Below are 67,857 nucleotides of genomic sequence, written 5' to 3' on the forward strand. Positions count from 1 at the left end.
GCAACAACAAAAAACAAAAACAGCGGCTTGAGCATGTACTAGTCGCGCTATATATATATATATATATATATATATATATATATATATATATATATATATATATATATATATATATATATATATATATATATGTCCTATAATAATGATAAAAAAACATTCATAATACTGAGGGGGAAAGAGTCATACCACAAGCATGCAATGTTAACCACCAGTCTGCCGTGAAACTGTATTAGTTTTAGGTGTACATGGGGTATGTTTTCAGCCCAAATTGGAAGGAACACCAACAGTGGACCCATCTGTGTTATCCAAGGTTGACTATATAGCAATGAACTCTCTTCTGAAGATGTGGACACACATGAAGCACAGTGAGTCGTTATTACTTCTCACACGTTCAGTACACTGACCAATTTCCTTGGTCAACACAAGGTCACTGCTGTGGACATGGTCAGTGTGGCGTTTGTGGTTAAGTTCCTGGTTGTGGACGGTGTAGATGTGGATGTAGTGGGGGTGACGGATACGCTGGGTGTAGTCGACGTGGTAGGTGTAGTGGAAATACTGGATGTAATGGGTGCGGTGTGTGTGGTAGATGGTGTGGTGTCGTGGATGTGAATGTAGTGGGTGTGACAGGTACGGTGTGTGTGGTTGATGGTGTGGTGTCGTGGATGTGAATGTAGTGGGTGTGACAGGTACGGTGTGTGTGGTAGATGGTGTGGTGTCGTGGATGTGAATGTAGTGGGTGTGACAGGTACGATGTGTGTGGTTGATGGTGTGGTGTCGTGGATGTGAATGTAGTGGGTGTGACAGGTACGGTGTGTGTGGTTGATGGTGTGGTGTCGTGGATGTAGTGGGTGTGACAGGTACGGTGTGTGTGGTTGATGGTGTGGTGTCGTGGATGTAGTGGGTGTGACAGGTACGGTGTGTGTGGTTGATGGTGTGGTGTCGTGGATGTAGTGGGTGTCACAGGTACGGTGTGTGTGGTTGATGGTGTGGTGTCGTGGATGTAGTGGGTGTGACAGGTACGGTGTGTGTGGTTGATGGTGTGGTGTCGTGGATGTAGTGGGTGTGACAGGTACGGTGTGTGTGGTTGATGGTGTAGTGTCGTGGATGTGAATGTAGTGGGTGTGATGGATACGGTGTGTGTGGTAGACGGTGTGGTGTTGTGGATGTGAATGTAGTGGGTGTGACAGGTACGGTGTGTGTGGTTGATGGTGTGGTGTCGTGGATGTGAATGTAGTGGGTGTGACAGGTACGGTGTGTGTGGTTGATGGTGTTGTGTCGTGGATGTGAATGTAGTGGGTGTGACAGGTACGGTGTGTGTGGTTGATGGTGTGGTGTCGTGGATGTGAATGTAGTGGGTGTGACAGGTACGGTGTGTGTGGTTGATGGTGTGGTGTCGTGGATGTGAATGTAGTGGGTGTGACAGGTACGGTGTGTGTGGTTGATGGTGTGTTGTCGTGGATGTAGTGGGTGTGACAGGTACGGTGTGTGTGGTTGATGGTGTGGTGTCGTGGATGTAGTGGGTGTGACAGGTACAGTGTGTGTGGTTGATGGTGCGGTGTCGTGGATGTGAATGTAGTGGGTGTGACAGGTACGGTGTGTGTGGTTGATGGTGTGGTGTCGTGGATGTGAATGTAGTGGGTGTGATGGACACGGTGTGTGTGGTAGACGGTGTGGTGTCGTGGATGTGAATGTAGTGGGTGTGACAGGTACGGTGTGTGTGGTTGATGGTGTGGTGTCGTGGATGTGAATGTAGTGGGTGTGACAGGTACGGTGTGTGTGGTTGATGGTGTGGTGTCGTGGATGTGAATGTAGTGGGTGTGACAGGTACGGTGTGTGTGGTTGATGGTGTGGTGTCGTGGATGTGAATGTAGTGGGTGTGACAGGTACGGTGTGTGTGGTTGATGGTGTGGTGTCGTGGATGTGAATGTAGTGGGTGTGACAGGTACGGTGTGTGTGGTTGATGGTGTGTTGTCGTGGATGTAGTGGGTGTGACAGGTACGGTGTGTGTGGTTGATGGTGTGGTGTCGTGGATGTAGTGGGTGTGACAGGTACAGTGTGTGTGGTTGATGGTGCGGTGTCGTGGATGTGAATGTAGTGGGTGTGACAGGTACGGTGTGTGTGGTTGATGGTGTGGTGTCGTGGATGTGAATGTAGTGGGTGTGATGGACACGGTGTGTGTGGTAGACGGTGTGGTGTCGTGGATGTGAATGTAGTGGGTGTGACAGGTACGGTGTGTGTGGTTGATGGTGTGGTGTCGTGGATGTGAATGTAGTGGGTGTGACAGGTACGATGTGTGTGGTTGATGGTGTGGTGTCGTGGATGTGAATGTAGTGGGTGTGACAGGTACGGTGTGTGTGGTTGATGGTGTGGTGTCGTGGATGTAGTGGGTGTGACAGGTACGGTGTGTGTGGTTGATGGTGTGGTGTCGTGGATGTAGTGGGTGTGACAGGTACGGTGTGTGTGGTTGATGGTGTGGTGTCGTGGATGTAGTGGGTGTCACAGGTACGGTGTGTGTGGTTGATGGTGTGGTGTCGTGGATGTAGTGGGTGTGACAGGTACGGTGTGTGTGGTTGATGGTGTGGTGTCGTGGATGTAGTGGGTGTGACAGGTACGGTGTGTGTGGTTGATGGTGTAGTGTCGTGGATGTGAATGTAGTGGGTGTGATGGATACGGTGTGTGTGGTAGACGGTGTGGTGTTGTGGATGTGAATGTAGTGGGTGTGACAGGTACGGTGTGTGTGGTTGATGGTGTGGTGTCGTGGATGTGAATGTAGTGGGTGTGACAGGTACGGTGTGTGTGGTTGATGGTGTTGTGTCGTGGATGTGAATGTAGTGGGTGTGACAGGTACGGTGTGTGTGGTTGATGGTGTGGTGTCGTGGATGTGAATGTAGTGGGTGTGACAGGTACGGTGTGTGTGGTTGATGGTGTGGTGTCGTGGATGTGAATGTAGTGGGTGTGACAGGTACGGTGTGTGTGGTTGATGGTGTGTTGTCGTGGATGTAGTGGGTGTGACAGGTACGGTGTGTGTGGTTGATGGTGTGGTGTCGTGGATGTAGTGGGTGTGACAGGTACAGTGTGTGTGGTTGATGGTGCGGTGTCGTGGATGTGAATGTAGTGGGTGTGACAGGTACGGTGTGTGTGGTTGATGGTGTGGTGTCGTGGATGTGAATGTAGTGGGTGTGATGGACACGGTGTGTGTGGTAGACGGTGTGGTGTCGTGGATGTGAATGTAGTGGGTGTGACAGGTACGGTGTGTGTGGTTGATGGTGTGGTGTCGTGGATGTGAATGTAGTGGGTGTGACAGGTACGGTGTGTGTGGTTGATGGTGTGGTGTCGTGGATGTGAATGTAGTGGGTGTGACAGGTACGGTGTGTGTGGTTGATGGTGTGGTGTCGTGGATGTGAATGTAGTGGGTGTGACAGGTACGGTGTGTGTGGTTGATGGTGTGGTGTCGTGGATGTGAATGTAGTGGGTGTGACAGGTACGGTGTGTGTGGTTGATGGTGTGTTGTCGTGGATGTAGTGGGTGTGACAGGTACGGTGTGTGTGGTTGATGGTGTGGTGTCGTGGATGTAGTGGGTGTGACAGGTACAGTGTGTGTGGTTGATGGTGCGGTGTCGTGGATGTGAATGTAGTGGGTGTGACAGGTACGGTGTGTGTGGTTGATGGTGTGGTGTCGTGGATGTGAATGTAGTGGGTGTGATGGACACGGTGTGTGTGGTAGACGGTGTGGTGTCGTGGATGTGAATGTAGTGGGTGTGACAGGTACGGTGTGTGTGGTTGATGGTGTGGTGTCGTGGATGTGAATGTAGTGGGTGTGACAGGTACGGTGTGTGTGGTTGATGGTGTGGTGTCGTGGATGTGAATGTAGTGGGTGTGACAGGTACGGTGTGTGTGGTAGATGGTGTGGTGTCGTGGATGTGAATGTAGTGGGTGTGACAGGTACGGTGTGTGTGGTTGATGGTGTGGTGTCGTGGATGTGAATGTAGTGGGTGTGACAGGTACGGTGTGTGTGGTTGATGGTGTGGTGTCGTGGATGTAGTGGGTGTGACAGGTACGGTGTGTGTGGTTGATGGTGTGGTGTCGTGGATGTAGTGGGTGTGACAGGTACGGTGTGTGTGGTTGATGGTGTGGTGTCGTGGATGTAGTGGGTGTGACAGGTACGGTGTGTGTGGTTGATGGTGTGGTGTCGTGGATGTAGTGGGTGTGACAGGTACGGTGTGTGTGGTTGATGGTGTGGTGTCGTGGATGTAGTGGGTGTGACAGGTACGGTGTGTGTGGTTGATGGTGTGGTGTCGTGGATGTGAATGTAGTGGGTGTGATGGATACGGTGTGTGTGGTAGACGGTGTGGTGTCGTGGATGTGAATGTAGTGGGTGTGACAGGTACGGTGTGTGTGGTTGATGGTGTGGTGTCGTGGATGTGAATGTAGTGGGTGTGACAGGTACGGTGTGTGTGGTTGATGGTGTGGTGTCGTGGATGTGAATGTAGTGGGTGTGACAGGTACGGTGTGTGTGGTTGATGGTGTGGTGTCGTGGATGTGAATGTAGTGGGTGTGACAGGTACGGTGTGTGTGGTTGATGGTGTGGTGTCGTGGATGTGAATGTAGTGGGTGTGACAGGTACGGTGTGTGTGGTTGATGGTGTGGTGTCGTGGATGTGAATGTAGTGGGTGTGACAGGTACGGTGTGTGTGGTTGATGGTGTGTTGTCGTGGATGTAGTGGGTGTGACAGGTACGGTGTGTGTGGTTGATGGTGTGGTGTCGTGGATGTAGTGGGTGTGACAGGTACAGTGTGTGTGGTTGACGGTGCGGTGTCGTGGATGTGAATGTAGTGGGTGTGACAGGTACGGTGTGTGTGGTTGATGGTGTGGTGTCGTGGATGTGAATGTAGTGGGTGTGATGAATACGGTGTGTGTGGTAGATGGTGTGGTGTCGTGGATGTGAATGAAGTGGGTGTGACAGGTACGGTGTGTGTGGTTGATGGTGTGGTGTCGTGGATGTGAATGTAGTGGGTGTGACAGGTACGGTGTGTGTGGTTGATGGTGTGGTGTCGTGGATGTGAATGTAGTGGGTGTGACAGGTACGGTGTGTGTGGTTGATGGTGTGGTGTCGTGGATGTGAATGTAGTGGGTGTGACAGGTACGGTGTGTGTGGTTGATGGTGTGGTGTCGTGGATGTGAATGTAGTGGGTGTGACAGGTACGGTGTGTGTGGTTGATGGTGTGGTGTCGTGGATGTGAATGTAGTGGGTGTGACAGGTACGGTGTGTGTGGTTGATGGTGTGGTGTCGTGGATGTGAATGTAGTGGGTGTGACAGGTACGGTGTGTGTGGTTGATGGTGTGGTGTCGTGGATGTGAATGTAGTGGGTGTGACAGGTACGGTGTGTGTGGTTGATGGTGTGTTGTCGTGGATGTAGTGGGTGTGACAGGTACGGTGTGTGTGGTTGATGGTGTGGTGTCGTGGATGTAGTGGGTGTGACAGGTACAGTGTGTGTGGTTGACGGTGCGGTGTCGTGGATGTGAATGTAGTGGGTGTGACAGGTACGGTGTGTGTGGTTGATGGTGTGGTGTCGTGGATGTGAATGTAGTGGGTGTGATGGATACGGTGTGTGTGGTAGATGGTGTGGTGTCGTGGATGTGAATGTAGTGGGTGTGACAGGTACGGTGTGTGTGGTTGATGGTGTGGTGTCGTGGATGTGAATGTAGTGGGTGTGACAGGTACGGTGTGTGTGGTTGATGGTGTGGTGTCGTGGATGTGAATGTAGTGGGTGTGACAGGTACGGTGTGTGTGGTTGATGGTGTGGTGTCGTGGATGTGAATGTAGTGGGTGTGACAGGTACGGTGTGTGTGGTTGATGGTGTGGTGTCGTGGATGTGAATGTAGTGGGTGTGACAGGTACGGTGTGTGTGGTTGATGGTGTGGTGTCGTGGATGTGAATGTAGTGGGTGTGACAGGTACGGTGTGTGTGGTTGATGGTGTGGTGTCGTGGATGTGAATGTAGTGGGTGTGACAGGTACGGTGTGTGTGGTTGATGGTGTGGTGTCGTGGATGTGAATGTAGTGGGTGTGACAGGTACGGTGTGTGTGGTTGATGGTGTGGTGTCGTGAATGTGAATGTAGTGGGTGTGATGGATACGGTGTGTGTGGTTGACGGTGCGGTGTCGTGGATGTGAATGTAGTGGGTGTGACAGGTACGGTGTGTGTGGTTGATGGTGTGGTGTCGTGGATGTGAATGTAGTGGGTGTGACAGGTACGGTGTGTGTGGTTGATGGTGTGGTGTCGTGGATGTGAATGTAGTGGGTGTGACAGGTACGGTGTGTGTGGTTGATGGTGTGGTGTCGTGGATGTGAATGTAGTGGGTGTGATGGATACGGTGTGTGTGGTTGACGGTGCGGTGTCGTGGATGTGAATGTAGTGGGTGTGACAGGTACGGTGTGTGTGGTTGATGGTGTGGTGTCGTGGATGTGAATGTAGTGGGTGTGACAGGTACGGTGTGTGTGGTTGATGGTGTGGTGTCGTGGATGTGAATGTAGTGGGTGTGATGGATGCGGTGTGTGTGGTTGACGGTGTGGTGTCGTGGATGTGAATGTAGTGGGTGTGACAGGTACGGTGTGTGTGGTTGATGGTGTGGTGTCGTGGATGTGAATGTAGTGGGTGTGACAGGTACGGTGTGTGTGGTAGATGGTGTGGTGTCGTGGATGTGAATGTAGTGGGTGTGACAGGTACGGTGTGTGTGGTTGACGGTGTGGTGTCGTGGATGTGAATGTAGTGGGTGTGACAGGTACGGTGTGTGTGGTAGACGGTGTGGTGTCGTGGATGTGAATGTAGTGGGTGTGACAGGTACGGTGTGTGTGGTAGACGGTGTGTGTGGCTGGATGTGAATGTAGTGGGTGTGACAGGTACGGTGTGTGTGGTAGACGGTGTGGTGTCGTGGATGTGAATGTAGTGGGTGTGACAGGTGCGGTGTGTGTCGTAGACGGTGTGTGTGGCTGGATGTGAATGTAGTGGGTGTGACAGGTACGGTGTGTGTGGTAGACGGTGTGGTGTCGTGGATGTGAATGTAGTGGGTGTGACAGGTACGGTGTGTGTGGTTGACGGTGCGGTGTCGTGGATGTGAATGTAGTGGGTGTGACAGGTACGGTGTGTGTGGTTGACTGTGTGGTGTCGTGGATGTGAATGTAGTGGGTGTGATGGATACGGTGTGTGTGGTTGACGGTGTGGTGTCGTGGATGTGAATGTAGTGGGTGTGACAGGTACGGTGTGTGTGGTTGATGGTGTGGTGTCGTGGATGTGAATGTAGTGGGTGTGACAGGTACGGTGTGTGTGGTTGATGGTGTGGTGTCGTGGATGTGAATGTAGTGGGTGTGATGGATACGGTGTGTGTGGTAGACGGTGCGGTGTCGTGGATGTGAATGTAGTGGGTGTGACAGGTACGGTGTGTGTGGTTGATGGTGTGGTGTCGTGGATGTGAATGTAGTGGGTGTGACAGGTACGGTGTGTGTGGTAGACGGTGTGGTGTCGTGGATGTGAATGTAGTGGGTGTGATGGATACGGTGTGTGTGGTTGACGGTGTGGTGTCGTGGATGTGAATGTAGTGGGTGTGACAGGTACGGTGTGTGTGGTTGATGGTGTGGTGTCGTGGATGTGAATGTAGTGGGTGTGATGGATACGGTGTGTGTGGTTGACAGTGCGGTGTCGTGGATGTGAATGTAGTGGGTGTGACAGGTACGGTGTGTGTGGTTGATGGTGTGGTGTCGTGGATGTGAATGTAGTGGGTGTGACAGGTACGGTGTGTGTGGTTGATGGTGTGGTGTCGTGGATGTGAATGTAGTGGGTGTGATGGATACAGTGTGTGTGGTTGACGGTGCGGTGTCGTGGATGTGAATGTAGTGGGTGTGACAGGAACGGTGTGTGTGGTTGATGGTGTGGTGTCGTGGATGTGAATGTAGTGGGTGTGACAGGTACGGTGTGTGTGGTTGATGGTGTGGTGTTGTGGATGTGAATGTAGTGGGTGTGATGGATACGGTGTGTGTGGTTGACGGTGTGGTGTCGTGGATGTGAATGTAGTGGGTGTGACAGGTACGGTGTGTGTGGTTGATGGTGCCGTCGATGTGAATGTAGTGGGTGTGATGGATACGGTGTGTGTGGTTGATGGTGTGGTGTCGTGGATGTGAATGTAGTGGGTGTGACAGGTACGGTGTGTGTGGTTGATGGTGCCGTCGATGTGAATGTAGTGGGTGTGATGGATACGGTGTGTGTGGTTGATGGTGTGGTGTCGTGGATGTGAATGTAGTGGGTGTGACAGGTACGGTGTGTGTGGTTGATGGTGCCGTCGATGTGAATGTAGTGGGTGTGATGGATACGGTGTGTGGTTGATGGTGTGGATGTTGATGTAGTGGGGGTGTGTGTGTGTGTGTGATGGATACGGTGTGTGTGGCTGGATGTGAATGTAGTGGGTGTGACAGGTACAGTGTGTGTGGTAGACGGTGTGGTGTCGTGGATGTGAATGTAGTGGGTGTGACAGGTACAGTGTGTGTGGTAGACGGTGTGGTGTCGTGGATGTGATTGTAGTGGGTGTGACAGGTACGGTGTGTGTGGTAGACGGTGTGGTGTCGTGGATTTGAATGTAGTGGGTGTGACAGGTACGGTGTGTGGTTGATGGTGCCGTCGATGTGAATGTAGTGGGTGTGATGGATACGGTGTGTGTGGTTGATGGTGTGGATGTTGATGTAGTGGGTGTGTGTGTGTTTGTGTGATGGATACGGTGTGTGTGGCTGGATGTGAATGTAGTGGGTGTGACAGGTACGGTGTGTGTGGGAGACGGTGTGGTGTCGTTGATGTGAATGTAGTGGGTGTGACAGGTACGGTGTGTGTGGTAGACGGTGTGGTGTCGTGGATGTGAATGTAGTGGACGTGATAGGTAGTTTACGGGTGCTTCAAACACATATACCCCAGACTAACGATGATGTACACTTTGTATTTTGGAATGTATCGGGTCTGATGTCTAAGCTTCAGGATCGTGACTTTATAGAATTCATATGTAATGTGATATTATTGTATTGTCAGAATCGCCATTGGAAAATGGAATATTTGTCCTACTTGATGAATGAATGTTCAACCTATGTAAAGGTGTAATGTTTTCCTGTATATCCACCCAGAATCTCCAAACTGGCATAATACGTTATCGCCTGACTGTAGTAACGGTGTGTTGTTGTTACAAGAGGAGCAGCTACTGGATGTTCTCTCGCACTGCGACGAAATCTATGTCATGTTAGGTGGAGACTGTCATGCGTGGACGGTACTTTGTTCAAGATGATAACCTTGAAGACTTAGATAATGATAACTGTATGATTTCTGCTTGACCACTTACCTTGGTACGTACTTCATCAGATAAAGTGTCAAACAATTTTGGAAAATGTTTGATAAGTTTATGTAGTGTCCTAAATATACATTTTTTTGAATGGAAGATATGGGCAAGACTCAGAAGTTGGTGACTACACGTTTATTGGTAATCAAGGTGCAAGCGTCGTAGATTACATAATCTGTTCAGCTAGATTGTCTGAGGTATACTGTAATTTCAACATAGTGTCACACTCTGAATCGCCACCTCTCCCCGTCATGGAGAAACTACGCACCTCTGCACAGAAAGAGCCCGTGCAACCCCATTGTAACAAGATTGCTTTCAAATTTTTTTGGGCCAGAGATATAGCTGATCAGCGATTATGTATCTTTATTAGATAAAGCTGTGGACGAAGTGCTACACAATATAGACAAAAGCGTTAATTACATGTCAGAGGCCTTGTGTACGGCAGCAAGTGATATGAAAACATTGTGTTCACCCAGTAAGCTTAGCCAACAGTGGTTTGACAACGAATGTGAGCTACTATAAAAAGAACGATGCAAATATTTAAACAATTTTAGGAGAAAAAGGGATAATAACGCTCTACACGAATACAACAGTACAAATAAATATAACAGCGTATGCAGAGAAAAGAAAGTGAACTTTCTCAAAGAGAAAAACTCGAATATTGTATACGCGATTCTGAGCAGTTTTGGGCCACTCTTAAAGGGCTGAACACTAATTGCCGTTTACAAAATAATACACCAATCGAGGAATGGTTTTCCCATTTCATGGAACTATTTTCCACTTCTACAAGGAATGAAGTGAGTTTTTGTGATGCCTATGAATCGAATGAGTTCGACAAGGCGTTCTGCCAGTTAACTTCAGAGATTCTTGATTCACCCATAACAAGAAATGAAATATCAGAAAGCATTGCAAACGAAAAAATTGATAAATCTGCCGGAGAAGATAATTTGATTCCAGAGTTCTCTAAATATTCATCCGAAATCCTCCTCCCATACCTTGAAATCCTTTTCAACGCTATGCTTGAAAAGTCTCTCTTTCCAGAACAATGGACTTTGGGATTGTAATTCCCTTGCACACAAAAAAGGATCAACTAATGACACCAACAATTGTAGGGGTATAATTCTTTTAAGTGTTTTCTGTACGATTTTTACCAGTATTATTCCTAGACGTTTTGTATTTTGGGCTGATTCTTTTTATAGGATAGATGAAGCACTAGCCGGTTTCAGGCACGTGTACTCTACAACTGATAATATCTGTATTTTACAGACAATCGCGCAGAAATCTTTAGCCCGAAAGGGAGAAAATATTTATGCCAAATTTATAGATTTTGCAAAAGCGTTCGACTCGGTTAACAGAAACTTGCTGTGGTCCCGATGTAAATCCCAAGGTATCAGTACTGAAATTGCTAAAATACTTTGCTGCATATATCACAACGTAAAGGCTTGTGTTCGAAACAATAATAACCTCTGATTCCTTCTGCTGTAACACTGGTTTAAGGCAATGATGTATACTAAGTCCATTTCTGTTGTCATTCTACATCAACGAACTATCGCTACAAGTGTATGAAAACTGCAATGAGGGCACCCAGTTACATCCAGAAACTATTAAGCTTTTTCTTATCCTTTTTGCTGATGATATTGTTATGTTCGCGAGCACAGTATCTGGACTTCAAAATCTCATAAATCAACTTGAGTACTACTGTCAACAATGGAAACTGAATATCAATATCGAAAAGACAACGGTCATTGCTTTAATAAATGGAGGAAAATTATCAAAACGGGAAAACTGGTTTTATAAAGGTGAACGATTAGAGGTTGTAAGAAATTGCAAATACTTGGGTGTACTTCTTACAAGTCGACTAACCTGGTCATTGCACTGCAACAAAGCCGCACTGCAAGCTAAAAAGATTTTAATAGGCATTTTAGGAATCTCTCTTCCAAATATTAACTTTGACACCTTTTTAAAAATATTTGACACTAGGATCAGTCCTATTCTACTCTATGGTGCAGAGGTATGGGGCCAAGAAATCTATGACACTATACAAAACGTACAAGCACCAGACTTCAGTACTGTAAATAAATAAATGAAGACTGATTGATTGATCGATTGATCGATTGATCGATTGATCGATTGATTGATCGATCGATTGGTTGGTTGGTTGGTTGGTTGGTTGGTTGGTTGGTTGGTTGGTTGGTTGGTTGGTTGGTTGGGTGGATGTGATGGGTAAGGTTGTGTGGTTGACGGTGTGGTGTCGTGGATGTAGTGGATGTGATGGATAAGGTGTGTGTTGTTGACGGTGTGGATGTAGTGGATGTGGTGGGTGTGATAGGCACGGTGGTTGTTCTTAATGGGGTGGTTTTGTGAATGTTGATGTAATGAGTGTAGTCTGTTTGATGTGGTCTGTGGGTATTGTAGATGGGGTGGGTGTGGTTGATGTGGTCTGTGGGTATTGTAGATGGGGTGGGTGTGGTTGATGTGGTCTGTATCGTGGGTGAGATAGGTATGGGTGGTGGGGTGGGTATGGTTGAATTGGTGGGTGTGGTGGATGTGCTTGATGTGGTAGATCTGGTAGGTCTGTTAGTGTAGTGGTCGCGGATTCGATTCCCGGTTGTATCGTACCAAAACGCTAAAATATGGTAGGTGTTGGTCCTTGTGTGGTGCTCGGCATCAGTGGGTATTAATGTGTCTGAGTGGGATATTCAAGCTTACCTGCAGTATGGTGTCTCAGTGAGCTAGCACTATAAAATAAGCTTAACTCTGGGCTAGTACAAGTACCCACATGTATACACAAGCACGTCCTCATATGAGCGAAATATTCTTCAGTACAACGTTAAACCCCATGTCACCTCATCTCACCAGAAGGAAGCGAACGTATAATGCGTTTTCAGATACCCGCTGTTCAGTTTCAGTTTCGTCGATTAATAACTTACCTATTGTAAACAAAATATAACATTAGAACGCCCTTTATGCAAATGTAAGCGTTGTGCCCATTAAGTCATTCAGTAATAGAACGAGAAATCTTCTTACTCTCGTATTTCCTAATGATTGCAATGTGAAACCATTTCTGATGTCCACAGAAGTGCTATTGCTGGATCATTGTCTAAAACCGGCATCCCACGACATCGCAATATAATCACACGGGGTACCAGATTACACAGTAACGACCATTTTCCAACATGGCTGCCATTTACATCTGTATCAACTGACCTAGGCATAAACTAATAGTGCTGGCGACTTGCCCGTCATACGTACAGGACAGCACAAACATATGTTGTCTCGCAAGGGTGTTCGCCAGACGTATCTAGGAAACCTCACATGGCCATGGAGGAGTTGTGCATACATGGCTTTGTCTATTGTATTGGGGTTATATTGATGACCTCATGAACGAATTGCTGACTACAACATATTGCATAAACATGGCTAATGTGATCCGATGAAACGATTCTCTAGACTCTATTTCTGACGGTATGCAATCTCTAAATGAATCACTCTACGAACATGCCCACAAATTACGCCTCGTTTATAACCCCAACAAAGGCTGTTCCCTAATATTCAGCAGAGAGCAAAACAGATACTTAAACCCAACATTCAAACTTGGCCAAAGCATTATAAAACTATAAAAAAATATTCAAGAGTTTTGTTCGCATCACATGGAAGTTCAACATGTCGAGCTAGGTCATCCTGTTAAGACAACTTCCAAAGTCATGTACTCCCTATATGCGTCGGATGTTCACCGATAGGGTTTTTATCCCACTATGAGAACTAACCTATGGAAACGTGTTATATCCCAAGTTCTACTTGTGGATGTGAACTATTTCTCAAAATGTTGAATAAAACATATTTCACGTGAGTAGTTATTAAATATGGGGTTGGAAATCTGAGGGCACAACCTAGTGAGGAAATGGGAGTCTACCTTTGATAGTAGCGATATTTTATTTTGACATGAAAAATATTTTTTGAAACGAAGCGAGGGAAGTGCGTTGCAAACCTTAGCTCGCTTCGCTCGCATATAAGAAGACTGGTCATATTCTCTACGTTGCCTGTGTTTAAGCCACACACTGACCGCATTCTTATAGATTTTTTATTCAACAGACGCATGCATTTTTCATTTTGTTTGTGTTCGTCAAATGTGGTGTTTGAATGGTATTGGATGTGAGCTAAGTCCTTGATCAAACGGACCGTACTTGCTGCATTGTTCATAAATTATGACTATGACGTCACGTCGCAGTGTGCACTCCTTTGTTGGCAATGTCTGTCACTCTAGTAATTTCTGTCTGTCTTAATTTGCAAAACAGTTCGTATATCGTTTTACGTGTCACACCCGAATGAACTGATGAAATACACACTCATGCAATAATGCAATATTTGAATAACCTTAAATGCACAAAGTTTCAAATAAATATATATTTGTTCAACTCTTCCGATTTTGATTTTTCGGAGCAGTAGCTGCATCTGAACGTGCTTTGTCTCCTATGGCTGTGTTTGTGAGCGAGTGAGTGAGTGAGTTTAGTTTTACGCCGCACTCAGCAATATTCCAGCTTTATGGTGGCTGTCTGTAAATAATCGAGCCTGGACCAGACAATCCAGTGATCAACAACATGAGCATCGATCTGCGCAATTGGGAACCGATGACATTTGTCAACGAAGTCAGCGAGCCTGACCACCCGATCCCGTTAATCGCCTCTTACAAGCATAGTGGCCTTTTGTGACAAGCATGGATTGCTGAAGGCCTATCCTACCCCGTGACCTTCGCTGTATTTGTGACCAGTAGCTGTCACTAGTGCTCTGCTCTCAAGGATCTGGTCAAGTCACATGATATCCTCGTGATGTGTTCTTGTATGTTATTTGGGGGATGTTAAAATACTGATACAAGACGTTTTGTTCTCTTGATATATTAAATGCCAAAACATTTTAACCGTATTCCACTTACATAAGTGTGAATGAGTTTACTTTTACGCCGGTTTTAGCAATATTTCACGTTAGGGGCACAACAAATGGACTTTATACATTTGGAATCGAACCCGAGCCTTAGGCATGAAAAGCGAACACTTGAACCAACAGGCTATCCTATCGCCCCTGCATTTATATAAGCTGATGATAGTGACACAAGAATCAATACAGTAACGACGTATTCTATCGATCCAGTTGAGAAGGAACGTATCTGTTCTGTGAAGATGATGCCAAACTTTATATAGACACATAAAAACCCCTCGTCGTAGCAGCCAGTGCACTGTAATTTATTCATAGATCGTGTGGAATTCCCAAGAAGGAAATATACTGAAGTCGTAACGTTATTTCGTACTTATTGAAGCAGTCATGCGCGCTCGTCAAAGGGTCGTGCTCTTAGCATTAGTACCAATAATCTTTTTGTCTTCTAATAAATCAGCATAATCTAGGATATACTCTGGAACTGCCAGGCATGGTCAGAAACAGGACCACCATCTACACCAGCTACTTTCGTATTCTCCAAGTGTGTTTGATGGTTGTGTATGCAGTCAAAAGATTGGGGAATCAAGGCTGGAAAAGTAGTTATGAAATCAAAACCACTGAGAACAAAGTCGAATGCATTGTCAGTACTCTGTCTCCAAGCGGTTACTTGCCACTACTGGAGCTTATGCTCAGTGTGTCTGCATATAATACTGAATAATCCTGAGGCAAAACAGAATATTGTTCTTAAGAATATTTTCATGGCTATGTAAATTCCTTGTTTTTTTTAATTCAACCAATATCACAAGTCCCAAACAACAACACTTTGAAGTTTTTTTTTCTGATTATGCTCAACTTGGGTTAGAACGCTGTCCTCTTATGTACAAATGGGAATATCTGTTTCTGTTCGTAGGATTATTATTTGAAGATCACATTACAACGCAGGGACGGAGCCTTGATTGTTTTAGCAATGCTGCTTGTGAATATTACTGGCACTGTTTTTATTAATATGTTCAACCAGTCTAATTCGGGGTGATTTGTACTCACAGTTAACACTAGAATAAGACTGTATTTATACCACATTTCTTTGATGTTTGTTGGTTTCACGCCGAAGTGAAGTGTTATGCTCCAAACTAGTTACTGGCCGCACGTTTGAACGCACGTTACCTGGAGCCTGAAACGAAACACTTCAGCTTTACTAAATACATCATTTATTGATAGAACGTAACTGACTGGGAACTATGCCCTGGTCGTAGGGTCTGATTATAGGAGGAAATAAACAACCCTGCAATTTGTATTTTCATGTTTCTCAGACTGTTTGTCTAGCTCGAGAATAGGATTTACACTCTTAGCTACATTATATACACATGGAAAGTATTTACGCAACACGTAACTAATAGATATTTTATTCTGTCCATAAAGATAACGCAGGAATTCTGTGTATGATTTATAGACCTAGCATTGTTGAATTGAATTTATTACTCATAACATGTCACACCCAATTCTTTGTTGAAATGAATATTCGGTACCATAATTATCATGGCACGTCGTAAATTGCCAGAGGCTGCAAGGTGACACTTTTTCGCCCTGGGAAATACAGGAATGTTTCTCAGACATATCGACATCAAGTTGGGCAGATCCTTCGATCATTTTAAGACACTTAACAATGATGTTAAGATCTACCAAGACCTCATAGACTCCGTAAGACAACATTATGACAGAACTGGGCATCATGGAGACTTGATAGGTGCCATTCTTGGAACCTCAGCACATCGTTAATGCATCACTGGTTACCAGAGAGAACCTCAGCACATCGTTGGTGCATCAGTGGTTACCAGAGAGAACCTCAGCACATCGTTGAGGCATCAGTGGTTACCAGAGAGAACCTCAGCATATCTATAATGCATCAATGGTTACCAGAGAGAACCTCAGCACATCGCTGAGGCATCAATGGTTACCAGAGAGAACCTCAACACATCGTTAATGCATCACTGGTTACCAGAGAGAACCTAAACACATCGTTGGTGCATCAGTGGTTACCAGAGAGAACCTCAGCACATCGTTGAGGCATCAGTGGTTACCAGAGAGATCCTCAGCATATCTATAATGCATCAGTGGTTACCAGAGAGAACCTCAGCACATCGCTGAGGCATCAATGGTTACCAGAGAGAACCTCAACACATCGTTAATGCATCACTGGTTACCAGAGAGAACCTAAACACATCGTTGGTGCATCAGTGGTTACCAGAGAGAACCTCAGCACATCGTTGAGGCATCAGTGGTTACCAGAGAGAACCTCAGCATATCTATAATGCATCAATGGTTACCAGAGACAACCTCAACACATCGTTAATGCATCACTGGTTACCAGAGAGAACCTCAGCACATCGTTGGTGCATCAGCGGTTACCAGAGAGAACCTCAACCCATCGTTAATGCATCAGTGGTTACCAGAGAGAACCTCAGCATATCGTTAATGCATCAGTGGTTACCAGAGAACCTCAGCATATTTATAATGCATCAATGGTTACCAGAGAGAACCTCAGCACATCGTTAATGCATCACTGGTTACCAGAGAGAACCTCAGTATATCTATAATGCATCAATGGTTACCAGAGAGAACCTCAGCAGATCGTGAGTGCATCAGTGGTTACCAGAGAGAACCTCAGCACATCGTTAGTGCATCAGTGGTTACCAGAGAGAACCTCAGCACATCGCTGAGGCATCACTGCTTACCAGAGAGAACCTCAGCACATCGTTGAGGCATCAATGGTTACCAGGGAGAACCTCAGCACATCGTTGAGGCATCAGTGGTTACCAGAGAGAACCTCAGCACATCGCTGAGGCATCAATGGTTACCAGAGAGAACCTCAACACATCGTTAATGCATCACTGGTTACCAGGGAGAACCTCAGCACATCGCTGAGGCATCACTGCTTACCAGAGAGAACCTCAGCACATCGTTGAGGCATCAATGGTTACCAGGGAGAACCTCAGCACATCGTTGAGGCATCAGTGGTTACCAGAGAGAACCTCAGCACATCGTTGAGGCATCAATGGTTACCGGGGAGAACCTCAGCACATCGTTAATGCATCACTGATTACCAGAGAGAACCTTTTCCCGTGGAAAGGGTCAAATACTTGTTTTCTCCATGCTGGCTGTGCCAGTCATGTGACCTCGTCTCCTGAGCCAAGACAAAGGATAACATGGGCAAAAATAGAAAAACGGCATTTTGTAATGAAGCTTTTCCACCAGTTCAGAACGAAACGGTGCCTCGTGAGAATATCTCTGCTGGGCAGTCTGTAAGCAATTTTTGGGAAACATAGGCGAGATTTACTGTGAAGACTGGTTACGGACATGAAACTCGATCAATTCCATGACCGAAGTCCTACAAAGTCAACTTTATGCGCCTCAAAGGCCTTGCTGGGTGGATCATAGGTTTGCCATTTCATAGGCAAATTGTTGTTGTTTAATGCTTAACACGGAAATATATAAGTCCACAAAGACTAACCATAGGATTGGTTATTTGTGCCTAACGAAGTCAATACTAGTCCTATCGTAATCTACGCAATAGACAGGCTTACTTGCCGTGGTTCCTCATGCTGATAACTGTAAGGGTTGACAAAGGTTTTTCTCGATTTCATGCATGTACCCATCTGACAAAGTTACTTCACGTTTATGCCTACAATTTATGTAGCTGATATGTGAAATATCTGTTAAAATAACTGCGGCCTAACTACTGTTCCAGTGGTAGGGAGATAGAAAACGTTAAAAAAGGATTGTACAGAGGAGACATTAGTGCGTGAATGAGCAATGCGGTTTTTTTCCAAGTCCAAAGAGACTTATCTGGAACATGACATGGTCTTATTCAAAATAGTGTGCGATAATATTGTATTACAAAGGATAATTATGAAATGCCCATTTTCAAATTAGACTTATCTTCATTTTAGAGGATTGCTGTCGTAAGAACTAATAACTTTCATGCTGAAACTTTTTCAGACAGCATTTCAAGGTTACATGTGTGAGAGTTCCAATCATACTCAAATTGTCATGGCATCACGGATGAGATTTAGCAGTTGTCAGTAACGTCAAATACTTTGCTGTATGGTGATATACATAGTAAAGGTATTCCATGTTGTTTTACAGTTGTGTTGTTTTCTGTACATATAGCTTCCACACAGCCACTGGCCCAAATTATATCGTATAAATGTCAAAATAGGTCAACAGTAACCACTATTGCTGTACATAAATCAGGACTGGTAGTGTGATCCTTGAAACAGACAGCTATCAGTATTATGGTAAATCCCATACTTTGTCTTCAGGTGAAGCGTAGCACAGTCTGCAGCACAAAAGATGCCACACCTAGCAATCTGAAATGTTGCCACTGAGGTATTGAAGTGTGACCTTGATTCGTACCAACGCACTGTGTAACCTGAGGAAGATATCCTTTGCTGCTGCCGACATCATCCTCTGCATTGAAGCTCTTTGCTGCCGGGGGCTGGTGACTTCAAGGCCAAGATCAAGGCCAGATGGCAGTCGTAGGTTGTCGTTGGCTCAGTTTTCCATAGACCGTCAAACAGTTTAAAGCTGCATGTAGTCATTCACGTACTCTAATTGCTCAGTGGCATTAGGCATTTTCATCACTTTTCTCACTCATTTATCCTTTGTAAGACAACTAAGAAGGTGACACCAAACCCTGTCTATATCGAAAGGGTACTGTCCATTGATCCCTCCATGCAAAGTGTAGAATCGTGATTCGACCAGTAATTGTGTTGGGAGATAAATTAGAATGCAATCGCCATGTCCTGAGGGTTCACTTGTATTTACTGTACTGTGAGAACTGTGATTCAATCCAGGTTACAGGTTATAATCCACAATAAACTGTGTCAGTGTGTTGACAGTTGTTAGTTCTTCAAACATATCCTGTATATTCATTGACCAAATATACTAATATATCCAGTGAACTCACGCAGATCTGTTTCCTTATGTGTGCCAGTCCAGACTTGATGATAGTAATAGTGTTATAATTTCGAAGAAGATTTCTCTATCTCTAACCAGTAGGACTTTGGGTATTCACATTTTTCATTCACGTTTCAAACCATAGGATATATTAATGCTTCTTTGAAGTGAATGAAATAGTGAGCATGTTCGTTCTCTATTTATTCCACTTTAGACTACCGGATATAGCATGTATTCATCTGTGTGCCATCTTAATGCAAAGGGTTGGAGCATCACTGTCACTGGTGCCGGCACGTGTTGTCTAGTGGAGGGGCCTTCGTGTATAAAGTTGCCATACTACATGGAAGGACTTAAAAGGCAAGCAGATAATTATTGTTGCCACAACGAAACTATGCTAGAACGTATTACTTCAGATAGTTACTTTTCTCATGCATCTGTTTAAATTATTACAAATATTTTGTTCTTGTCCTGCACTGACGTTTCCTGACAAGGACGACGTTTCATCAATCCCTTCTCGAACACCGCATGTAATTCCACAGCGTTTCAGTATTATATTTCGCTTTTTTATGTACTGAGGAATCTGTTTAAGCATTCTCTGGAGTTGGCAGTTTATGTCTATATTCGTACTGACTGGCCCGAAATTAAATGACTTTTAAGGGAGTCGTTCGGGAAAGAATAAAGCAGGTCAGTTTGCAATTTTCGTCTCAGGCAATATTTGTTTAATTGTTCTGGGCAGGGCTGCTGGTGAGGCTGGCAATATTGCAACATATACTACCCAGTAAAAGTTTAGACTCACAAGTGTAATTGTAGCCACGTTCTTCAGTCATCAGTTCTAAACTAAATTTTGCACAATATTCGATACTTCTAAACTACATTTTGCAAAATATTCGATACTGCTTAAGATAATGTTTATTAATAAAACAAATTCATAAAGATGAAAAGTTAATTGTCATGAGTTCAATAAATGATGAAAATTATTGAAAATTGACGAAGTCTCAACAAACATTTACACCAGAACGTAGTTATTCACATGTACGATGTTTGCACGTGCTTACAGCCATTTGATGCATGCTCCTCGTCATTGCATTTGCATAAGACTTACAGTTGGTTTCCCCTAGTTAGAGGAGTAATTCATCTTCACTGTAAACACATATATGTACTTCACTGTAAACACATATATGTACATGACATATAGCGATATATATATATATAAAGGAGGTGATAAGAATACCGAGGACAGTATGTATGTATGTATGTGTGTGTGTGTGTGTGTGTGTGTGTGTGTGTGTGTGTGTGTGTGTGTGTGTGTGTGTGTGTGTGTGTGTGTGTGTGTGTGTGTGTGTGTGTGTATGTGTGTGTGTATGTAGATTACCATTCCTGGCGGATCATAACTAAACATATCAACTACCTACATTATTAGGTGGACTATCACACTGATCTGTCAAATGTTATCCCGGAAAAGATCTCACTGGTTTAGGCACCACCTGTGTCGTCCACCTGAACTAGGAATGCTGCATGTATGCATGTATGTATGTATGTATGTATGTATGTATGTATGTATGTATGTATGTATGTATGTATGTATGTATGTATGTATGTATGTATGTATGTATGTATGTATGTATGTGTGTATGTATGTATGTATGTATGTATGTATGTATGTTTGCCTGTTTGTCTGCATAGATGGATGGATGGATGTATGTACGGATGATGCACGGATGGATGGATGCACGCATGCATGCATGGATGTATGCAACGCTCAACTGTTAGGCAGCATTCGCCTGGCGAATGGGCAAGGAATAGTCCAGAAACAATAGATTAAGAAGACGTTGACATCCATTACTATAAAGGAGAGAGAAAGTGTCCTTCACAAATATATAATTGTCATCCGGCGACCTCTGCGAAATCCCACTAAGCAATTCACTCACAGAAGATCATGCTGCAACATTAGTTCTATTTTGATGTGAGGTCTCTGCTGAAGTAATTCTACACTGTCGTGAGCATGTATAATTATGCTTGTCATGTAATGTACATGAAGCCCATTATAACGTCATTCTCATGATGATCACACTGATCGTGTGAAACGAATTGAAGAAATTATATCTGTGCTGAGTTCTGTCTTTTGTTTGTCTTTGACACTAATGCAAGCCAAATGCCTACCTGGAGATACAGTGGTAATCCACTCCCTGCCATAGTCAGCACAGAAAGTCTTTGATCTAACCCACTTAGGCACCGTGACGTCTACAAAAAATATGACTGTCACGACCCAAAAGCTATGTAGACATGCCACAGTCAACTTTGCAAGAGAATGTTTTATCAGACAAATTAATCACATTATAAATCACCGATTTCATGCATTTGTATGAATGAATTGCACTATCAACAAAGTAAACAGCAGAACGCAGATTGCTTGTAGAGGGAGGGGGCCAATGATCTGTAACAGCGGCAGTGTTGGGTCAGACAGGTCAACTTTTGTCAATGTAGGTCAGTTCTGTACGTGACAGGTATGCAGATGTGTCACAGGTCGAGAATAGGGTAAGGTGGGTTCCAACTGTTAACCATCATACGGAGTGCGTTTCTCTGAGTTGTTCAACATGAACCACAAAACCCATTAGAGAGAATTAATTTAGGTTAAAATCTTTCAATCTGTAATGTTAATGTCATGTTTTGTTTATGCAGTACCTAAGTGGAAATGCATTTAAAGAGCACAGAAAGTATATTTATACTAAATCATTAATCGGACCACTTATGCTTAGAACTCAACAACTTTTAAAGCCACGTTCCCTTGGACACACACACAATCATGCACACTCATTGAAGAAAAGATATAATGAAGACAAAAGTGTTACGTTTTGGTGTCGTTCACATTCCAGATGATGCAATGCATTTCTAATAGCTTTAAGCATATAGGTAGTTAATATTATATTCGTTATAATTTTGTGTAAAATGAGTGTTTCATGTTACACTATAAGTCGTTGGAATTGGTCAGTGCTGTCAATGTTTCAAGAATTTATATTTCCTTGAGCATATCTGGCTGGGTACAATTATTATTGGTAATTATAATAACAGAATTAAACTTCATCAAGTTCCATTCTTCCACAGAGCCGTCATTAGTGTCCAGACGAATTTCAACTTGTTTAAGCTTCCTTCAAGCCATCTTTGAGTCACTACTCTTTCTCCACCTTCTTGACATGTTCAACACATGCATGCCAGTGTGCAATGTCAGTGTCACATATAGCATTGTTGACAACGTGCTTGACTTCGTTCAACTTGAATGCTTGATTTTTCCGGGCCACTGTACTTTTAAGGTCTCCCCAGATAAGTTCGACTGGGTTGAGATCACAGTGGTACGGTGGTAATCACAAGACCTTATGGCCGTGTTGACGTAGCATAAACCAACAAACATTAATGTCGTGATGCTTTGTAAGGATGTGTTTAAAATTTCTTGTGGACAGGTGTTCATTTCTAGCAAATAGCCGGCGAATGACATCTCTGATGACCCTGATGTCAAAATCTAACCTTGGATGCCTACCTTTTTCGAAAAGGTTTTGTTTACTGGTTGTTGGTTTATTTCTCACAATTTTTAGCACGATGGTCTTTTTCATGGCAAGAGCAAAAGTTGTACGTTTCATGTAATCCGACATCTTATAAATCTTTTCTAATTAAACGTTTCCCAGCATCTGAATAAGCTTTCATGATGACAGCTAGAAGTAGTCATTATGCATGATCAAAACGATAATTCACTGTGCAGTGAACAGGTAACTATCATGAACTGCACGTGCATTTACCTTTCTGAAACAACACTGCCACTGTTACAGATCATTGGCCCCCCACACTATGCAGACAGTGTGCGGTCTGCTGTTTATTTCGTTGAGTGTTACAGAGACAGATTCTTCCATACAAAATGCATAAAAACGGTGATTTACAATGTCATTAGGTTGTCTGACAAAACATCCACTTTCAAAGTTTGAGATCGATTGGATCATTGGATGAAGAGTTATTTACAAAAAAACCGGGTCCACGTGCATTTCATGCCAAACTATAAATAACCTTCAGTGTCCCGTAACACTCATGCTCTTTCAGTTGTTGATGTCACCGTATTGTACACCGTTCACGATTGGGAGAGTGGACTGTTGTGATGTAGATTTAGCAAATCGTTGTTTTTATCACCTGGTTTGGTTTGCCCATAATGAGGTATAAGGATTTTCTGTAGCAGAGGTGTATTCGCCATACTATTCTTAACATGACAAAAGGCGCCATATCGTTTGACAGGGTTTTGATTGTTGCTTCAACTTGTACTTTGTGTACCTACTTGCAGCTTGAATGTAAATCGTGACTCGGCCAACAATCTTGTATTTGGTTTGTCACGACTGACAGTGAAGCATAACATGAAAGCAAAATACCTTCCACTCAGATCATGTCAGAATTATTTCTCAGTACTGCATCAATTATTGATAGAATGTGCCGTGCACATAAATAACAGGTAATTGATATTTCAAGGATTTTTTCAGGAAAAGTAGATTCTTTTGTCTGGGGTAGATTAAGTCATAATCGCTCAGCACTAATGGGTGGTTCAAAGCCAGTGTTGGGTAAACATGTCATCTCATTCGGGTTAAGAATAGATCGCTAATTATTGGTCCCCAAATTACATGTGATCTCATTCGGGTTAAGAATAGATCGTTAATTATTGGTCCCCAAATTACATGTGATAGAAATGCAATTATCCTTAAAACAGGAATAGGTTATATAATTATGAATTACACAATTGTTACATATTTTTTACATGAGGGAAATTAATCTTAATCACAATTTATTTTCAGATCTTTTGTTCCTGATGGTTCATGCCTTTCGACAGTAGTGATTCAACAAACAACCCAGTCACGCAATAGTGAATTAATTCCTTCAACACACCTGATTACCAGAATAGGGGATCAGAAAGGGACTTTCCATGTCAAATACACATGCAACAAAAAGTATCTCCAACTGTTTATCAAGTAAAACATGATTCGATCTGCCAGAACACAGAAGTGTGGGTGAATGTTGTTTTGTGCGGCTGTCAGCAGTACTACAATCATGTCATGGCCGAGTTTTACTTTGACCAGAATACCCAACCTTGGCGTGTACAACGAATCCCTAAAAGGTAGAGCGTCAACTAGTGATGAAAATCCAGTTTGTGGAAGAGCCTGAACATTATTTTTTTTTATCTGAAGGGGTCGTTGTCGGCACGCGTACTACAGAATGATGTCTAGCCCAGGAGCGTTGATGTATACTGGAAACTACCCTAGCCAAAATCGGAATACAGAAACGTTGCCTTGGACCATTCCATTCCGCAGTGAGATGTTTTCCTGAATGGACCTGCAATACAGCTGTATTAGATGCATTTGATTGTGTTCTGTAAGAAACGACCATAACGGTAACGAATACCACTTGCTATCAATTGAACGGCAACAATTACAAACGGTTTCGTTTTTGGATTGTGAAATGTGGATTCGTCGTTCTGTAAAGGTGCTGGGAACGTTTAGGGTTTAAGGTACATTACTGTATACAGAAACGTACCTTGGATTCATATCGGAAGTGTCTGAGCTGGCAACGACCCCTTTCAGCATTACTTTCAACACATGCTGAACATAATGAAAATATAGGGCTTTTTTACGTTTCACAGATCTTAACATTGGATTTCTGTTTACATGTCTTGGTGTGTCTTTTGAATTCAAAGCTCTTAAATTCTCACCTAGGTAGTGGATATAGTTTCCTTAGAAATAGGCTAGTGAATCTGATGCTGCACATATTTGTTCAAGCACCTTCAATCATGTTTTCAACGGGTTTCTACTATAACCGTTCCCAAACCTTTTCATAACCATTGCTCGACCAGGTTCTTCCAAATGTTTCCTTGGTCAGTTGTGGAATTACATTTCTAATTGTGACACTGATTACTGTGTTGTGGTCCAAAAGTATATACCTTATTACCCTGTGTAGCTATGATGGTTTCACTTACAAATGCTAATTATGTTTCTCATATGAAATCACCGACCTTTGCAAAAGACATTTCAATCTAAAAGGATAAAAAACAAAACAGAGCAGCGATAGGGTCGCAGTGGTGTTGACACGCTCAGGTGACGACACCAGGCATTTAATATTCCTCACGTTGGTTGGTGGAGGTAAAAACGTAAGAACGTAGATCAATTCAACTTTCTGTGGCTCAGTGAGAGCACAGGTATCAACACCTGTGATTCCGGTTTCCGTCATTCTGATGAAAGGTTCGGTTCCAAGATGAGCCGGACGGCCTTCTTGTGGCGACTGGTGGTGACGTCAGGTTAGTATAGATCCACTTTAGTGCTGTTGTCAATTAATGCTTTTCGGTGTCCAGCACTGTTTAGAACATTCTACTTTCCCCCTTTGCTGTTTTATGCTAAAATGAGGATATGTGTTTGTCAAATGCGTTATATAGGTCATCTGCAATTTAATTGTATGTAGCTACAGACAGATACATCAGTTTCCAACATCCTTTAGTTCAAAGAGGAAACAAAATTATGTTTTCATCAGACTGGAAACAGTATCAGTGATGGGGTATTGAAAGTAGTTTGTCATGTGCTCAGAGGCCAAGGTCTAGGGGTAGACGATGTCCACCAAAGGTTGGTTACAAAGGTTGTCTCAAAGGTGTCACAGACATGGAACCAGACAATCCAGTGATCAACAACATGAACATCGATCTCCGCAACTGGGGTACTATGACATAATATCATGATCAGCTGACCACTCCATCCCGTTAGTGGCCTCTTACGGCAAGCCTGGGCTGCTGAAGACTAATTCTTACTCGGATCTTCACGGATGTCCCATTAAGTATGGTCTGGTTTGTAACGCCACACTCTGCAATATTCCAGCTATATGGCGGTTTCTCATTAAGAAAGACAGGAGGTACTCTAGAGAGAGGAGAATATTTGCACGTCAAACATTTTGAAAGATTAAAATAAATATTGCTTTGGAATTTTACATAAACTTTACTTGGTTCTTTGTTTTAATATAAGATTAAAATTAAAACACGAACGTGATTGTGCCTTTGTCTATCGGCGACTTTGAGTTGGCGAGTGCGTTTTGCCCGCTAAAAGATGAAGATGATAAACGTTTTGGCAATGGTGGAGATATAAATTGTGAATATCTTAATGAGGATGGGAATAATATTGGTTTCCATCTCTGTCCTTGCAGACATCTACTTGGGATCATTTTCTGACAAACAAAATGCTAGAATCGATCCAAATGTGTTGGTAGTTTCATTGTATTTATTTAGTCTCTTGATCGATGGGGTAGCTCGGCGGTTAAAACATTTGCTCGTTTCCCACATAGGTACAAGTTTCAGCTCCTCATCTAGCTACATACAGTGCGTGCCCGTTTTTGGTTTCCCCCGCCATCATAACACCCAACTCACTCAATCACTCCTCTTACTGTCTCCATAAGCAAAGATTGTAACAGGACAGTCACACTTACACACCCTATAGCACTTAAAGATACGAGTTTTTTATGGACGACAACTTCTTTATTGTGAAGAGTCACACACATAAAGGCACGAGTTTTTTTATCACTTCTATCACTTCTAAATGTCATTCAAAGACCCTATAGCACTGGTCCTTTTTTATACTCTAGCAGGTGGTCAACACATAAAGATCAGACATAAAGATCAACATATATCTTCTTCACTACGTCCGTTACTTTCCCAAAACTTTCAAAACTTACTATTGTTTTACCTGTTTCATTTTAACTTATGGTTACACTTGTCTACGATAGCTAACGTCTGAGGGGATGGTGTAAATCCAGCTAGGTCCCTGGTATGCTGATCCAGTATTTCGTGTTGGCGATCTTTGGGTCGCGTTTGTTATTGTATTTTCTCCTTTGGTTGAAATGTTTTAGTTTTGCATGCTAGTTTTAGATTCATATCTGTTACATTCTAGTAATTGTAGGCCCGTGAAGGTCCGGGTTAGAATTGACCTTCAGAAACCTTTGCTAGTCGAAAGAGGCGACTAACGGGATCGGGTGGTCAGGCTTGCTGATGTGGTTGACACATGTCTTCGGTTCCTGTTTGCGCAGATTGGTGGTCATGCAGTTGATCACTGGATTGTCTGGTCCAGACTCGATTATTTACAGACCACCACCATACAGTTGGAATATTGCTGAAGGTGGCATTAAACTAACCTCAATAACTCACTCTAACATTTGTACAATCCATCGTCAACAAATTTTACTCTTCAAAATGTTTTCATATACATTGTCTTTGTCTCGATATGACTGAGACATGTGGCATTAAACATCAGCTAACTCACTCACTGTTCTAAACTACATCATATATAGGTCACTGTCTAAGGACCAAGCTGAGTATGAAACTATATGTATCTAGAGTATTATCACTGTCTGCTGTATCACTGAAAGGTATTCATGTTTTAACCTCCAGGTATTTTGAAAGAAACAATAGGAAAAGCCTTCATACAAACCAAACTTACGGGTGAGACGACAAACATAGATCTCAGCCAGAAGGAGTCGCTGCTGCTGCAGGTGAAGGGCTGTAGTGACCTCTATGTTGTGCTCCGTGAGAAAGAGGGCGGGGAAGAAGCAGCTATTGGCATTGGGATTGATTCCAATAATGGAATTATAATGAAGGCATGCATCCAGTGTGTAGAGACATATGGTGCCAGGTCGGTATATCTCGACTGCACTGCCTTTAAGCCCTTTTGGATAACATGGGCGGGACTGACGGTAAAGATTGGTCGCGGCCATGATGTGGGGATGCAAGAAATTCTCTCAACTACATCAACCAAGTCCTACAAAGTCAACTTGCTGCGGCTCGCAGGCGTTGCTAACTGGATCATAGGTTTGTCATTTCATAGATCTTAAAATGTCATCACATAATCTAACCCTAAAGAAGGACTTGGTTTCCATGTGGGCCCCAGCAGGCAGACTTTTTCTGCAGTAATAATCCCCTGACCCAAAACACATTCATAGATACTAGTATTCATTTTGCATGAAATTAAATACGTTTCAGAGCAAAAACATCAGATTTGGGGTGGGGTGGGGGTGTATTTTCCCAACATTACACAGAAATAGGCATAAAGTATTTATAACATTTATGTTTGTTGAGTACGTTATGTTGACAAAATTGTGTTATGATAGAGGGTGTTTCAAGTATCTATAAACATATATATTTCCTATATCTAGGTAGGCATTACAATAAAAGACAACATGTATTTTATCCTCCATTGATATGTTGGTTCTTTTTGTTTGTTTGGGGGTTTTTGCACTAGGGAAAAACAATATTTGATTCATAAGGGACATTGTTATATCTACCGGTCTCAGACCATAGTTTAAAATTACCACATCATGAGCCGTGAAGGTCCGGGGTAGAATAGGCCTACAACCCATGCTTGCTGTAAAAGGTGACTATGCTTGTTGCAAGAAGCGACTAACGGGATCGAGTGGTCAGGCTTGCTGACTTAGTTGACACATGTCATAGGTTCCCAGTTGCGCAGATCGATACTCATGTTGTTGACCAGTTGATTGTCTGGTCCAGACTCGATTATTTACAGACCGCCGTCATACAACTGGAATACTGCTGAGTGCGGCGTAAAACACCCTCACCACATCAAAATCTTGTCAAGCAATTTCTTAAATATTGGGCAATATCTATACTGAGATAAGTGTCAACACTTACGAAGTCAGTCTCTGCTTATAAAGAGATATGGAACCATCATTGTCTCCAAAATCCTGTGAAATGCAAGCAAAACCAAATCCAAATCTAAATAAACTATGCTATGCCCATGTCGTACCTCCAGATTCATATACAGACTTCTTCCATAAATAAAACTGATGAGGTAAGCTACAGTTTGGAAGACTTAAACGTCTCCACCAGTATAGATAGCCGTGAGGGTTTTAGAGCAGCCTGAGCCTTAGTCCTTACTAGACTGGGGTGAACACTATACCCAAATACGTGCGAGTTATATCCGTAATACAAATGAGACGGCTATCAGTATTTGAATAAATCCAATGCTTTGTCTTCAGTAGACGCGTAGCACTGTACAGTACATACTGGTGCCACATTTACTAATCTCAAATGTTGTCTCGTTTTCAGAAACTGAGGTCTCAAACAGTGTGCGCCACTTGTACCAGCGCACAGTGCAACCTCTGGAAGGCATGATCGACGACCTGGACGTGTTCCACTCCTTTGCTGCTGCCGACATCATCCGCTGCATTGAAGCATGCCACGAAATCCAAGGATGTCAAAGCATCAACTACAACAAGCAAGACAGAACCTGTGAGCTCTTTGCTGCTTTGCCGGGGGATGGTGACTTCAAGGTCAAGGCCAACTGGCAGTCGTGGATTGTCGCTGGTTGAGATCTCCACTGACTGGAAATATGTCGTCAAGCTAGCCCGATTCATATTGCATGCAGTCTCTCATCCACTCTAATCCGTCAGTGGCATTGGAGTTATTCACTTTCTTACGCATTTGTAGAATTAGTGTGTGCAAATGTATTATTTATGTTCAGATTTCATATTTTGCATCTCCAACTTCATGAGGGTATCCCACAATGTTGGAATTAGTTTTTCGTCTGATTGAGAATGGCGAAAGAATGTGAAACAGATTACAACCGGCAGAGAGAAGTGATAGTGTATGTCTTCAAGTCACCACAGTGACCCAACGTGACATCAAACTGTGTATTTGCTAATGCATACAGAGTGGGGATTCGATCAGTCATGGTCATTATTGATCCCCTAATTTCATAAGACGTTTCTCCTTTATTTCGTAAAGTCTACCCTAACCCAGATCTTTCGTCAACTTATGTTGCTTGTGTGAGTGTTTACACAGCTGATAGTTCTTCAAACATACCCTGCATGTCCACTGACCAAATGTACTAATATATCCAATGAAAGACTTCATGTATTGCCTGGTGTTGATGTTGCCATATCCACAGTATGGACGGCAAATAGCAAATACACAAATTGGACACCAACCAATACCTACGACATATGTGAATCCAGATTTGAGGATAATAACATATTATAATTTCTAAGAAGATTTCTCTATTTATTACCAGTAATAAAGGTATTCACATTTTAATTCACATTTCAAACCATAGGACTTATTAAAATTGTTTCTTTGAAGTGAATAAAATAGTGAGCATGTTCGTTCTCTATTCTTTCGACTACCGGATATAGCAGGTATTCATCTGTGTGCCATCTTAATGTAAAGGGTTGGAGCATCACTGTCACTAGCGTCGTGTTGTCTAGTGAAGGGCCCTTCGTGGATAAAGTTGCCATATTATATGGAATGACTTAAAAGCAAACAGATTATTATTGTTGCCACAACGAAACTATGCTAGAACTTATTACTTCAGATTGTTACTTTCCTCATGCATCTGTTTTAATTGTTATAAACAATTTGCTCTTGTCCTGATTCTTCAACGAGTTATTTTGATTCCATGCAGAGGAGTAACTATGACAATGTTTCAGTCCCGAACCGACAAGGACGACGTTTTATCAGCTCCTTCACGAACACCAAATCTAATTTCACAGCGTTTCATTGTTTGGACTTTTTATGTACTGAGGAAAATCTGTTTAAGCACTCGCTAGAGTTGGCAACATATATCCTTATCGGTACTGACGGGCCCGGAATTAAATGAGACAGAGTCTTTCGGGAAAGAAATAGGTCAGAGTTGCATTTTCCCTGTCTGGACAGGGGTACAAATGACGCTGGCGACATTGCAACATATACTACCCAGCAAAAGTTTAGACTCACAAGTGTAAATGTAAATTCTTCAGTCATCTGTTCTAAACTAAATTTTGCAAACAGGTACTGTTTACTATGAACTGATGTATTGTAAAACAAACTCTTAACGTTGAAAAATATATTGTCAATAACTGATAAAGTTATGTATTCTCAAACAACATTTACACCAAAACACAGCTGTTCTCACATTACGATATTTGCACTTGCTTTACATTAATTTCATGCTTGATCCTCGTCATTTCATATGCAGAAGACTTGCAGATGGTACCCCTAGTAAGTGGAGTAAGTCATCCTCGATGTAACTATACACACACACAAACACACACACACACACACACACACACACACAGAGAGAGAGAGAGAGAGAGAGAGAGAGAAATTATTGTCAGGTCAGTGCTTCCTTACAGATAAACATTGTGTGTGTTTGTGTGTGTGTGTGTGTGTGTGTGTGTGTGTGTACTGTTTTAGCTGTGAGGTAACTGTATATATAATAGTATTGTGCATGAAGCCAGATTGACGATTTTACAATACACAGCAGATAAAAGATTAAAGAGAATGAAAATACAAAAGCAGAGATGGTGGTGTTAAGTGAGTAAGATAGAGATATCGGACATGTGGAATGACGTTTTGATAAACAAGCAGGAGAAGAAAGTATTGCGGCTGGATATCGATTCTATCAATGAAAAGACAGATATAATAGAACACCATGTGACGAAGATCGAGGATAGACTAGAGGATCAAGAGAGACAAAGTCGTAGATACAATATGATACTATATGGTATATCCGACAGCAGGAACAAAACCTACACAGACAGTGAATATGAAGTACAGGATGTAATCAAAAGTGCACGGGAGACAAAGAACCTACCCTGTCTAGTCCCTTGAGATGAGATGTAGAACGAGCCCATAGGTTAACGTTTTTCGACCCCAAGAAGACAAAGCCTGTCAATGTCAGGGAAGACAAATGGTACTTCACCAAACTGAGAACTGTCCTAAAGGGGCGAGGCTATGGAATTGCAAACGATCTGAGGAAATCCCAGAGAACTGAGATCTGCAGGCTTCGAACCGAGCACTCGGAAACCAGATTCTACTTCAGTGGGAACCAGGTTGTGCCAAAACTGTGAAAATAGATAACTCGCGTATTGTCGACCCAACCGAGGATCGAGGACAAAACCCTTATCAACGTACGTCGCGACCACCAAGATCTACCTCCCGCCCTGGGAACCGGGGCCGGTCCGATACAGTAGTATAGGGAATGACAGTTCTGGACCACTTTCAAGAAAAGTCTCTACAAAGCCTTATTTACTAAATAAGGCTTTGGTTGGGACCTTAGCTCTTGCTACTATTACCCCTACTGCAAAAAAGTTGGCGTGCCTACTTGCTACTATTACCGTGTGTTGGTAGGAGGTAACACTGTGCCGTACGGTACGATTCTCTTACCCGGCCTATGTCACGTTTACCTCGATGAAACAGTTTAACGTGAACCGCCTATGATCTCTTTGGTGTTCATAATAAAGGCTTGTTGGGCTTTTTGTATCCCCTGTTCTATGTACTTTTTTTCTCGTCCTCGCTGATAGCAGACTTACGAGACTTGGACCGAATATCTTGTTTCATTCCGTTATATTTTGTGAGTTCAGAGAGGATTGAACGAAACTCCTCTTCTGAGATCTTACTATCAGAGAGTGCCGTGGAAATACGCCCACTTACTGTGTTGAGCTTTGCTTCGGCCAGAACCCTGATCTCGTCGTGTTTCAATGCCTTACGATGCAGTCTGCGTGATACCAACTTAAGCGCCAACCCTAACACCCTGCTATCCCAGCTGTTATTTCAAAACCTAGCACTATAGGTGCAGCCACGATGGTGGTTAACAACCCAACACCTGCAGCCCCTAGTCCCATGCTGGTTGCCATAAGGGTAGTGTCAGCCCCGTCCACGATATTGAAAGCTCTATTGTACTTCTTACATAGTGCTTTCCGCGTGTCACGGTCTTGTTCTAGTTGGCGTTTCACATCACATAACTGCCTCAAGCGGAACCCATCTACGGTTTCCAGCGTCTTAGCTACTTCCTCTACGACTGGGTACAGACCCATACTATGATATATATTATGAAAGATATTTTAATTGGGGTTCAGTTAATAGTCTATCAATGAATTTGAAGTCTACAAGTTCTAGACTAGTATTCAGGGTAATAGGTGAGAAGTTAATATTTCCTGTTGTAATAAAAACCCCACTGAGGCTTATTAAGCTGTTTATAGGACCCGTGGGGGTTTCCTGTTGTATAACAATACGACAATATTTGTTTATGTGTTCGTCATACCAGTGTATAAACACCCCGGGTAAAAATTGGTGTACTCTTGAGGTGTTTTTATTGTTTAACAAAAAGACTTCTATGATGAGTGTGAAAGGGGGGAATATGTTATAAACAATATCTCCATAAGTATTATTGATAAATGTTAATTTATTTTTTCTTGCGTTAGACCTTAACCTACTTTTTTCGGTACCAGTAGTTATCGTGGGTGCTAATTCACTCTCCGGAATGAAATCCCCGACCCAGATACCGTTGTTCCTAATCTTAGAGACCCACAAATCTGCGCCTAATGTGATATAAGGTGATCAGCCATTTGGGCTCTTTAAAATCTGATAACGACACCCGTCTGTACACGTTGTCTTTGAAGTGCAGGATATATAAGGTGTCTTCCTCACCAGGCTGATCGAATCCCTCCGTATCTCCTAGGTCGTTAAGCGTAGTGTTGGGATGATGACTGGTCATTATTATACTATTACGATATAATTTCCAACTGGTTTTTTGATAATAGTTCAGGGGTGAACTTCATACCCATGAAGTGTATGTTGGCATTTGCTCTTGTGGTATCTATTATATCACTTAGGGCTCCACCGGAGGGGACTTCAACGCGTTTGTAAATGTTGTTTTTCAGTTGAAAGGCGTACGATGTACCATCTACTCCGGGAGCGTTGAAACCGCGCGTGTCTCCGAGGTCGGAGATCCCGATATTGACGCATTTTTTAACTCCGGGCCCTTGTGCGCTGGTCATTTTACATGAAGCGTTAAGCTGAGGTATCCTATATTTACAGGATTATGATTTATATCTAACACCGATATTGTCAGCTCAGGTATGTTGCCCTGGGTTAATCTCTTATACTGCCGTGGTGAAAACGACTCGGTTCTACCGTCGTTGAATTTCTCAGTTTTCACCGGCACTGCTCTCAGTATAGTGGAAGGGTGACCTCCTTGAATGTTGTACATTGTGCTAACCTGACCGAGATGAATGTACAGCTCTCGGTACGGTACTAGATCGGGTAACTTCGTGCCTGTGACGGTTGTTGTTGGTTTTATCTCGTCAGGAGACATACCGAGTATCCTCGCTAATGGTCGGCCGAGTCTCAATGAGGTTCTTCCGTTGTTGATTAACACCACTGTACCGTTTGAGTCGTTCATCTTGAGTTCGGCTCCCAGGGGTTTGAAGACCTCGTCGTTTAGAGAGCACACGCTGTAGTAGCCGTCAGTTATCTGGCTGCGAGTTCCACTGACGAACAGCTTATTGTTGCTGACGTTGATGTTAGTCCATTGCGGTAGGTAGGTGATATCGCAGAGTGCGACTTCGAGTTGGCCTGACATGTTATCGATCGCGTGCGTCAACTGAACGGCCTCACCGCTCGTTATTCCTGGAAGTGTTATGTACATATTATAATATATAAATTATATATTATAATATGGACTTAGCACACTTGAAAATCGTGGTGGTAGGTAGTACGGGGTTTAAAACAACCTTTATTAATATCTTTGAAAACTATGTCGTGTCCGTTAATAACGCGCAGGCGGTGGTAAACTGGAATCAAAACCCAATGTAGTTTTGGCAGAACCAACTCAACTTTGCTGTGTGGTGTGCGACGACAGGGTCGGGTGTGACACTAGACTACGGTATAGACGAACTGAGTAAGGCAGTCATTTTGTTTCATATTTATTATCAAACGAGACGAATATTGAAGGAAATAAGTGCTCCTCTTCCCCAAGATAAAGCGTGGAGTATGACGAATAACCCCTATGATAAACGCGCTTATGAACGTGTTTGTGGGGAGTTTGAGATTCCAACGAATAAAGACTTTCGCCTTCCTGGTGTGAACCATGGTCTCTGTATAGTTCTCGTGTACTTCTACAGGTCCGGAACATATCAGTCCGGTTCTAAAGATGGTTCATACAACCCACACCGTCATACATTTACAGGCCCCACAACGAATGAACAGATCCATGTCAGCTGTATAAAACAAACCAATCCTGATGCAGCCACAGCCTGGACTAAAATGATCTCAAAAACATCGAAAGAATTCACTCGTGCTGGTACAATACGCTTGAACGACTCGATTCGAACGTACGTGTGGGCGCTGTTGGGTGCGCAGTCGATGACGCGTTCCAACATCCTCGGTAAGGGAACTGCTTACGACGCTCAGAAACAGTTCGTTTCCAACGTTGAGGATGCTATCAATTCTCCAGTTGATCTCCCGCGGGCCATCGAACGCTACCAAAACGTGTTAGAATACGCCAGATCGAAAGTCAATTACGTGTTCGGCGTGGGGTTTTACATGGCTCCGAGTGATATGCAACTGAGAGTAAAAAAAGTGGTAGGTTATAACAACAAAATAGTCATAGCCACGAAGGATCAAAAGTTGGGTATCAACCCCGATATTAACACCACCTATATCCCACACATCCCACCACGTGAAACGGGTATAGTGGCGCCACCCCCGGAGTCTATTCATGTGGGGGTACCCCCCTATCAGCAGCATATTGATAGTAAAACTGCCCTGGTGGTTGGTGGGGTAGCTTTGGGACTTATTTGGTTAAAGATTTTTTAGCCGCTACGTACACCAGACCCGCCACGGCGACGATGGCTGCCCACAGGTTTTGACTGAGCCACATGGCAGTTTTAGACAGAGCGCTCAACAACCACGAGACGATGCTACCCAGGATGCCGGGAAGGGCTTCGGCGGCTTTACCAGCCAGTTTAGCTAAGCCTTCCCCGAGTTTTTTTATCCAGTCTTTAACACCACCGCCACTTGGGGTTCCGCCGCCGGCAGGCCCCACAGGGGTACCCCCTGTCAGTGACACCACCAGGGTTGATATGATGAAACCCAATGCAGTCAGAATGCTGGCGATGGTGATCCCTTGCTCCCGGAACAATATCCGAATCCTGTCTGCTAACGTGGTGTCTCGGTAGAGGACTTGATTGATGGTTTCCCGCACACGGTTGGTCTGGGATCGAAGCTTTTCTTTGTAGCCGGACGCTGTCTCCAACCAGGTCTGCCTTTCATCTTCCAAATTACGTATTCGTTCCTCGATGGTGGCTTTCATAGACTCGTCCTCAGTTTCACCGAGTTTTTTCTTTTCATAGGTGATGCGGTCGTCTATCTCACTCATTTTGGCCGTGCTTTTCCAGAGCTGACCACGAATGGTTTGCATCAACAGGTCCAACCCCTTCAGTTCCCGAAAGGTAATTTCGAGGCCCGGGAAGGGCTTGTTCTTGTAGTCGTCCAACACCTTTTCAATATCATAAGTCATGTTTTGAACCGATGTGGCGTCCCTGATGCCTTCCAGATCTTGACGGGCCTTCGGGGGAATCTTACGTCGCGCGCCACCGTAATTTGTGAAACCTAGTTCATCTTGGACAAATTCAGTATTAGTTTTACCGACCAATCTTGATAAAGCAAGCGGTTTTCTCGTTTTTTGATGAAAGAGATCGATCCCCTGGTAATCCTTCAAACGCAGCGTGCCCTCGTTATCAACAAAAAACTTGGTATAGTCTCGCCCCAACGGCTCTACATAATTTTTATCTTTTTTTAAACCATCATAAAATCTGTCGACGGCGTCCTTCACGAGTTTGGTCCTTGGTGAGAATGAGGTCTCCTGCTCGACAGCCGGCTGTAGGCTAGTACTGAATGAGGTCTCCTGGTCATCATTGAATGCCTGGGCACTATCGTCCCACATCTCCCTCATAGGTATGTCTTCATCCATTATTTAGTATTAAAAATATATTTCGTTTATATATAATAATGTACGGCAGAAAATTAGATCCTTTCAGAAGATTGAGAGAGCCATTAGGAGCCAGAGCCGTGCGTCAGTTGGTGACCATCACCAATAATCCCAGCAAGATAGACCAGAATCAAACTCTGCTGGTTAGATTTCCAAACCTTGGTGAGAATGACCTCATTGTACCAGGCACTGTTCGACTGGCGTTCAATATCACGTTGACCTCCGACAACGACAAACGCGAGCTAGTGCGGAACGTGGGGCGAGCCATCATCAAGAAAACGACCGTCAAGATCAGTGGTAACGAGGTGCTGAGCATCGACGACAGCGACGTGTTTCACTGCTACAGGGATCTCTGGAAAAGCGAGAGAGAACGAGTCAATGATGTGTACCAGGGTATCAGCAAATCAACCCGGGCGCGCATAGGGTACGTCTTCACGCAAGAACAGCAAGACAAGCTATCGGACGGTGAAAAGGCCATCGCTCGAGCATACGGGAATCGATTCTGCGTGCCGCTCGACTTCGAGTTGCTCACGGGACACGCGCCGTTTTACCAGGCCGCGCTGGGTGATAGGCTCGAATACGAGCTCTCAAAGTAGTGCGTACGCCGAACGGTGATGAGGCCAGTTATGCCATAGACAACATCTCTCTGGAGTTCGACATGGTCACTAGCCCGGCAGGTTCGAAGTCAGTACTCTGGGAAGATGGCTATACTGTACGATCGCGTACTGAGGCATAGATCAGTCGTACGAGATAAGAGCGACACTGTGTGGAATATCAACCTGAACGTGCCGGCGCGATCGATGAAAGGTATCCTGGTCGTCCCCGTGGAGTATTACGATCCATTCCGGAGGGACAACGAGAAGTTTTTCAACCCCGAGATTGAAAAGGTGGAAGTGACCATCGAGGGCGTGCCCAACCAGCTGTTCAGTCATGGTATGAGACCACACCAGCAGTGGGATGAGATAAAAAAGCTACCAGTGGGGGATTACATAACAAAGGACCTGGACCTCGGCTCCGTGCAGATTGGTGAATACCTGACCACCAAGTACGCCCTATGGTTGGACATGCGATCCACGGATGATGATAAACTGCACGGTAGCGGGCGTCGTATAGATAACGGCAGCAAAGGGATAACCATCCAGATTACTAAGAAGGCTCAAACCGCTGGTAAGTTGAAATTATATCTGTACGTTATTATGGACGCGCAACTTAATATAGACAATGGGAGATTCGTGCAAGCCATCTACTAGTGGGGGAGACCCCCACACCCCCCTGGGGTACCCACAACTACCCACTGACCCACACTGCGCCATAGTGTGCGGGCAGACTGGCTGTGGGAAGACCGTTTTCGTGTTGGATATGTTGGAGGGTTACTACAAGGATGTGTTCGATAACATCGTTATCATGTGCCCTACTCTGAGCATGAATAAAACGTACGCGCGACCTTGGGTGATGACGGACCCAGACGTACACAAAATCGACCCTGGAACACGCCTGCAGGACTGGTTGAAAGCTCTTCACGAGAAATTTAAAGGGGAACCGACGCTGTTCATACTGGACGACTGCAGCGCTAATCGTGAGATAACAAAAAAGAGAGACATGCTATCGTACCTGGCCTTCTCCGGCCGGCATGCAAATCACAGCGTCTGGGTGCTAACGCAGAAGTTCAACTCGGTGTTGAAAGACCTCAGGGAGCAGACGCGATGGGTGGCCTTGTTTCACTGCAAGGACAGGGATTCGTTCGAGGAGTGTTTGAGAGAGAACGATGTGATGAGTAAATTAGAACGGGAACGGGTGAAGAAACAGCTCGCTGAAACTAAACACGCTAAGCTCGTGCTAAAGACCGACCAACCAGTAGCATATATAGTATGCTAAAGCTAAGCAAAGCTAAGCAAAGCTAAGCAAAGCTAAGCTAAAGCTAAGCAAAGCTGAGCATATAGCTATGATATTCGAAGTGTTTGTCGTGTGCAACTTAACCTTCATTTCTCTGTGTTTTGTCTGCATCGGGTATTATATAGTTAAAACTAAATCTTACTTGTTATATTATAAGATGGAGTGTGAGGAATTGCTCGAACAGTTGGTACCTGGGGGTACGGCAGGCCCCACTGATGATAAGCGAGAGAAACTGGTGGCGTTGGCTGTTGGCGGCAAAGCCAAACATTACTTTGGAGACTACACTCCGGATAAAATTCACAAAATGTCTGCCGAAGAAATCGATAAGCTGTACGCTAGATACGAGTCCCGGCTCGGAGCAGAAATGACAAAGACAATAGGATCGGCTATGACCCAGATATACACCGGTATTGTGTCATACTTCCTTCCCATTCCACCAGAGCGCCGACTTTACCTGTGGGAGGACCTAGATAAAGACCCTTTTATCGAACACGCCGTGAGCTCTATCAGCTGCGAGCTGTACCACAAATATGGTATGTTGTTGGCTCCAGTGACGGCGGCGATTATCACGGCAAAACATTGTCAATTTGAGAGAAAGAATAATAATAATAGTATAGATGGATGCTGCACAGGAACCAGTGGAGGTACTGAGGGAGACCCCTCCTGAGGTGAGGGAAACCCCAGTGGTGGTACCCCCAACAGTGGAGGAGACCCCTTCACAGGAACCAGTGAGGGAAGTGACCCCAGTGGGGGTACCCCCAACAGTAACCAGGCAGAAGAATCCTAAGAGAGTAGCTGCCGGTAAAAAACGGTGGTGTAACCAACATAAAGTGACCAACCCAACCCGACTGTTGTTGGCTGTAGGCGTAACTGCTGCCTTGGCTATCTCGTGGTTATATGTGGGGGTACCCTCCCACAGTGAGCCACCATCCAACAGTGAGCCCCCCACCCCCACGGTAGACCCGCATATCATGTTATAATTTTAATATTTTATATCATATACATAATGTCTGAGGGGAAAACGTTCGTCAACGACACATACCACGCCACAGTGGTCGCCAGTCTAGCCGTAGGGTACGTTCGGTTGACTAAAATGGTACTTAAACAACCAACTATCAAGCTTAGATTTCACCCTGCAGGATATGGGTATGCTCATAATGAACCTTGGTATGGCGATGGCTACAAAAGACATCCTAGTAAAACAAGGAATAATACCTGAAAATATAATGAAATAAGTATAGGGATGGCCACGATAGCTATGATGGTCGGTGGGGCGGTAGTGAATGCCCTGGCATTTTCCGGGAGTAATTTCCTCTTCTCGAAACTACGAGATGATCACGTGGCTGAAATACAGGAAGAAAGGAAGCGGCACGATCTCGCTACTGAGAAATTACAAAGGGCACAGGCCGAGTACGCTAAAAAACGTCTCCAGAGGATCGATTTTATTAACGAACAACTCCAGCGTGAAAACCATGCCGTTCAAACATTCAACGATGTCGATGAAGCAATGAAAGAATACTACCTACTAACTGGTAAACAATTGGAACCGCTCAATAAACCCACACTCGCTCAGTACTACACACCATCCAAGGGACAAATGAATCGTGAACTGGTCTTCATAGTGTTGGGTATAGCAGCTACTGCGTTGGTTGCGAAGCAATTAAATTAAAATACCTATATAAGTAAACATGAGACCCGCTCCATACCGATGTGAATACATACTTATGGGGAAGACCGAGGCCTGTGGTAGGAAATGCAGGAATCAGGGGTTCTGTTGTTTCCATATGGGAAGTCCTAACTACACGTGTTATGTGTGTGGTATCGGGGTTAAAGGGCACTACTGTCTATGTAAAGCTCACGGAGCGAACGTAGTCAGACATCAACTCATCTACGAGAATAAAAAAGGCTACATAAAAGAACGTAGGCGACTGCTCAAGATAGACTCCAATTACAGTGCGTGAAAGGGTTACCTCCCTTTACTGTGAACCAATTAGACATTGGTTCTCTTAGGTGTAAACACTATGGCTACTGTACGCGAGCTGAAGCGGGTCGCAAAACAGAGAGGTGTGATCGGGTATTCTCGAATGCGGAAGTCAGCATTGTTGAGATTACTAGGTTTAGAAGCCCCTCCTACGGTAACACAATTAAAAGCTCAAGCAAAACAGCTTGGATACACGGGTTATTCAAACCTGGGGAGAGCCGGGTTAACCGCATTGTTATCACATGCCCCTGTAGCAAAACCTCCCACTGTAAAACAACTGAAAGCCGAGGCACACGATTTGGGTTTAGGCGGGTATTCCCGTATGAGAACCACAGGTTGTAGAATTATTACGACAGAATAGAGCTATTGACCTACAGTTCGTGCGCACTGAGCGCGCTGTAGGCAACTATTTGAGAGGTTGGCGCATGCACGTTGATAGAAACATAGACATTACAGATATCAAGCCTCTGATAGCTGATAAGGTCAACCAGGAACTAAATAACCTAGGAAGTATCAAGTTTCAGATCACAGTGAAAATGTCGCTTGATAAGCAGGTTGGGAGTACCACTGAATATGTTCAGCCTTACTTCCGAGGTAAACAAGAGGTCGTCACACATACAGAGACCATTGACGCATCAATTGATACCAGTTTTCAGCAGATACGAGAAAACCTAGAACGCTACACACACTTGGGGTCCGGGTGGGTTGTAGATAAAATCGATAATGTCTACTAGACATAGCTAACTACGTGCCGTTCAGAGGCGGGTCATACCTAGCCTTGCCTCCCTACTATAGGAACAAACATGCCATAGTAAACGTTAAGAATAGAGGAAACGATTGCCTGAGGTTAGCTATCAGGTCAGCCCTATTTCCAGCTGACACTCATTCAGATAGGCTTTCTAGCTATCCCCAAGACGATGGGCTCAACTGGGATGGTATAGATGAACCCACCCCCATATCCCAGATCACTAAGGTAGAAAAACAGAATAATCTGGCTATAAATGTCTTTGGGCACGAAGGTAACACAACAATAGTACACAGGGTCAGCCCGGTGAAGGATCGCCAAGTTATTAATATATTCATGATCCAACGAGGTGAAAAGTATCACTACACGTGGATAAAACATCTCAGCCGGTTGTTGCACGACCAGTCGAAACACGATGGGGAAAAACACTTTTGTGTACGATGCCTACATGGTTTCAGTCGAGCTGATTTATTAGAATCCCACCGGGATGATTGTCAAGGTGTGGGGCAGACGGCCATACGAGTCGACATGCCTAAGGAAGATAATAAAATCCTAAAATTCACTAACCACAAGAACCAAATGTCTGTGCCTTATATCATATACGCCGACTTCGAAGCCTTAGTTGTGGGTGGGGATTCCCCCAGTGGTAGCTTCACCCACAAGACACAAGAGCATAAAGCCTGTTCGTTTGGATACATTGTCGTCCGTTGTGACGGGGAAACGAAAGCTCCGGTAGTGTATAGGGGTCCTGACGCGGCTGAAAGGTTTCTAAAGTGTTTGCAGGAGGAAGAAAAAATTATTAGGAATGCATTGTATAGAATCGCTCCCATGCGTATGACCCGAGTCGACAGGCTAGCTCACGCTAGTAGCACTAACTGTCACGTGTGTGACTCACCACTTAACGGTGATTCGGTGAGAGATCACTGCCACATAACTGGTAAGTATAGAGGCGCCGCTCACAGCGCGTGCAACCTCAAGCTTAAAATCAACCCTAAGACAATAAACATCCCCGTTGTCTTTCACAACTTGAGAGGGTACGACTCACACTTGATCATGCAGGCCATCGCGAAAATCGATGGTAATATAACGTGCATCCCCAACAACATGGAGAGATACATCTCCTTCAGCTTAAACGGAAGTGAAGTGCTGTACACTGACACGGATTCCCTGCTGATGGAGATTCGAACCGAGGACGTGTACGAGGACATGAAAAAACACCTCGATTTATACGACACCAGTGACTACCCTAAGACCCATACCATACACAGTACGGTAAATAAAAAGGTCCTAGGTAAGATGAAGGACGAGTGTGCTGGCACGCCCATAGCCGAGTACATAGGTTTGAGACCTAAGATGTACTCCATACTGAAAGCCGACAATAGTGAGATCCGGAAGGCTAAGGGGGTTAAGAAGTATGTGGTGAAACAACACATCAAACACGCCAGATTCAAGGAAGCCCTGTTCAAGACCCGTACCTTTAGGCATAAAATGAACACACTTAGAAGTGATGGACATAAGATATACGGACTGACTATAAACAAGACGTCCCTGTCGCCTATGGACACGAAACGTTGGATAGCTATTGATGGGATAAACACATACGCGTATGGACATGAAAAAATTTGAGGCTATTTACTACAGCCCGCGTGGGTACTGGAAAGGAGCTAGCGCAGTAGATAAGCTAGCTAAAATTGCGCGAGTACCCCCGGAGGAAGCCAAAGCGTGGCTTGAAAAACAAGCCCTGTGGCAGATCTATTTGCCGGCACCACGCTACGTGCCTAGAAGGAGGTTCGGTATTAACATACCTAATAGCGTTCACCAGGCAGACCTACTGTTCCTACCCCACGACAAGAGGTACAAGTATGCCTTAACCGTAGTGGACGTAGCCAGTCGTTACAAGGAAGCCGAACCCTTGACCACGAAAGATTCGGCCCAGGTAGCCAGAGGATTCGAACGCATATACAAATGCAGCCCGCTGACGTGGCCAACAGAGCTGCAAGTTGACCCCGGACGGGAGTTCATGGGTGCCGTGTCACAACTGCTAGCCAAACACGATACAAAGGTCAGGCGTGGCACGGCCGTAGCCCATCGCAGCCAAGCCATAGTTGAGAGATTTAATAGGACTTTGGCTGAGCGCTTGTTCGGATATCAGTATGCTAGGGAGATGGCCACCCCTGGAAAACGATCGACTGAATGGGTCACTAGGTTACCCAAGGTGGTGTCGGCAATCAACCATGAAGTCACCCGTCTCACCGGTAAGAAACCGGCAGACGCTATCAAACTAAAATCAATAGTTGCAGAGTCGGCCGCTCCATTGCGTGGGAAGGAGAAACAGATACCAGATAGGGCCCTAGTGAGGTATCTATACCAGCCGGGGGAACACGAGGGTGATAACCGTAAGCGGGCCACCGATCCTATATGGTCAGTCAAAACTTACAACATAGATAAAGTGGATATGAAAGCCGACGAACCTAACTTGTACTACTTGAGGGATGGGCCGGGTAGGGGGTTTGTAAGAGTGTTACCGCACAGTGTTACCTCCTACCAACACACGGTAATAGTAGCAAGTAGGCACGCCAACTTTTTTGTAGTAAGGGTAATAGTAGCAAGAGCTAAGGGCCCAACCAAAGCCTTATTTAGTAAATAAGGCTTTGTAGAGACATTTCTTGAAAGTGGTCCAGAACTGTCATTCCCTATACTACTGATACGGGTGTGTCACGGGCCGACCTAATGTGCAATCTATGGCGCAATCTAGGTGTGTGATTGTAAGACACTTCAAGGGGACGAGAATACAACTGCAAACAACGCGAAAAACTGTAGTAAGAGCATAAACTTCATAGTGTGGAACATCTCAGGTTTTAAGCAGAAACTTCAGGACATCGACTTTGTTAACTTTATCAATTCACTTGATATCATTGGTTTAACAGAGACTTGGAGTAATGATCATTCGTTCAAATTATGTGCTAGTATTTACAGATTTTTACTGTTTGAATAAAGATGAAGATATGATAACCTCATCTGGGAGACTCTCTAGAGGTATAACTGTAATGGTAAGAAATTCACAAACTAAATACATCAAAACTCCTGAGATCACAAAAATGCAATTTTTATATTATTTGAGAAGTGACTGTTTGACACTGACAGAGATCTTTTATATAGTTGTGAATACATACAGCCAGAGGGGCCCTATTGGTGTGAGAAATTTAGTGGACATTGTAAAAATGGTATCTCACTTTTCCAGGAGAAACTGTTAGGGGTAATATCTGATCTACCAGATGTACACTTGCTTTGTGGAGGTGATTTTAATGAGCGGACAGCTGCACTGCCCGACTCTCTTAATGATGACATGATGTATCGTACGGAAAGTATAGATCATTCTATGTGCGATTTCATATTGGATTTTTAAAATCTAGACCGTTTCTCCTGTGACAAAGACTTAGTCGTCAATTATTTCGGTAGATGCCTTTTAGATTATTGCATCATGTTAAATATACATATGAATGGTAAAGATTTCAACTTAGGTTTCAACTTATAGGTACAAATGGCACAAAGGTCATAGACTGTGTTCTAGCTTCTGCACATTTATTCCCACCTCCCACCTCCCATTAACCATGGATTTAGGTTTACCATTCATAGTCATTGGATGTTATAGTTAGTGATATTTCACGTAAATCTAAACACTAAATCCTAGGAATAGTCAAAATAGCAACACTGAAATCTCCGAATGGCTCAGTTACTTTCCGTCATTATTCTATACTTCTGATAACAACCCAGATGCATATAGACGACACAATCTGAACGACACATAGTCTGCTCTTATATCAGGTGTAGCCTCCGACATGCTGGATGATGCAATAAGTAGAGATGAAATCTTAAAAGTATACAACACCTAAAGTGTACTAGGTCACCAAGAATAGACAACATCCTCCAGGAATGTTTCAAACATTAATCTGATCTTCTACTTCCATATCTTTCGCTTATTTTCAACATTATTTTCGACGTAGGGACTTTTCATTAATCTTGGTCAGTTGACATTCTAGTTCCAATCTATAAACAGGGCGTTAGGGGTTAGAAAAGGTTGTACTTTAAGCCATCTCCTTTTTAGGTATTTCATTAATGAACAAGCAGTACAAATATGTGACACGTGTACAAATCGGATCCATCTACACCCAGATATAATACAACTATTTCTGCTACTCTTTGCCGATGATATTGTATTATTCTGTAGTACTGTTAACGGTTTACAGAAACAAATAGACGAATTAGACAAATTTTCTGACAAATATTAATTGTGTGTAAGCAGAGACAAAAACAAAATCGTCGTCTTTAAGAAAGGTGGTAAACTCTCTCAATTAGAAAAAATGATTTTATAAAGGGCAACTACTCCAAACTATCAGCATTTATAACGACCTTGGTCTGCATTTCTCAAATAGCCTTTCCTGAGCTAAATACACAAAACAAGCGTCAGAACAAGCCTTGAAACTCTTCATCAGTGTTTGTGAAAATATGAGATCTTTGGGTGAAATGTCCTTTACCACATTTTTAAAAATATTCGATATGAAGATACGTCCAATACTTCTATATGACTCTGAAATATGGGGACTACAACAATATGCCGGTATTGAAATATTCCATATATATGCATGCAAAGAATCTCTTGGGGTAAAACCGAACACGTGTAATATGACGCTCTACGGAGAATTATGTAGATTCCTTCTGTTTATATACTCTTCCATTAAAGCCATAAAGTATTGGGTAAGGGTATTGCATATGTCATGCCATAGGTTTCCGAAAAAAATGTTATGATATGATGAAATACAGAATGAAAGATATGTATTTTCAATCTTGGTCGGAATCACTACTGCTATCCACAAATTGATTATGCTATGGTAATCGGACATACGTTTTGAAGACTATTTATCAAAACTCAATGTAAAAATGTTTTCGTATAGCTCTCTCGTTTCCGTTGCTCTTCCCATGAATTATTTATTGAAACTGGCAAGTATACAGGTATACAAAGAGAACACAGCTTATGTCAATTATGTAATGTGAATAGTGTTGAGGATGAACTACATTTCCTCCTAGTATGTCCTGTTTATACGACTCTACGTACAAACTGCCTAACACCATACTTTTTGAAGCACCCAAGTGTAAGAATATCAATTTCACTATTAACAGATACTACCACATCACTATTACATAATCTGGCAATGTACATCTACTTCGCTGTGAGACTAAGAAAATGTATTGTAAACACCAAAGGTACTACAGACCTGCGGCCTTTCAAGTACTGAAATAGAGAAGAAGAAATATAAAAACATATCTAGCAAATGTAGAAGGGAGTCGTTCAAGTTTATCTGGGATAACGATAAATTATAACAGTTTACAGAAAATAGTTTGACAAGTAACGTACAAGAATTATTTGAAAAAAATCGATTGATTGTCCTTTCGTTAATATTGATGATAGTATAAGCTATATGACCCAGGCGCTTTGTTGAAAAAGGCATTTAAACTCTAAAGGGGGTTATTCTATGCATTATTTGTAGATGTTTCAAAAGCTTTTGAGTCTGTACATCGACAAAATATTTGGCTTCGATGGTAACTTTGGTAAAATGAGTAAACTCATATGCAACATGAATGAACATGTTGTGGCCTGTATTAATCATAATTTCTCAGAAACATTTGACTTGCAACTTTGTGTAAGACACGGCTAATTGTGTACCTGACCTATCATAGACGGTGCATGTAAAATGCAGCGTTACATGGACAAAAAGCATTAAAACTGGTGAACGTACTTGACAATATTAACTACTCTCCATTCTATAAAATATTTGATCCAAAAGTAAGTCCAATTCTGTCATATGGAGTCGAAATTTCGGGAATTAAAACATTTGACGAAATTTGAAAAACATTCATTTGCATGCATGCAAAGGATTTCTCAGCGTTAAAGATAACACTATGAATGCAGCGATTTATGGCAGATTACAAGCACTAAAGTTATTAAATATAGCCTGTTGAGTATGCCTTTAAATCGTTTACCCAAGACGTATTATGGTATTATGTTGTTATATGATAAAAATGGACAAACATACTGGGCAACTGATGTAAGAAAACTTTCTATATTCTGTTAGTTTTGGAATCATATGGAATGCACAACATGTCGAATCACCTACATTATTCATACAATCCTTAACGACAAGACTAAAAATATTGTTACGGTTAAGAATTTACGCGACAAAAGCTGTAAGAAATCCCCTGTGAACCAGCAATACAGAACAAAGACAAGTCTAAAACATTCAAATGCTGTATTATTAAGCAAGAGAGCAAGTTATACAAGGTCACAAGTCAATTTCACAATACCGATTTCAAATACAATACAATCCAGACAAAATCTACGGCAACGGGTCATAAATACATAGCAAACTCACCAAAGTCTTAGTGTGAGAGCGAAACAGTCAAGCAGAATGTAACAGGGTGAGCGGTCTGACGGCGGCTATGAAGATCAAGCGTTGGCAGCGATTGATGATGTATACTCCAGTAATGTGTGCCCGTGTCCAACACGGCAAGTAGCAGGTATGTGTACATTCAATCATTTCCCCAAAGTTCGAGCACATACGACCATCAATAATAACGACGAAAGCTCCAGAACTTGTGTTTATGTGTTTCTTCAAAGGGAGGTAACTCTAAAATTCACCTCACAGTTCTTCTTTAAATATTTCAATTTTCATTGACTGTGCTATGATTACCCTATCAGAATTCCTGCCAAATGTGACATAATTTAATATACTATACACCTATGGTTTTTAGAAGTGCAAATAAACGATTATCATACATACATACATACATACATACATACATACATACATACATACATACATACATACATACATACATACATACATACATACATACATACATACATACATACATACATACCTAGTTCAGGTGGACGACACAGGTGGTTCCTAAACCAGTGAGATTCTTTTCTGTATTGTGATTCATTGTAACCTGCTCATTGTTTGCTCTATATTATTGAATATTTTAGACTTTTATTTATATTTTACACTTTTACAGCTTGAATGTAATTCGTGACTCTGTCACCATTCTTGTATTTGGTTTGTCACGACGGACAGTGAAAACAAAATACCTTCCACTCAGATCATGAATTATTTCTCAGTGCTGCACCAATTATTGATATCGCTCACCACTAATGGGTGGTTCAAAGCCAATGTTGGCTAAACATGCCAGCTCATTAGGATTAAGAATAGATCGTTAATTATTGGTCCCCAAATTACATGTGATAGAAATACAATTATCCTTAAAATAGGAATAGATTATATAATTATGAATTACATATTTTCTACAAAAGGGCAATGAATTTTAAACATAATTTATTTATTAATTCATTTATTTATTTTTAAATTCATTGTTCCTGTTGGTTCTTGCCTTTCGACAGAAGTGATTCAACCACAGGCAAAGTGTAGCGCAAATGGGTTGTGCAGCATAGAGAAAATGACCAAAACATGTCTTCTTACGTGCGAGCGAAGCGAGCAAAGGTTGGCAACGTACTTTCCTCGCTTCAGTTCGAAAAATATTTTTCATGTCGAAATAAAATATCGCCACCATCGCACCTATTTCTTCACTTGGTTGTGCGCTCACATTTCCAACCCCATGTTGAACAATTACTCACGTGAAACATATTTTATTCAACATTTTAAGCGCAACTCGTGGTAGATCAGACCGTTCTTCGCCTCCATTCCCCCCTCCAGCTTCAGGTTCAAAGGAGTGAAGGAACAGGGGGGTATTATTCCACCTAGAATACTTACAGTTACCTCCCCTGCTTCATTCGCCCACCACGCCAGAAGTGTTTTCATGTAGAATAAATGTTTCGAATATTCTAACAACAGCGACGACAGACAAAACAAATAAACCCCAACAGGTTCATGATAAAATTAGGCAATATGGTATTTCTTTTCAATGTCTGCTTATTCTTGTTCCGTCACTCCGTTCAACCGGAAGCTGACAGGGGTAGTGGAGGCGAATAACCATCTGAATACCACGAGTGGCGCTTAAAATGTTGAATAAAACACATATCAAGTGAGTAATTATTAAACGTGAGGTAGGATATGTGAGAGCACAACCAAGTGAGGAGATGGGAGGGTACCTTTGATGGTGGCGATATTTTATTTTGAGATGAAAAATATTTCCTCGATCGAAGCGAGGAAAGTACGTTGCCAACCTTTGCTCGCTTCGTTCACATATATGAAGTCTTGTCATATTCTCTGTGCTGCACAACCCCATTTGCGCTACAGTTTGCCTGTGATTCAACAAACAACCCAGTCACGCATTAGTGAATTAATTCCATCAGCACGCCTGATTACCAAAATGGGTGATCAGAAAAGGGGTTTTCATGTCAAATACACAAGCAAAAGAAAGGTATCTCCAGCTGTTTGGCAAGTAAAACATGATTTAATCTGCCAGAACACAAAAGTGTGGGTGAATGTTGTTTTGTGCCGCTGTAAGCAGTTCTTCAGTCATGTTCATGGCCGCGTTTTTCTTTGACCAGACCAACCTTGGCGTGAACAAGGAAAAGACAGAGCATCAACTAATGGTGAAATTCCAGATTGTTGAAGAGCCTGGAGCATTATTTTGTCTGAAGGGGCCGTTGTCGCCACAGGTCTACCCCAGGTGCGTTTCTGTGTACAGGAAAGTAACCTCGCCAAAATCGGAATAAAGAAACGTTGCCTAGGACCATTCCATTCCGCAGTGAGATGGACTCGTCGTTTCTGTATTTTGACCTTGTTTAGGATACATTGCTGGCATCCATTTGTCCCGTGAGACAATGGTGAATCTGCACCCAGGTCAGTTCGTGGTTGTGTTGCAGCGCTTGCTGTGGCTCTTGCAGATGTAGTCTGTGGTGGGAGCGGCGGGGTATTGCTGGAGCCTCTGTCGCTGGTGGGTCGTCTTCTCCTCCGACTGTGTCTTAATCCTGTCCTCAGCTAGCTGAAAACCAGCGTTAACGGTGGATCTCCAGCATTTCGGGTTCATTCGCTGCTTCCCGGTTTGCAGTGTTGATGTTGCAAGCTTTCACGTCGCACTTCCAGGTGTATTGTAGCGCAGCATGGGACGACCAGATAGGCGCGTTCCGGTGGCGAGCTCGCCATAGAGAATGGTTTTTGGAATGCGACCGTCGTTCATTCTGCACACGTGACCAAGCCAGCGCAGGTATCTCGCGGTGAGAATGGCGAGCATGCTTGGTATACTTGCCTTGGACAATGCGCTTGGGCTTGTGACGTGGTCCTGCCAGCTAGTGCCCCATTCAGCGCATGTGTATAGAGCGCACTTTTACTGTATAAAGAAACGTACCTGGAGGACATATCTATAGCACCTGTGCCAACAACGATCTTTTCAGCAGTATCCATGACAAATAATTTTGTTCAAGAACCTTCAATCATATTTTTAACAGATTTTCACTATAGCCATTACCAAACCCTTTCATAACCGTTGCTCGACCAGGTTCTTCCGAATGTTTCCTGAGTGAGTTGTGGAATTACGTTTCTAATTTGGACACTGGTTATTGTCTTGTGGGATAAAAATTCATTGACTCCCTTACCACCTCTTGTATTTATGTTTTCAATTACAAATGTCAATTTTGTTTGTTATTTGAAATTACCGACCTTTGCAGAAGAACTTCCATCTAACAAGGATGAAAAACAAAACAGAGTAGCGATAGGTCCACAGTGGTGTTGACACGCTCAGGTGACGACGCCAGGCATTTAATATTCCTCACGTTGGTTGGTGGAGGTAAGTAGGAAAGTGGATCAATTCAACTTTCTATGGCTCAGTAAAAGCACACGTATCAATACCTCTCAATTAGGTTTCCGTCATTGTGGTGTAAGGTTCGGTTCCAAGATGAACAGGATGACCTTCTTGTGGCGACTGGTGGTGACGTCAGGTAAGTATAAATCTACTTTTGTGTTCCTGTCAAAATGCTTTTCAGTATCCAGCGATGCTTAATTTTTTTTATTCCTTTCCTGATTTCATGATAAAATGAGGATTTGGTGTTCGTTAAATGCGTATTAAGCTAAGTCACAGGCTTGAATTCAATTGTTCCTAGCTGCTAATAGTACATATATTTATCGAATGCTACAATCCTTTAGTTCAAGAAGTAAACAAAATTATGTTTCCTTCTGACTGGAAACTGTGTGAATGATAGGACATAGGAAGTCGCATGTCATTAGATCAGAATCCAAGGTCACTGGGTAGACGATGTCCACGAAAGATTGGTAACAAAATCTCACAATACGTGAGCGAGACATCGTGGGTGTCACACGCATTAGCGTGAGTGTGTGAGTGGGTTTAGTTTCACGCCGCTTGTAGCAATACTCCAGTAATATCACGGCGAGAGACCCCAGAAATAGGCTTCAAACTGTGTATCCATGTGCGCAATCGAATCCGGATCTTCAGTGTGATGAGCGAACACTTAAACCACCAGGCTGCCCTCCGTCCTCCAGACTGAAAGTACATGTCTTTCTCATTACGATTGATTAACCCCCTGGATGCCACAGGGACATATATGTCCTTCCTCTACATACCTCACTTGGAAGTCCAATAAAATTCTAAATATACCACGCATATATAAATACTTCACAGTTTTGAATTCTGCGGAAAATTCCCAGTTTCTTGATACCATCCACTATTATCTTAGACCAAGCTAAAGTGCTTAAAAATCGCCTTTCAAAATAGGCTTCATCGTAAATGTCGCCATTTTTCAAACTGTACAAAATCGAGATTCACAGCATTATTTGCAGTATGTTTTGAAATGTGAAAATCGGATAATTACTGGGAGTAATGAATTTCAAAAATAGCATATTAATGATCACTGATATCAAGTTTTCATGTAACCAGGAATGATAATTCTGAAACGTCACCGATGTACCCAGAATCGGTTGGGATGTTTTCGAAAATACACTTACACGAACGCCAAAGTGCGCTTTCCGCCATATTGGATAGTGTTTACAAAATCACCTTTCGAGAAGGCCGGTATTGAGAAGCCTATTACATCATGTATACTTCATTGTTAGCTGCGACAAATGCATCATTGAATTCCCAAAGCATCTTAGAATCAAATTACAAATGGTCTTTGTCACCAATACCAACTGTCTAGACAAAACGAAACGAAATATACTTTGTATGAAAACGAACGCTGAGCTCGGAAGACAGCGCTTGACTGAAATGTAAACAAAGAAAAATTCCAATTTTACACTGCGTAGCATTTTCGGAAATTTTCCAACATCCAGCCCTCTAATCATTGCTTACAATGGCTCAATACGCTTAGTATGTTCAGGGGAAGAGTATCGTGGCAAAAAATAGCAAATTGAAAATAGATACAATGAAATAATTTGGTAATTCATAAGAAACTGTCAAACTTTTAGTGCAGCGTGACGCCATGACTGACGCAAAATCACGCAGAACGACAACGGTACTTATCGGCATTTCTGGCTTGTTCCGTCATTTACAATGTAAACGATAAGAACATATCACAATACACAGATAGTCAGAATAATTCTGATTACTTACATCTCACATTTATATGCAAAAGATCCCTGAATCAAGCAAAAAGTAGTCGCAAAATCCTGTGCACCCTTCTCAGCGAAGCCGCCATTTTGAAAGAAATCGGTCATCGGTAGTGATGTCACACGTCAACATTGTTGCACATATTAGGCAATTTCTTTGAGGTGAAGGTCGGTTGAACAAGAGCAAACACAATGCCCATACCATTCCGATTGCACTTTTAGTATTGTGGTGTATATTTTGGGCATCGTTCAGATATTTTTTCATGAAATTGATTTCAGCATCTACATATATCCATGTTCAACACCATAGCATGTGTGGATATAAGGTATCCGTTTTTATTCTTTGAAAGCTTTTGATTGTTTGAATAATATTTATATGGGACATTGACTCAGTAAGTGTATTATACACTTTTAAGCCTCTACACAAGTGTTGGAAGATCACACGTAGCCATTACTGCAACATGTGCTTTAGTTAACTCAACTTTGATGTACAATGTTCAATACGTTGGGACAAATATTGCAGTTTCATACGAACAGGTTAATAAACGGCGATTTAATTCCAACTTATAAGTAGGACGGATAATATTAATGAAAATGATTTGTACATTTTATCAAATGTAGGGGCACACATACTACTGTTTAAAGGAATTGTCTTGTTCATTGTATTGGTTTGTGTCGCTTTTATAGACAAAACTATTATGAATATTGATTGCCAAGTGCGATTTTGTCAAAAACGTTTCATGATTCATTATCATTGTTTTTCGATAATAAAGTCAATTCAAATGCGATTAAAATATATCTGATGGCAGAATGTCTAACTCAAACAATATTCATACGGAAATTGTTAAAAATATATACATCAGGTCAAGTCTTAATTTGGACAAGCATTACGTCCATTTTCTAATACTTCTTTACTGAAAAAGCGATCTCTTTGTACCTTTCGTTGCATATTTATGAAGGGAATTGATTTCATAATCATGAGAAGAAAAGTCTTTTTCCTAAATGAATACTCAATGAATATTCAGGTGTTGTGAAATTTTCATTTATGCTAAATTGATGCTAGGCAGGTGCGCGTGTTGCTCACAATAAGATATGTAGTAAAACCGTGTAATTGTTGATAAGTTCAGGAAACTATTTCAGTGATAAAACCATTCATTTTATATTTTGGCTAAAACGTGTTGAATTCTGACACAGAAGCCGAGATCTGTTACACATTGAGTGGAAATTAGGTTAGATATATACTAATCAGCAACCAGAGTAGTCTTTTTCCGACGTCACAAAATGCACAAAACATGCCGTGACGTCAACTAAAATGTCGCATTATTTTCAGTTATTTCATAACGTTTGAAAATGTGGCTGTTACTCCGTTAATAATGACGGAAAATTAATAAAAATACATATACACAAACAGGAGAATATGGGAATCTAAGAACTAAAATATGTATCGGATAGGGACATCCAAATCGCTATTGCCAGATTTTTGATGTAGTACACTTGCATCTTTTCTTACAAATTGTGAAACTACCAAAAGGTATCCTCTCACATTAGGGAAATTTGTATTGGAATAGTTTGGTTCACTGTGAACAAAACATCACGAAAATATACTGTCCATATCCACAGCAAATTCTCTCCATGTGATCGGAGTTACATTGACCTAATGTAAACCATAGCTGAGTTATGCCCCCTTATCTTTATACGCGCATGACCTCTCTGTCGACGTTTGACGTCATAGTAGAAAATCGATTTTTAACATTTATTTAAAAATCGTAGCAGAGTGCTTTTATTGGTGCACGATAAAAAACTGAGAAATTTACTGTTTTTGAACACACACAAAAGTTTTGGACAACTTTTAGCAGTGTCTATTTCTCCAACCCCTTAGGTAGCCGCAATTATATTTATACCAACGGACAGGAAATCAAATATTCTACATGTCTGTGCAATTTCATAGCCGTACGCAGATCCAGGACCACGCGAGCGCAAATCTCGCACAACGTTCACTTTTCAAACTTTATGTAACGCCACACTCTGCAATAGTCCAGCTATATGGTGGTCTCTCATTAAGAAAAACAGCAGGTACTCTAGAGAGAGAGGAGAATATTTGCACGTCAAACATTTTTTAAAGATTAAAATAAATATTGCTTTGGAATTTCACATAAACTTTACTTGGTTCTTTGTTTTAATATAAGATTAATATTAAAACACGAACGTGACTTTGCATTTGTCTATCAGCGACTTTGAATTGGCAAGTGTGTTTTGTCCGCTAAAAGATGAAGATGATAAACGTTTAGGCAATGGTGGACATATAAATTGTGAATATCTTAATGAGGATGGGAATAGTATTGGTTCCCATCTCTGTCCTTGCAGACATCTACTTGGGATCATTTTCTGACAAACAAAATGCTAAAATCGGTCCAAATGTGTTGGTAGTTTCATTGTATTTATTCAGTCTCTTGATCGATGGGGTAGCTCGGCGGTTAAAGCATTTGCTCGTTTCCCACATAGGTACAAGTTTCAGCTCCTCATCTAGCTACTGTGCGTGCCCGTTTTTGGTTTCCGCAGCCATCATAACACCCAACTCACTCAATCACTCCTCTCACTGTCTCCATAAGCAAAGATTGTAACAGAGCAGTCACACTTACACACCCTATAGCACTTAACGACACGAGTTTTTTATGGATGACAACTTCTTTATTGTGAAGAGTCACACACATAAAGACACGAGTTTCTTTATCACTTCTATCACTTCTAAATGTCATTCAAAGACCCTATAGCACTGGTCCTTTTTTATACTCTAGCAGGTGGTCAACACATAAAGATCAGACATAAAGATCAACATGTATCTTCTCCACTATGTCCGTTACTTTCCCAAAACTTTCAAAGTAAATTCAAACTTACTATTGTTTTACCTGCGGTATATGTGTCATTTCAATTGTCTACGATAGCTAACATCTGAAGGGATGGTTTAAATCCAACTAGGGCCCCCGTGGTCCCTGGTATGCTGATCCAGTATTTCGTGTTGGCGATCTTTGGGTCGCGTTTGTAATTGTATTTTCTCCTTTAGTTGAAATGTTTTAGTTTTGCATGCTAGTTTTAGATTCATATCTGTTACATTCTAGTAATTGTAGACCCGTGAAGGTCCGGGTTAGAATTGACCTTCAGTAACCTTTGCTAGTCGAAAGAGGCGACTAACGGGATCGGGTGGTCAGGCTTGCTGACGTGGTTGACACATGTCTTCGGTTCCTGTTTGCGCAGATTGGTGGTCATGCAGTTGATCACTGGATTGTTTGGTGCAGACTCGATTATTTACAGACCACCACCATACAGTTGGAATGTTGCTGAAGGTGGCGTTAAACTAACCTCAATAACTCACTCTAACATTTGTACAATCCATCGTCAACAAGATTTACTCTTCAAAATGTTTTCATATACATTGTCTTTGTCTCCATATGACTGAGACGTGTGGCATTAAACATCAGCTAACTCACTCACTGTTCTAAACTACATCATATATAGGTCACTGTCTAAGGGCCAAGCTGAGTATGAAACTACATGTATCTAGAGTATTATCACTGTCTGCTGTATCACTGAAAGATATTCATGTTTTAACCTCCAGGTATTTTGAAAGAAACAATAGGAAAAGCCTTCATACAAACCAAACTTACGGGTGAGACGACAAACATAGATCTCAGCCAGAAGGAGTCGCTGCTGCTGCAGGTGAAGGGCTGTAATGACCTCTATGTTGTGCTCCGTGAGAAAGAGGGCGGGGAAGAAGCAGCTATTGGAATTGGGATTGATTCCAATAATGGAATTATAATGAAAGCGTGCATCCAGTGTGTAGAGACATATGGTGCCAGGTCGGCATATCTCGACTGCACTGCCTTTAAGCCCTTTTGGATAACATGGGCGGGACTGACAGTAAAGATTGGTCGCGGCCATGATGTGGGGATGCAAGAAATTCTCTCAACTACATCAACCAAGTCCTACAAAGTCAACTTGCTGCGGCTCGCAGGCGTTGCTAACTGGATCATAGGTTTGTCATTTCATAGATCTTAAAATGTCATCACATAATCTAACCCTGAAGAAGGACTTGGTTTCCATGTGGGCCCCAGCAGGCAGACTATTTTTGCAGTAATAATCCCCTGACCCAAAACACATTCATAGATACTAGTATTCATTTTGCATGAAATTAAATACGTTTCAGAGCAAAAACATCAGATTTGGGGGTGGGGTGGAGGTGTATTTTCCCAACATTACACAGAAATAGGCATATAGTATTTATAACATTTATGTTTGTTGAGTACGTTATGTTGACAAAATTGTGTTATGATAGAGGGTGTTTCAAATATCTATAAACATATATATTTCCTATATCTAGGTAGGCGTTACAATAAAAGACAACATGTATTTTATCTTCCATTGATATGTTAGGTTTGTCTTTGTGCAATAAGGAAAAACAAAATTTGATTCATAAGGGACATTGTTATATCTACCGGTCTCAGACCATAGTTTAAAATTACCGCATCATGAGCCGTGAAGGTCCGGGGTAGATTAGGCCTAGTAACCCATGCTTGCTGTGAAAGGTGACTATGCTTGTTGCAAGAAGCGACTAACGGGATCAAGTGGTCAGGCTTGCTGACTTAGTTGACACATGTCATAGGTTCCCAGTTGCGCAGATCGATGCTCATGTTGTTGACCAGTTGATTGTCTGGTCCAGACTCGATTATTTACAGACCGCCGTCATACAGTTTGAATACTGCTGAGTGCGGCGTAAAACTCCCTCACCACATCAAAATCGTGTCAAGCAATTTCTTAAATATTGGGCAATATCTATGCTGAGATAACTTTCAACACTTACGAAGGATTTGAAACGAATAAAGTCAGTCTCTGCTTATAAAGAGGTATGGAACCACCATTGTCTCCAAAATCCTGTGAAATGCAAGCAAAACCAAATCCAAATCTAAATAAACTATGCTATGCCCATGTCGTACCTCCAGATTCATATACAGACTTCATCCATAAAAAGAACTGATGAGGTAAGCCACAGTTTGGAGGACTTAAACGTCTCAACCAGTTCAGATAGCCGTGAGGGTTTTAGAGCAGCCTGAGCCTTAGTCCGTACTAGACTGGGGTGAACACTATACCCAAATACCTATAGTATGACACAATTCCCATCCACTGACTATAAAGAAACCACTTTTCATACTGTCTAAGAGGCCCACCATGTTGTTTTACAGCTGTGTTGTTTTCCCTACGACTAGGTTCCACAAAGCCGTTGGCCCAGCCTATATTTCAGAAATGACAAAGTGTAGAAGGTTAATACTGGTCACTTTTACCATACATAAATCAGGACTGCTAGTTCTATCCATAATACAGATGAGACGGCTATCAGTAGTTGGGTAAATCCAATGCTTTGTCTTCAGATGTAGCGTAGCACTGTACAGTACATAATGGTGTCACATTTACTAATCTCAAATGTTGTCTCGTTTTCAGAAACTGATGTCTCAAAGAGTGACCGTCACTTGTACCAACGCACAGTGCAACCTCTGGAAGGCATGATCGACGACCTGGACGTGTTCCACTCCTTTGCTGCTGCCGACATCATCCGCTGCATTGAAGCATGCCACGAAATCCAAGGATGTCAAAGCATCAACTACAACAAGCAAGACAGAACCTGTGAGCTCTTTGCTGCTTTGCCGGGAGATGGTGACTTCAAGGTCAAGGCCAACTGGCAGTCGTGGATTGTCGCTGGTTGAGATCTCCACTGACTGGAAATATGTCGTCAAGCTATCCCGATTCATATTCCATGCAGTCTCTCATCCACTCTAATCCGTCAGTGGCATTGGAGTTATTCACTTTCTTACGCATTTGTATAATTAGTGTGTGCAAATGTATTATTTATGTTCAGATTTCATATTTTGCATCTCCAACTTCATGAGGGTATCCCACAATGTTGGAATTAGTTTCTCATCTGATTGAGAATGTGAAACAGATTACAACCGGCAGAGAGAAGTGATAGTGTATGTCTTCAAGTCACCACAGTGACCCAACGTGACATCAAACTGTGTATTTGCTGATGTATACAGAATGGGCATTCGATCAGTCATGGTCATTATTGATCCCCTAATTTCATAAGACGTTTCTCCTTTATTTCGTAAAGTCCACCCTAACCCAGATCTTTCGTCAACCTATGTTGCTTGTGTGAGTGTTTACACAGCTGATAGTTCTTCAAACATACCCCGCATGTCCTATGACCAAATGGACTAATATATCCAATGAAAGACTTCATGTATTGCCCGGTGTTGTTGTTGCCATATCCACAGTATGGACGGCAAATAGCAAATACACAAATTGGACACCAACCAATACCTACGACATATGTGAATCCAGATTTGAGGATAATAACATATTATAATTTCTAAGAAGATTTCTCTATTTATTACCAGTAATAAAGGTATTCACATTTTAATTCATATTTCAAACCATAGGACTTATTAAAATTGTTTCTTTGAAGTGAATAAAATAGTGAGCATGTTCGTTCTCTATTCTTTAGACTACCGGATATAGCAGGTATTCATCTGTGTGCCATCTTGAGCATCACTGTCACTAGCGTCGTGTTGTCTAGTGGAGGGCCCTTCGTGGATAAAGTTGCCATATTATATGGAATGACTTAGAAGCAAACAGATTACTATTGTTGCCACGACGAAACTATGCTAGAACTTATTACTTCAGATTGTTACTTTCCTCATGCATCTGTTTTAATTATTATAAACAATTTGTTCTTGTCCTGTTTCTTCAACGAGTTATTTTGACTCCATGCAGAGGAGTAACTATGACGATGTTTGTCCCGAACCGACAAGGACGACCTTTTATCAGCTCCTTCACGAACACCAAATCTAATTTCACAGCGTTTCATTATTTGGCCTTTTTATGTACGGAGGAAAATCTGTTTAAGCACTCTCTAGAGTTGGCAGCATATATCCTTATCGGTACTGACTGGCCGGGATTAAATGAGACAGAGTCTTTCGGGAAAGAAGTAGGTCAGAGTTGCATTTTCCCTGTCTGGACAGGGGTACAAATGACGCTGGCGACATTGCAACGTATACTACCCAGCAAAAGTTTAGACTCACAAGTGTAAATGCATGTAGCCTCTTTCTTCAGTCATCCGTTCTAAACTAAATTTTGCAAAATATTCCATACTGTTTACAGGTACTGTTTACTATGAACTGATGTATTGTAAAACAAACTCTTAACGTTGAAAAATATATTGTCATGAGTTCAATAACTGATAAAGAAAATCATTGATAATTGATGTATTCTCAAACAACATTTACACCAAAACACAGTTGTTCACGCATACGATATTTGCACTTGCTTTACATTAATTTCATGCTTGATCCTCGTCATTTCATATGCAGAAGACTTGCAGTTGGGTACCCCTAGTAAGTGGAGTAATTCATCCTCGATGTAACCATACACACACACACACACACACACACAGAGAGAAAGATAGAGAGAGAGATGTAACCATACACAGAGAGAGAGAGAGAGAGAGAGATAAAATATTGTCAGGTCAGTGCTACCTTACAGTTAAACATTGTGTGTGTGTGTGTGTGTGTGTGTGTGTGTGTGTGTGTGTGTGTACTGTTTAGCTGTGAGGTAACTGTATATATAGTATTGTGCATGAAGCCAGAGTGATGATTTCACAATACACAGCAGATTAAAAGATAAATGAGAATGAATATAAAAAAGCAGAGATGGTGGTGTTAAGTGAATAAGATAGAGATATCGGACATGCGGAATGACGTTTTGATAAACAAGCAGGAGAAGAAAATATTGCGGCTGGATATCGATTCTATCAATGAAAAGACAGATATAATAGAACACCATGTGACGAAGATCGAGGATAGACTAGAGGATCAAGAGAGACAAAGTCGTAGATACAATATGATACTATATGGTATATCCGACAGCAGGAACATAAACTACACAGACAACGAATATGAAGTACAGGATGTAATCAACAGGTTATCGTCTTTCGACCCCAAGAAGACAAAGCCTGTCATTGTCAGAATGTGTCACAGAGATGACAAATGGCACTCCACCAAACTGAGAACTGTCCTAAAGGGGCGAGGCTATGGAATTGCAAACGATCTGAGGAAATCCCAGAGAACTGAGCTCTGCAGGCTTCGAACCGAGCACTCGGAAACCAGATTCTACTTCAGTGGGGACCAGGTTGTGCCGAAACTGTGAAAATAGATAACTCGCGTATTGTCGACCCAACCGAGGTTCGAGGACAAAACCCTTCTCAACGTAGGTCGCGACCATCAAGATCTACCTCCCGCCCTGGGAACCGGGGCCAGTCGCGACGCGAGTGTCGCACTGGCCGACCTAATGTGCAATCTATGGCGCAATCTAGGTGTGTGTTTGTAAGACACTTCAAGGGGACGAGAATGCCACTGCAAACAACGCGAAAGACTGTAGTAAGAGCATAAGCTTCATAGTGTGGAACATCTCAGGTTTTAAGCAGAAACTTCAGGACATCGACTTTGTTAACCTTATCAATTCATTTGATATTATTGGTTTAACAGAGACTTGGACTACTGATCATTCGTGCAAATTATGTGCTAGTATTTACGGATTTTTACTGTTTGAATAAAGATGGAGATATGATAACCTCATCTGGGAGACTCTCTAGAGGTATAACTGTAATGGTAAGAAATTCACAAACTAAATACATCAAAACTCCTGAGATCACAAAAATGCAATTTTTATATTATTTGAGAAGTGACTGTTTGACACTGACAGAGATCTTTTATATAGTTGTGAATACATACAGCCAGAGGGGCCCTATTGGTGTGAGAACTTTAGTGGACATTGTGAAAATGGTATCTCACTTTTCCAGGAGAAACTGTTAGAGGTAATATCTGATCTACCAGATGTACACTTGCTTTGTGGAGGTGATTTTAATGAGCGGACAGCTGCACTGCCCGACTTTCTTAATGATGACATAATGTATCGTACGGAAAGTATAGATCATTCTATGTGCGATTTCATATTGGATTTTTAAAATCTAGACCGCTTCTCCTGTGACAAAGTCGTCAATTATTTCGGTAGATGCCTTTTAGATTATTCCATCATATTAAATATACCTATGAATGGTAAAGATTTCAACTTAGGTTTCAACTTATAGGTACAAATGGCACAAACGTCATAGACTGTGTTCTAGCTTCTGCACATTTATTCCCACCTCCCATTCTTTCCACCTTCCACCTTCCACCTCCCACCTCCCATTAACCATGGATTTAGATTTACCATTCATAGTCATTGGATGTTTTAGTTAGTGCTATTTCACGTAAATCTAAACACTAAATCCTAGGAATAGTCAAAATAGCAACACTGAAATCTCCGAATGGCTCAATTACTTTCCGTCATTATTCTATACTTCTGATAACCCAGATGCATATAGACAAGACAATCTGAACGACACATAGTCTGCTCTTATATCAGGTGTCGCCCCCGACATGTGGATAAGTAGAGATGAAATCTTAAAAGTATACAACACCTAAAGTGTACTAGGTCACCAGGAATAGACAACAGCCCCCAGGAATGTTTCAAACATTAATCTGATCTTCTACTTCCATATCTTTCGCTTATTTTCAACATTATTTTCGACGTAGGGACTTTTCATTAATCTTGGTCAGTCGACATTCTAGTTCCAATCTATGCCCTCTCCTTTTTAGGTATTTCATTAATGAACAAGCAGTACAAATATGGGACACGTGTACAAATCGGATCCATCTACACCCAGATATAATACAACTATTTCTGCTACTCTTTGCCGATGATATTGTATTATTCTGTAGTACTGTTAACGTTTTACAGAAACAAATAGACTAATTAGACAAATTTTCTGACAAATATTAATTGTGTGTAAGCAGAGACAAAAACAAAATCGTCGTCTTTAAGAAAGGTGGTAAACTCCAAAAATGATTTTATAAAGGGCAACTACTCCAAACTATCAGCATTTATAACGACCTTGGTCTGCATTTCTCTAATAGCCTTTCCTGAGCTAAATACACAAAACAAGCGTCAGAACAAGCCTTGAAACTCTTCATCAGTGTTTGTGAAAATATGAGATCTTTGGGTGAAATGCCCTTTACCACATTTTTAAAAATATTCGATATGAAGATACGTCCAATACTTCTATATGACTCTGTAAATATGGGGACTACAACAATATGCCGGTATTGAAAGATTCCATATATATGCATGCAAAGAATCTCTTGGGGTAAAACCGAACACGTGTAATATGACGCTCTACGGAGAATTATGTAGATTCCTTCTGTTTATATACTCTTCCATTAAAGCCATAAAGTATTGGGTAAGAGTATTACATATGTCATGCCATAGGTTTCCGATAAAAATGATGAAATATGATGAAATACAGAATGAAAGATATGTATTTTTAATCTTGGTCGGAATCACTACTGCTATCCACAAATTGATTATGCTATGGTAATCGGACATACGTTTTGAAGACTATTTATCAAAACTCAGTGTAAAAATGCTTTCGTACAGCTCTCTCGTTTCCGTTGCTCTTCCCATGAATTATTTATTGAAACTGGCAAGTATACAGGTATACAAAGACAACACAGCTTATGTCAATTATGTAATGTGAATAGTGTTGAGGATGAACTACATTTCCTCCTAGTATGTCCTGTTTATACGACTCAACGTACAAACTGCCTAACACCATACTTTTTGAAGCACCCAAGTGTAAGAACATCAATTTCACTATTAACAGATACTACCACATCACTATTACATAATCTGGCAATGTACATCTACTTCGCTGTGAGACTAAGAAAAAATATTGTAAACACCAAAGGTACTACAGGCCTGCGGCCTTTCAAGTACTGAAATAGAGAAGAAGAAATATAAAAACAAATGTAGAAGGGAGTCGTTCAAGTTTATCTGGGATATCGATAAATTATAACAGTTTAGAGAAAATAGTTTGACAGGTAACGTACAAGAATTATTTGAAAAAAATCGATTGATTGTCCTTTCGTTAATATTGATGATAGTATAAGCTATATGACCCAGGCGCTTTGTTTAAAAGGCATTTAAACTCTAAAGGGGGTTATTCTATGCATTATTTGTAAATGTTTCAAAAGCTTTTGAGTCTGTACATCGACAAAAATATTTGGCTTCGATGGTAACTTTGGTAAAATGAGTAAACTTTTATGCAACATGAATGAACATGTTGTGGCCTGTATTAATCATAATTTCTCAGAAACATTTGACTTGCAACTTTGTGTAAGACACGGCTAATTGTGTAATGGCCTATCATAGACGATGCATGTAAAATGCAGCGTTACATGGACAAAAAGCATTAAAACTGGTGAACGTCCTTGGCAGTATTAACTACTCTCCATTCTGTAAAATATTTGATCCAAAAGTAAGTCCAATTCTGTCATATGGAGTCGAAATTTCGGGAATAAAAACATTTGACGAAATTTGAAAAACATTCATTTGCATGCATGCAAAAGATTTCTCAGCGTTACAGTTAACACTATGAATGCAGCGATTTATGGCAGATTACAAGCACTAAAGTTATTAAATATAGCCTAAAACTGTTGAGTATGCCTTCAAATCGTTTACCCAAGACGTATTATGGTATTATGTTGTTATATGATAAAAATGGACAAACATACTGGGCAACTGATGTAAGAAAACTTTCTATATGCTATTAGTTTTGGAATCATATGGAATGCACAATATGTCGAATCACCTACATTATTCATACAATCCTTAACGACAAGACTGTAACATGTTGTTATTTACCGTGACAAAAGGTGTAAGAAATCCCCTGTGAACCAGCAAAACAGAACAAAGACAAGTCTAAAACATTCAAATGCTGTATTATGAAGCAAGAGAGCAAGTTATACAAGGTCACAAGTCAGTTTCACAATACCGATTTCAAATACAATACAATCCAGACAAAATCTACGGCAATGGGTCATAAATATATAGCAAACTCACCAAAGTCTTAGTGCGAGAGAGAAACAGTCAAGCAGAATGTAACAGGGTGATCGGTCTGACGGTGGCTATGAAGATCAAGCGTTGGCAGCGATTGATGATGTATACTCCAGTGATATGTGTCCGTGTCCAACACGGCAAGTAGCATGTATATGTACATTCAGTCATTTCCCCAAAGTTCGAGCACATAAGACCATCGATGATAACCAAAGCTCCAGAACTCGTGTTTATGTGTTTTTTCAAAGGGAGGTAACTCTAAATACTGCCTTAGAGGCGTGCCGCTTAAATAATTCTCTGTAGGAAATGTGACCCATAATAACTAACACTAAAACCTTTAATATTGTGACCCAATTACAGCTACCACAATAATAATTAATAACAACTTAAATCACAGAAAATACACTCTCGTAACAATATGTATATTCAAACACGGTCTGAAAAGATATCCTGATCGAATGGATGCATGTATAATTCATTGTCCAAAAATGCCATAGTCATTAGCAATGCCTATCTAGATTAAAAAAATTGTCTTTTCACATACGGTCTGAAAGGATATCCTTATCAAATAATGCATGCATTATTCATTGTTTAAAAATGCCATAGTCACTGAGACTTATCTAACTGTGTTCATGTAAAAACGTTCAGAATAGTACTGGCACGATTCTGTTCTGAGTGATTTGTTGATGATTTGTTGTTGATTTGTTGATCGAATGAGGCAGATATATGGATGTAAACAGAGAAAATAGATTATGTACACTTTGTAATTTAAACAATATGGAGGACGAATTACGTTTCCTCCTAATATGTCCATTTTGTGGCTGTTTGCGAAGCAGATATATTAACCGATATTACTTTGTCCATCCAAATCCGATAAAATTCACCTCCCTGTTGAGTAGTGAAACTCCAGTTCTTCTTTAAATATTTCAATTTTCATTGACTATGCTATGATTACCCAATCAAAATTCCTGTCAAATGTGACATAATTTAATGCACTATACGCCTATGGTCTTTTCAAGTGCAAATAAACGATTATCATACATACATACATACATACATACATACATACATACATACATACAAACATACATACATACATACATACATACATACATTACATACATACATACATACATACATACATACATACATTACATACATACATACATACATACATACATACATACATACATACATACATACATACATACATACATACATACATACATACATACATACATACATACACACATACATACACACATACATACATACAAATCTGTATTGTGATTCACTGTAACCTGCTCATTGTTTCCTCTATATTATTGAATATTTTAGACTTTTTTATATATTTTACCCTTTTACAGCTTGAATGTAATTCGTGACTCGGTCACCATTCTTGTATTTGGTTTGTCACGACGGACAGTGAAAACAAAATACCTTCCACTCAGATCATGAATTATTTCTCAGTGCTGCACCAATTATTGATATCGCTCACCACTAATGGGTGGTTAAAAGCCAGTGTTGGGTAAACATGTCAGCTCATTAGGGTTAAGAATAGATCGTTAATTAATTATCCTTAAAATAGGAATAGATTATATAATTATGAATTACATATTTTCTACAAAAGGGGAATGAATTTTAAACATAATTTATTTTTAAATTCATTGTTCCTGTTGGTTCTTGCCTTTCGACAGAAGTGATTCAACCACAGGCAAAGTGTAGCGCAAGTGGGTTGTGCAGCATAGAGAAAATGACCAAGAAAATGTTTTCTTACGTGCGAGCGAAGCGAGCAAAGGTTGGCAACGTACTTTCCTCGCTTCAGTTCGAAAAATATTTTTCATGTCGAAATAAAATATCGCCACCATCAAAAGTATGCACCTATTTCTTCACTTGGTTGTGCGCTCACATTTCCAACCCCATGTTGAATAATTACTCACGTGAAACATATTTTATTCAACATTTTAAGCGCAACTCGTGGTAGATCAGACCGTTCTTCACCTCCATTCCCCCCTCCAGCTTCCGGTTCAAAGGAGTGAAGGAACAGGAGGGTATCACTTACAGTTACCTCCCTTGCTTCATTCGCCTATTACGCCAGAAGTGTTTTCATGTAGAATAAATGTTTCGAATATTCTAACAATAGCGACGACAGACAAAACAAATAAACCCCAACAGGTTTATGATAAAATTAGGCAATATGGTATTTCTTTTCAATTTCTGCTTATTCTTGTTCCGTCACTCCGTTCAACCGGAAGCTGGCAGGGGTAGTGGAGGCGAATAACCATCTGAATACCACGAGTGGCGCTTAAAATGTTGACTAAAACACATTTCAAGTGAGTAATTATTAAACGTGAGGTAGGATATGTGAGAGCACAACCAAGTGAGGAGATGGGAGGGTACCTTTGATGGTGGCGATATTTTATTTTGAGATGAAAAATATTTCCTCGATCGAACCGAGGAAAGTACGTTGCCAACCTTTGCTCGCTTCGCTCACATATATGAAGTCTTGTCATATTCACTGCGCTGCACAACCCCATTTGCGCTACAGTTTGCCTGTGATTCAA

General features: G+C 42.0%; 2 protein-coding genes across 2 annotated transcripts; both read left to right on the forward strand.

Annotated features, from left to right (window-relative positions):
* The first annotated feature begins 25,519 nt into the window (after positions 1–25,519).
* Positions 25,520–29,676, forward strand: LOC137285351 (uncharacterized). Its single transcript, XM_067817729.1, has 3 exons — positions 25,520–25,562; positions 27,690–28,106; positions 29,361–29,676. Exons 1-3 carry the CDS (start codon positions 25,520–25,522, stop codon positions 29,621–29,623), a joined length of 723 nt encoding a protein of 240 aa, XP_067673830.1. The 3' UTR covers positions 29,624–29,676.
* A 21,917-nt stretch (positions 29,677–51,593) lies between these two features.
* LOC137277713 (uncharacterized) lies at positions 51,594–59,010 on the forward strand. The gene is made up of 3 exons (XM_067809605.1): positions 51,594–51,636; positions 56,871–57,287; positions 58,748–59,010. The coding sequence occupies exons 1-3, from the start codon at positions 51,594–51,596 to the stop codon at positions 59,008–59,010; spliced, it is 723 nt and encodes a 240-aa protein (XP_067665706.1).
* Positions 59,011–67,857: the final 8,847 nt, after the last annotated feature.

The sequence above is a fragment of the Haliotis asinina genome, chromosome 1, assembly GCF_037392515.1.
Source record: "Haliotis asinina isolate JCU_RB_2024 chromosome 1, JCU_Hal_asi_v2, whole genome shotgun sequence".
Lineage (NCBI taxonomy): Eukaryota > Metazoa > Mollusca > Gastropoda > Lepetellida > Haliotidae > Haliotis > Haliotis asinina.

What these genes read in the sequence shown, in the direction of transcription:
- LOC137285351 (XM_067817729.1), top strand. Translation starts at nt 25,520, where the DNA reads ATGAGCCGGACGGCCTTCTTGTGGCGACTGGTGGTGACGTCAG. An exon ending in GCGACTGGTGGTGACGTCAG is followed by an intron (nt 25,563 to 27,689) that starts GTTAGTATAGAT and finishes TTTAACCTCCAG; the next exon opens with GTATTTTGAAAGAAACAATA. An exon ending in CGTTGCTAACTGGATCATAG is followed by an intron (nt 28,107 to 29,360) that starts GTTTGTCATTTC and finishes TCTCGTTTTCAG; the next exon opens with AAACTGAGGTCTCAAACAGT.
- LOC137277713 (XM_067809605.1), top strand. Translation starts at nt 51,594, where the DNA reads ATGAACAGGATGACCTTCTTGTGGCGACTGGTGGTGACGTCAG. An exon ending in GCGACTGGTGGTGACGTCAG is followed by an intron (nt 51,637 to 56,870) that starts GTAAGTATAAAT and finishes TTTAACCTCCAG; the next exon opens with GTATTTTGAAAGAAACAATA. An exon ending in CGTTGCTAACTGGATCATAG is followed by an intron (nt 57,288 to 58,747) that starts GTTTGTCATTTC and finishes TCTCGTTTTCAG; the next exon opens with AAACTGATGTCTCAAAGAGT.